Source organism: Oncorhynchus mykiss, chromosome 7, assembly GCF_013265735.2.
Source record: "Oncorhynchus mykiss isolate Arlee chromosome 7, USDA_OmykA_1.1, whole genome shotgun sequence".
Taxonomy (NCBI): Eukaryota; Metazoa; Chordata; class Actinopteri; order Salmoniformes; family Salmonidae; genus Oncorhynchus; species Oncorhynchus mykiss.
Genome location: NC_048571.1, coordinates 17,291,253 through 17,352,200, shown reverse-complemented (window position 1 = coordinate 17,352,200; position 60,948 = coordinate 17,291,253). Strand labels below are relative to the sequence as shown.

The window sequence follows — 60,948 nt, the reverse complement described above, 5'->3', positions numbered from 1 at the left end:
ACACCACACCAGCATGGGCTTCCTGCCTGCTCCTGGAAAAGCCCCTGAGAGAAAAGTATCTGTCTGTCTGTCTGCCTGGGGCTATCCTGTCTGTCTGAAATAAATCCTCTATTTTATCAGGACCTCTATCTGCTGCTGGTGGTGCAGTCTGGGGACTGACCAGGGAAATGTACCAGGATCCACTGCTCACATAGAGCCTACTGTCAGTCTACCGCATCAGCGGGACTCCGACAGCAGGTTCAGCACTAGATGATCTGTTAAATGAACAATGAAATGTTCACTGTGTGTGTGTGTGTGTGTGTGTGTGTGTGCTGACTGGCACGATGCACACCACAGTGTCTTTCTGTCTCTTTTAACAAGGAGATGCTGTGTTCTCTCCCTGCCCCCACAGCTGTTTGGTCTGACTGCCCTCAACTAAAACAGCTGACATGTTTCCCAGCTGACATGCCAGTGATGGATAATCGTAAACATTTTTATAAAGGACCTACTACTGACATCTTCTGGCAGAACAAGGCACACATCTCTGTGGGGAAGTTCATAATCTACACCACAAGGAGGAGTCCTTCAGCCACTAAAATCCGCTTAAAAACGAACACCACTTTGAGCGCTGTCCTTTGCGCCGTTGCTTTTCTTGCCTATAAAAACAACGACTGTGGCTAAAAAGTAACGGCCAACAGCCAACAAAATATTAAAAGCACTGTGGCTCTAAATGTGTATATGGTATATGCAATTGCGTATTCAGGGGGTAATAGACTAACACACACATTTGTCAATCCCCCTTTCCTAAATCTCTGCAGTTTGAGTTCCTTTATTCCCCTCCACCCTCTTTGGAGACACGGGATGAGCAGAGCTTTTGGAATGTGTGCAGCAGCTTCTACGTCACCGCAGTCTCTCCAGTCTCACTCCATCCGAAAAGCCCTAGTCCCGTGGAAAAACAGTTTTTATGGACTTTAAAAACGTTGCAGACGGTAAGTTTGAGTTCTAACTAAAAACTTAGAGTTCGATCAGAATGTTATTTATTTTATGAGATACACTCAAAAGGCACATACAATGAAGTCCATGTTCAATAAATTAGATTTCTGCTAAATTAAATGTCCGTTAGCCAATTTAGCTAGCTAGCGAGCCGACGGTAGTAACTAACAGACTAAACTCCACTCTTCCTTCACCATGGAGTGGAGTTTATTTAGTCCGCTACCTAGCTAGGGGTGTTTTTGAAAATACAGACGTGTGAGCTAGCTAACTTACTGGTTGCTATTTTGTTCATGTCTACAAAATAAACGTTACTTAGCTAGCTAAATAGCGAGTTACTACGCTATTAACTAATATAGCCTAGTTACATTTATAGCTAGGTAACGTTCGCTAACTAAGGTAAAAAAAAAAATCTAAACTTTTTCTCCACATGCGTTCTGTTCTTTTGTTGGGCTCAACTTGTCCCAATTTGAACTCTTTTGAGGCACAGTGCCCGTAATTTGAGATGGGCAACCAGAATTGGGTGATGCTGCAGAAATAAAACGTGTTTTTTGGCTACAAATTATCTAGTTCGATGAGAATAGCTGCGTGATTTTGTTTATATGATTTGGTAATAGCGATCAAGCAATGTCATGCAATGTTGAGAGATTGACACTTCACTCAATTGGTTATGTGGCTTTTAATGCACAAATAGAAAAAAGACGGAAGTTTAAGCATTTTTGTTGCAGATGTTAGCCAGCCAGATATCACGTGGGTAGAATAATATAACATTAATTAGAAATGGTCATATGTTATTACTGCAGTGTCAGTGGCTTCACAAAAACATTGAATACATCCAGCTTGCGAGGATGCTGTTGATGCTGCAGTCTCGTGCATTGTGGAATCATTTAGGATTGATTAGGTGCAATATTTTGATTACGAGGTCCCTGGGGAGACACGCTAAGTGGGACGCACTGTTCTGTCTCCATGGTGATCGAGAGGACGCCCTGCCTCGGTGTCGCGGCAGACAGCTGAAGGGGGCGTGCACCAATAGGAAACGACTACTCGTTTTCTATGTTCAATCTCATAAAGTCTGATGAAATCCACGATGGTAAGGACAACACGGCATCAACTCGACATCAGCAGAACTGGGTAGATTACCATCGAATACGAATGTAATGCTTTGCATTTTTTGTGTTATCTCATATGGTTCATTCATGTGCTGAATAGTGGAATCCTTGCTTTTTTACTTCCATATTCTCTACTCTGTGTTCATGCTGCTGTTGTACTGCTGTGATCCCTGCAGAAGGTTTGTTTCTTCCTGACCTTGATTGAGATGCTGCATTTCTAATCTGTAACACACAATCTCTCCGTTGTTGTCTGTCACAAATCAAATCCAAAATAATAACCTAGTATAAATGTCTTGTTTTTTTCAGCCATTTTACAATAAAGTCTATTACCCATACCTGCCAGAGACCCAAGGGACCCACTCATCAGCTGGGATCCCCTCCGCCCTAAACTCCCCCCTGAGTCAGCCCTCCTCCAGCAGCCGGTGTCCTCCAGCACCACCCCACCAGCCATGTCTGCCTCCACATCCACCACCATCCCGCCCTTCAAATTCCGTCCGCGACGCGAGAGTGTTGACTGGCGCCGGATCAGCGCGGTGGACGTGGACCTGGTGGCCAGCGAGCTGGACTTCCAGACCCTGCAGGAGCACATCACAGGGGTGACCTTCTGCAACGTGGAGGGGGAGCGTTGTGTCCGCTGCCAGAGCCCCGTGGACCCAGCGCTGCTCAAGCTCTTCCGCCTGGCCCAGCTGACAGTGGAGTACCTGCTGCACTCCCAGGAGTACTTGACCCTGAGCCTGGGGGCGGCCGAGGAGAGGCTGCAGACCCAGGCCCGCGAGCACCAGCAGCTCCTGGCCCAGCAGCAGAAGCAGGCGGACCAGGCCAAGGTACTGAAGACGGAGCTGAAGCAGAGGAAGAAAATCATTGCCCTCAACCAGCAGGCTATGATCAACATGACCAATTGCCATAAGGTACTGAACACCTCCTCACGCTGCCACTTCTTCTCGGTGTCTGTTTCCATGTGTATTGTACAACAGTTATTCCCACCTTCCTCCTGGGTCCTCCTCTTAGCCATTGTTCCCCAGGTGGTATTCAGAGCTACTTTAGTTTTGTTCAATTATCATTGTCAGAGTGAGAATGCTAACAGGAGGTTCATCTTTGTACATATCTACCTCAATTACCTCGTACCCCTGTGTATGTAGCCAAGTTATCATTACTCAATGTGTATTTATTCATTGTGTTATTATTTTCCTATAATTGTTATTGTTTTTCTCTCTGCATTGTTGGGAAGGGCCCGTAAGTAAGCATTTCACTGTTAGCCTACTGTTGTTTACGACGCATGCGACAAATCAAATTTGATTTGGTTTAAATAAATTATACCATTTAAATCAGAGACATAGTATTGGAAATAGGTTCAACTCGTCCCTGTAGCTGTAATGTGGCCACTTTATAAGGATTGGTAGACGTAATCATTATCAGCCTTGTTTTGGGACCTAAACAATAGGATTGTGTTCTGAGCAGATGGTGTCAGCTGGTGATAATTAGACCTACTTCTTTTAACCCACTTACAAAGGGTGGCAAGAGACGGAACCAAAATGACTGAACCACCTCCCCCACCCCCATTCATGTTTCCATAATGACGTTGGTCTCGGGTCAACGTGACGTTTTGATGTTCTATTTTCTACACTAGAAATGTATGCATTTATTGAAAAGATGTAGAATAGAAGGATATATCCTTATACTTTTAAAGGGCATTGCTGTTGAATAAGGCCCAGCTGTTGCCAAGACAACACCTAGTGTTTCATATGACTGAGCATTGTTGCTAGGTGAGAGTGTAACAGGCACGTTGATAACCGAGGTGTCTGTACAGCTCAATTATTGATGGGCCACCATGCATCCAAAAATAGACCTAGATGGGTTGATTGTTTCACACAGGTACTCAAATATATTGCGTCAAGCTACATTTTACAGATACAGAAACTTCAACAGATATACAGAATGCACAGTGTATTTGATACACAGCATCTAGCCTAATTGTCTGCAAAGCACAGAAATGTCGCCTAAAGTGTAGTGCTTTTATCATTCAAGAAACGTCCTGCCTATTTCAGCCTGTGTGTTGTCAATGCAATCTAGAAAATGAACGTTTAAGTCGGCTTTTTTATTGCCATCTTGCGCTTCAAGACACGGCAAACGGATGCCAACAGATACACGACCGCCTTGATTCTATCAATGACCAAACCTAATTCAATTTCACTGGCGATTTCCACAGTTATTCCAGAGCAGCAATGTAATTACAGCACACAACAACAAGGGTCTCTGTTGTAGAAACCACCACTTCCCATGCAGCATGGTAGAGCACCAGCACGCAGCGCAACAAGGTATCGGTGGCAGTGCGGTTCAATTTGAATGAAGGTACAAACAGGCTGTGTTGGGTGTCGGGCGTTAAATGTGTCGTGTGATGTGGTTGCTCCAGCGTTTAATCTGCCCCGTCTGTCACTCCTCCTGTGAGCTGGAGCGAGGTGACGCCAGGCATCCGGGGTGAATCACGTCACTCATGCTATGTCGATCTGTCTGCCAGGAAACAGTCCCTAAAGCTTAATGGTAGATAGCGACTATACTATGTTGATCTGTCTTCCAGGAAACAGTAATTAAAGCTTAATGGTAGATGGCATAGTCGCTATGTTGATCTGTCTCCCCGGAAACAGTCATTAAAGCTTAATGGTAGATAGTATAGTCGCTATGTTGATCTGTCTCCCAGGAAACAGTCATTAAAGCTTAATGGTAGATGGCAAAGTTGCGGCTTGAGCTTTGGGTTCAGATGTGTTCATTATTTACACACAGCCCAAGTTGCCTATTACGAAATTGGCTTTACATTTGATCTATAAGTGAAGGTAGCAAACAACATGTATTCAGACCATTGATTCATTCCAATCTTTGCATGGGAATATACTGTTGATGTATAATTCCGTTTCCTTTTCTTTTCCTTTAGTGTCAACATTGTGATAAAGCCTTCATGAATTCCTCCTTTCTCCAGAATCATATGCAACGTCGCCATGCAGACGAGTACGACAGCCGTAAGTCAAGAGAGCTTTAAAAGGTTTGATCATCAGTTTAGAGAGAACGGTAGGGAAAGTAACCGTCAGTCAGGTAAGAAGGTTCACTGCAGCCAACTACCCTGTCTCCTATAGGGAGTCCCACTGGTATGGGTGTCCCCAAGTGCACCACAGTGTTCCTACAATGCTGGAAAACCAGTTCCTATGACATCCCGCTCTAGTTTGCAGCAGCAGTAGACATGTCACACACTCCCACACAGTCTAGCAGAAAGAGAGAGGTGTATCTTTGAGCCCGAGCCCTAAAACACTAGTTAGGCTAACTTTTTCTTCATTAGTATGTCTCTGTTATTGTTTCTCTCAGAGTTAAGGACAGGCAACCAGAGGGAAGTGAAGAGCATTGCAGATGAGGAGGAGATCAGTCGGCTGAAAGGGCAGCTGAGTTACATCACATCTGAGCTGGAGTCACAGAGGCAAGCCCTCTTGGCCAAAGCCTCTCAGGTGGGACAATAAGAACCGTGCTTGTTTCCATGGCATTGATCAGTTTGCACTTGCGTATTTGTTTTGAGCTTTTGACCATTTTCATTCTCTTTTCATCTGTAGGAAAGAGACCAGCAGTCCATGCACCAGGATTTGATGAGAAAGCTAGAGAGATGGAAGGAAGAAGAACACAGGAAGATAGAGGAGATGAGAGACGGTTTCCGGAGGGAGATGGAGATGCTTCACAACAGGAACGCTCTTCTTCAACAAGTTAGTCCATTTGGCAAAGCACTGACTTTCATGGTTCTGTGTCCAGTTCAAACTGATGTGTTGGGAATTTGGTTCTGTAAGTCAGGGAGGTTTTTGTTTGAATGATTTGATGTGATCTGTACAGAAAGTGGATCTCAAGATGACCACTCCTGAGAGGAGGCCCAGTCCTGCTCCCCAGCAGACTGACCAAGACATGGATGAAAAAACCAATGTTGTGGTCCAGAAGATGGATCAGAAACACAAGAAACTGGTAAGCAGCTAAGCAGTACTTCTTCTCTTTAAATATTTCAAGTTGTGATAACAACAAAAAAAGATCAACTATTTATTTTGTTACAGGAAGAAAGGTTTACATCAAAAATAGAAAAAATGAAGGCTAACCATGAGAGCGAGAAGAATCAGGTAAGATGTGGATGACACATCTGTGAAGCTTTCATGAAGAATACTGCTTAACAGAACTACTTGTGAGTTCTGTTGAATAGTTCATTCAAGGTCAGCGGAGAGCCTTGAAAGAGGCAGCCATCGCAGTGGGATCTCTAACGTCTACGTCTGTCCTATGTCTTCTCTCAGTGGCAGGATCAGTTTAGCAGGTTGGAGTCGTCTGTGGTGGAGTGGCAGCAGCAGAGCCAGAGGCAGAAGGAGGAGAGTGACCAGCGGCTTCAGGAGCGGGACCTAATCATCTTCTCTCAGCGAGAGAAGGTCAGTTCCCTCACCACCACCCCCTGGCGACCCGGCCACCGGGGCAGCTGGGAATATCAGGAAACAGGGCGCCTACTTGGCCCTCATACAGGAAATCCTGGATTGATGGGGCCGGATGGACGTGTCATGTTTTCACACGCTCTTATAGTGTAGTCGTCAGGGCCACTCTGACTTCATAAGCATGTTAAGAAGTTAAATTAAATTAGATTACGCCCTTGGGGTTCAACAGCTTTGAATACAAAACATAAAAATATATATAATTAAGAAATGTAGCTAATTGTACTTCTTCCTTTCACAGATAAAGCATATGTCCTCAAATCCACCTACTAAAGTAGTTGAAGTTCCAGGTATGCATACTCTTTCTTTTACTTTATTTTTTTTATTACTATGTTTATATTTGTCAAATTTGGATATTAGCTTGAATCTGGATGTTAGCTTGAACTTATATTAGCGGTTTGTAGTTCTGTAAAGAACCTGTTATTGCTGACAATTGTTCCTACTTTGTATGTTTCAGTGATCATAACAGCCCCAGCACCAGAGCCTAAACCAAAGAGAGTAGTGAAGGGTAGGTAATTAGCAGGAGATTCCCATCAATATGTAGCTCAGTCAATCTAGACATCTGCGCCCTTTTGCTCAGAGAAAAGGTATGCAAGCACGTAACATGACTGTTCTGTCAGCGATCTCTCCCCGTTGATCAGACCTCCCAACGAGACACCATTAAAGATCAATGTTATTGTACCCTCTACCTGAGTTCCTTCCTCCTAATTCCCGCTCTTGTCTGACCTCTGACCCCCTGTGTTGTCCAATCAGAGCAGCCTCCCTCTGCTCCTAAACTGGATCCTATAGAGGAGCTGTCTGAGGAGGACAAAGGTAACACAGTCTAGATGGCAGCAGCGCATGTCTGTCTGCTCCATGCATGCTCTCTGCATGGACGTGTGAGTCGGTCTGTGATGCCTGCCATGTAGTCGGTGAGCATTTGTGAAGTCGAGTCATTCAAAGCCACGTTGGCCCAAAAAAGCAGCAAGATGTTCTCCTCTTCTGCCCATCCCTCTCCAGAATCCTGTGGCTGTTAGCTGTAGTTATCTATGGCACAGGTCCTTTGTAGATGGAAGAAAAGGAATATGCACCTCTCTCTCTCTCAAATCATTTTCATGCTTGCCCAGCCTGTCCTCTGAAACTACAAAGGCGTCCGTGTAATTTTGAGTGTGTTATCAAGTGTATGTGTGTAACTGTACTGTACTTGTCTGGTGCTTGTCATAGACTCGTCCAGCGTGTCTGAGAAGAAGCCAGTTGTTGTAATGAAGCAGCCGTCTTCTGTGACCAGTGTCCTGAGGAAGAACCCCAACATCAAGAGGGAGCTGCGTCCCGCCCTGGAGCAGGCACTCCTAGAGAAACTTGAGTCCCTGGGAGTCAAACCGGTATGTACTGTACCTTCATGAGTACAAATACACAATGGAATCTTTAAAATCACACTCTGTGGAAGATCTATGCCATTAAAGAGTCAGCCTGACCGATACACCATCAAAAACATACAACAAATTGACTTCACTAATAGACTTGAGGGATCATTTGTCTCCCCAGTAAAGATAATCCTTATGATAGTTAAGCGTCTTCCGTTTTCTAATCTACACAACTCTGTAGGGGCTGAGGGGACTCGGAGGCAGCGAGTACAGTGATCTCATGGCTAAGGTGCGCTCGGAGAGGGAGAGTACGGCGAGGGACATTCCAGACTACTGGCGTCACCGTGAGGATGTGGCTCACACACTGCGTCTGAGACTGAAGGACAAGAGGACGGGGAGTGACTCTGCCCCCGAGCAGCGGGTCAAACCAAAACAACTCACTCAAGGTACATGTATTTGTATTTATTATGGATCCCCCATTAGCTGCTGCCAAGGCAGCTATTCTTCCTGAGGTCTGGCAAAGTAAAGGCAGTTATACAGTTTTAAAAACATTACAATACAATCATTATGTAAGTCACAACACACTAAGTGTGTGCCCTCAGGCCCATACACCACTACCACACATCTACAATGCAAAATCCATATGTACGTGTGTGTATAGTGCGTATGTTATCATGTGTGTGTATGCAAGTGTCTGCCTATGTTTGTGTTACTTCACAGTCTCTCTTCCACTTTGAGCCATGAGAGATTGACATGCATGTCATTCATGTTAGCTCTCCTTGTACTTTTAAGGGCCAGCCGTGCTGCCCTGTTCTGAGCCAACTGCAATTTTCCCAAGTCCCTCTTTGTAGCACCTGACCACACGACTAAACAGTAGTCCAGGTGTGACAAAACCAGGGCCTGTAGTAGAGGTCGACCGATTAATCGGCCGATTAATTAGGGCCGTTTTCATAACAATCGGAAATCTGTCTATTTGGACACCGTCATGTTAAAAGGAACCACCAGCTTTCATATGTTCTCATGTTCTGAGCAAAGAACTTAAACGTTAGCTTTTTTACATAGCACATATTGCACTTTTACTTCTCCAACACTTTGCATTATTTAAACCAAATTGAACATGTTTCATTATTTATTTGAGGCTAAATTGATTTTTATTTATGTATTATATTAAGTTAAAATAAGTGTTAATTCAGTATTGTTGTAATTGTCATTATTACAAATAAATGTACAAAATCGGCCGATTAATCTGTATCAGCTGTTTTGGTCCCCCAATAATTGGTATTGGCGTTGAAAAATCATATTCGGTCAACCTCTAGCCTGTAGGACCTGCCTTGTTGATAGTGTTGTTAACCTCTCTGAGATCGTTCGGGACGCTAGCGTCCCACCTTGCCAACAGCCAGTAAAATTGCAGAGCGCCAAATTCAAAACAACAGAAATCTCATAATTAAAATTCCTCAACCATACAAGTATTTTACACCATTTTAAAGATACACTTCTCGTTAATCCAACCACATTGTCCGATTTCAAAAAGGCTTTTCAGCGAAAGCAGAACATATCATTATGTTAGGTCAGCAACTAGTCACAGAAAGCATTCAGCCATTTTCCAACCAAAGAGAGGTGTCACAAAAAGCAGAAATATAGATCAAATTAATCACTAACCTTTGACGATCTTCATCAGATGACCCTCCCAGGACTCAATGTTACACAATACATGTATGTTTTGTTCGATCAAGTTCGTATTTATATCCAAAAACTTCAGTTTTGCATTGGCGCCATGTTCAGAAATGCCTCCAAAACATCCGAAGAAATTGCAGAGAGCCACATCAAATAACAGAAATACTCATCATAAACTTTGATGAAAGATACATGTTTTACATAGTATTAAAGATAAACTTGTTCTTAATGCAACCGCTGTGTCAGATTTCAAAAAAGCTTTACGGCAAAAGCACAATATTCAATAATCTGAGAACAGCGTTCAGCCACAAAAGCAAGCCATACAGTTACCCGCCAACTTGTGGAGTCAACAAAAATCATAAATAGCATTATAAATCTTCACTTACCTTTGCTGATCTTCGTTGGAATGCACTCCCAGGACTCCCACAAGAAATGTTTGTTTTGTTTGATTACGTCCATATTTATGTCCAAATACCTCCAAATACCATTTTGTTTGCGCGTTTAGTTCACTATTCCAAAGGCATAATGCGCGACCACAAAATCCAGACGAAAAGTCAAGAGTTCCATTACAGTTTATAGAAACATGTCAAACGATGTTTACAATCAATCCTTAGGGTCTTTTTATAATGAATCTTCAATAATATTCCAACTGGACAAAAGCGTATTCATTACAGAGGAAAAAGAAGGAACGGCGCGCCCTTGTGACCACGCAGTAAACAACTGATTGGCCACAGCCTAGTCCACTAGTTGAAACAGCTCTTATTCTTATTAAGTCTTATAAAGACTGTTGACATCTGCTGGAAGCCTTGGGAAGTGCAATCTGGGTGCTATAGACACAGCATATTGGATAGGCAATCACTTAAATTAAACTTTATACCTCAGATTTCCCACTTCCTGGTTGGATATGTCTCAGGTGTTCGCCTGCCATATGAGTTATGTTATACTCAGACATCATTCAAACAGTTTTAGAAACTTCAGAGTGTTTTCTATCCAATACTACTAATAATATGCATATATTAGCATATGGGACAGAGTAGAAGGCAGTTTACTCTGGGCACCTTATTCATCCAAGCTACTCAATACTGCCCCCCTGTCACCAAGAAGTTAAGAAGGCAGAGCAGCGCTTTATTATTAGCTACTGGTGTTTCAATATGTTTTTAACCATGACAGTTTACTGTTCAGTATTACTCCAAGCAGTTTAGTCACCTCAACATGCTCAATTTCCACATTATTCATTACGAGATGTAGTTGAGGTTTAGGGTTTAGTGAATGGTTTGTCCCAAATACAATGCTTTTAGTCCTAAATATTTCCAAAACTAACTTATTCCTTTCTACCCATTCTGAAACTAACTGCAGCTCTTTGTTAAGTGTTACAGTCATTTCAGTCTCTGTAGTCCTAAACAGCTACCCTGGGGAATTCCTGCTTCTACCTGGATTATGTTGGAGAGGCTTCAATTAAAGAAAACCCTCTGTGTTCTGTTAGACAAGTAACTCTTTATCCACAGTATAGCAGGGGGCGCAAAGCCATAACACACATGTTTTTCGAGCAGCAGACTATGATCGATAATGTCAAAAGCTGCACTGAAGTCTAACAAGACCACCCACAATCTCCCACAATCATTTTATCATTCATTTCTCTCAGCCAATCATCAGCCATTTGTGTAAGTGTTGTGCTTGTTGAGTGTCCTTCTCAATATGCGTGCTAAATGTCTGTAGTCAATTTATTTACTGTGAAATAGCATTATATCTGGTCAAACACAATTTTTTTCAGAAGTTTAGTAGGGGTTGGTAACAGGCTGATTGGTTGGCTATTTGAGCCAGTAAAGGGGGCTTTACTATTCCTGGGTAGCGGAATAGCTTTAGCTTCCCTCCAGGCCTGAGGGCACACACTTTCTAGTAGTCTTAAATTGAAGGTGTGGCGAAATCGTCCGCTATTATCCTCAGTAATTTTCAATCCAGATTATCAGACCCTGGTGGCTTGTCATTGATAGAAAACAATCATTTTTTCACCTCTTCCACACTGACTCTACGGAATTCAAAAGTACAGTTCTTATCTTTCATAATTTGGTCTGATATACTTGGATGTGGCATGTCAACCTGAAGTTTGCTTGTCTTGCCAATGAAAAGGTAATTAAAGTAGTTGGCAATATCAGTGGGTTTTGTGATAAATGAGCCATCTGATTCAATGAATGATGGTGCCAAGTTGGCTTTTTTTTACCCAAAATGTAATTTAAGGTGCTCCAAAGCTTTTTACTATCATTCTTTATATCACTTCTTTGTTTCATTGTATAGTTTATTTTTATTTAGCTTAGTCACATTTAGTTTAGTTCTTAATTTGCAGTAAGTTTGCCAGTCAGTTGGGCCGCCAGACTTATTTGCCATACCTTTTGCCTCATCCCTCTCAACCATACAATTCCTCATCAATCCAAGGGGATTTAACAGTTTTTAAAGTCATTTTCATAATGTGGCGTGCTTATTAGTAACTGGAATAAGCAATTTACATAAATGTGTCAAGTGCAGCGTCTGGTTGCTCCACATTACACACTACAGACCAGCAAATATTCTTTACATCATCAACATAGGAATCACTACAAAACGTATTGTATGACCTCTTATACACTATATTAGGCCCAGCCTTTGGAACTTTGTTTTTCCTAGATATGGATATTATATTGTGATCACTACATCCTATGGATTTGGATACTACTTTAAAGCACAATTCTCCAGCATTAATAAAGATGTGATCAATACATGTTGATTATTTAATTCCTGTGTTGTATGTAACTACCCTGGTAGGTTGACTGACAACCTGAACCAGGTTGCAGGCACTGGTTACAGTTTGTTCCTGGAAATATACTTCTCTGTTGATATCACATACATTGTCAAGCATTTCACAGATATTATCCAGATACTGACTGTTAGCACTTGGTGGTCTATAGCATGTGGGGAGTATGAGGACTTAGAACTTTTAACTCATTCAAGAATGTTCATGGGGTTTTTGCTGAGAGGTTCATGTTTCATCTCATTGGTCGATTCCATTCTCTTGTGATAGTTCGCTAGCATGCTGCTGGTGACATTAATCCCATCCCCCTTAATCAATGTAACATTTAAGCCTTAACTTCTTGACGCTACCCATCCCTGTCGCTGGATAATTTTCGTCAGCAACCTCTGAATAGCATAGCGCAACAGTCAAATAATATTACTAAAAAATATTCATATTCATGAACTCACAAGTGCAATATTGCAAAACACAGCTTAGCCTTTTGTTAATCCACCTGTCGTCTCATATTTTGAAATTATGCTTTACAGCGAAAGCAATCCAAGTATTTGTGTAAGTTTATCGATAGCCTAGCATAGCATTAGGTACACTTAGCATCAGGAAGCTTGGTCATGAAAATCAGAAAAGCAATCAAATTAACCATTTTACCTTTGATGATCTTCGGATGTTTTCACTCACGAGACTCCCAGTTACACAACAAATGTTCCTTTTGTTCCATAAAGATTATTCTATATCCAAAAGAGCTCCGTTTGTTTGTCGCGTTCTGTTCAGAAATCCACAGGAAAGAGCGGTCACGACAACGCAGACGGAAATTCAAAATAGTCTTCATAATGTCCACAGAAATATGTCAAACGTTTTTTATAATCATTCCTCGGGTAGTTTTTAAAATATATATTCGATAATATAGCAACCGAGTGTGTAGGTTTTTTAATAACAGCGGGAGGAACAATGGCTGCTTTACTCTGTAGCGCAAAAACTCACTCTCAGAGCCCCCACCTATCTACTTACGCAATGTGATCTTTCACGCTCCTTTTTCAAAATAAAAGCCTGAAACTATGTCTAAAGACTGTTGACATCTTAGGGAAGCCAGAGAAAAGGGAATCTGGTTGATATCCCTTTAAATGGAGGATAGGCATGCAAAGGAACAGACGGGTTTCAAAATAAGAGGCACTTCCTGATTGGATTTTCCTCAGGGTTTCGCCTGCAATATCAGTTCTGTTATACTCACAGACAATATTTTGACAGTTTTGGAAACTTTAGAGTGTTTTCTATCCTAATCTGTCAATTATATGCATCTGGTCCTGAGAAATAGGCTGTTTACTTTGGGAACGTTATTTTTCCAAACATAAAAATAGTGCCCCCTAGCTTCAAGAGGTTAAGCTGCTCCCAACAGGAGTCATGTCCATCACCGTTGTAACCTACTTAGGACTCGAGACATCTTCAAACAAACTAATCAGCTGATTGTTGTTATTCTGTCCCTCCTGAAAGTGACCCAGGCCAGACAACGGTCCAGCAGCCTTTCCTCCAAGGTGACACAAGTGATGTCAGGACCACCAGCAGCGCCTGCCAAACAGCCTGCCCCTCGGACCCTTACCAGTACCCTGCCCAAGACCTCCACTCCCAAGTACGTACCGAGTCAGAATCTCCTGCTGTTTGACTCACGCCAAAGACTACCTCGCCACTGGCTTCATTTATGTGATATCAGAAATCTGAGTACAATGTCTGTTGCATTGAGAAGGATACCATAGAAAGTGAGTTGTCTTACAAGCTGTGTCTTATTACCTTATAAGGGAGTGATTGATTGTATGTTCATTTCAAATGATGACATTGCCTTTGGCCTCGTAGGACCCCTCCCTTCAGCTCAGATGACGAGTCAACAGAGGAGGAGGAGTCTGAAGAGGAGAAGCCACCTCAGAAATCCAGGCAGGAGCAGAGAGTCCCTCATCACAGAGCGTCCCAGCCCAAACCAACACAACCCAAGACCACCCCCCATCACAAACTCACCCAGTCCAAACCGGTCCAGGCCAGATCTGGCCAGCCCAGGACCACCCAGGCTCAGCCATATAAACCCCAGCAGCCCAGAAGCGCTGCGGTCAACACAACCAAGATGGGGGTCACCGTAGTAGAGAGTGAGGGAGAGTGGACAGAGGGGAGTGAGTTGGAGGAGATCGACCAACAACAGCTCCAGAACTACAAAGACCAGAATGGGAACGTACAGAAGACTACAAACAGTAAGAGGGACTTTTGTTGTTTTTACTGCTATGATTTACTCCTTTGTGTGGTATTAAGTGCTAATTTCAGATAACAACACACACATCCCAAGTCTACAGCCTTTTCTTTTTTAGTTGTGTGTTTATTGAAAACTGTTACCCATAGGTTTTTATACGTTGTGCTGACCATAGTTGTCTTTCCAGATAACCTGGTCAGGGACTTGACTAAGAGCCTGGAGAAGCAGCTTGCAGACCAAGGACCAAAGAAGCCGCTAGGGGGAGTGAGCATCTTACCAGAGAGGAAAGACAAAGACGTTGTACGGGAACTCAAGGTGAGAAATCCTCTCTCGCCTCCTCTCTGTTGTGTCATCATCAACTCAGAGTAACATAAGACACAGAGAACAAACAGAACATTTGCTGATGTCAGAATGTTCCCATATCCTAATCGTGTTCATCTGGACTGTTATGTGGCGTTTCAGTATACAAACGATGATGATGAGGATGACTGGGATATCTCCTCGTTGGATGACCTATCGGTCCCCGCCCCCGTGGGCAAGCCCACCGCCCCCGTGAGGAAGAGCCTGGACTCAGACAGCACTACCAGTGTCTGGGGAACATCCACCGGGAAGGGACAGAAAACAGGTCAGTCTCACTGACTCTCACAGACCCGGCTCCATTCAGGTCCCTTTATCCTTCACCTTCAGCCTCTGATGATGTTTATCCATTCCCCAGGTTTGAATGAAGCAGGAACCGGCGGCACTCTGAAGAGCAGCCTGGTCTCTGTCAGTGACTGGAGTGACGATGATATATAGTCATATGGAGGGTTTACAGTTCTACAATGATAAAACTCAATATGACGCCCATAGGAATTCTTTGGAAGACAAATATACTTCTACATGATTTACCGATACTGTTAGAATGACAGTTGCATGTAGAAGAGACTTAACGAAGAAATCCTCTCTGTTCAGGACACAGTGTATCTCTAGAGATATACACCTATGACAGTGGTAGCCATCTGCCTTGTGGCAGTTTTCAGTGTTTTTATTTTATATACAGATTATATATTAGCTATAGTGAATTGTCAACTTAGAGGTTTTATGAAATGTGATATTGCACTTCATGTGAGGTACCTGTATGATTTGTGTCAAAACAATTTACATGACATTTGTAAGACATTTGTGTGTCCTATGAAAGAAAATCTAATTTGTTTTTGTATCTAAAATATTTCTACATGCTAGCAATAAACATTTATTTTTGTATCAAATGGAAACATTCATCCCTTTCCTTGATGTCAATTCAGTTCACTAAAGGAACACAGTTATATGTTAGTAAAACAGTCATACATAAGGTGTAGGTGGCGACACAGTTACCAAATCAAATTGATTCAGTTCTCACAATGTTTTCATGGTAACTAACGACCAATAATATGAAGCAGTGTATTTCCTGCGGTACAGGAGCTACTGCAGCTCAAACAAAATCGTCCCTGCTATACGTCCCAGGGGTCCTTGTTGTCCTGATCTTTCTGCCACCTCTGCTCCCTTGGACCAATTGTGGCATTGGAGTCACTCTGGAAGAGTTTGGCATCATGTATGTGCGTCTGGTCCGAGCTGTGGCAGAGGAGTTAGGTCTGCGGGGCCTTTTCTTTGATCTGGAAGACGGAGCAAGAGAACTGAGATGATGTTACACAATCGACACAAAATATATTCCTCTGATGCCAACTATTGTCTTTCGAGTGAAGCAGGAATTTTGTGGATTGTATTACGTTGAGCGTAGACCCTCCTTTCCAGAGAAGAAACTGAGTACGAAACCTCCGGTGATGAGCAAGATCGAGCCTCCCCAGCCAATAAAAACCGCTGCTCCGATTTCAAATCTGAAGAGAAAAAATTAGAAAGCATATACTGTATACTTAACTGCTTGAAACCAATGTTGTTCCCGCAGTCTCATTGAAAAAAAATCCACTCACTTCTGTGCCTTGAAATTGGGATCCACAAACTCTGATCTTACTTTGTTACCCCACCAGGAGTACACGATCAGGCCAGCAAATCCTAGGAGGAAAACAGCTATTATTATCATATTCAACTAGGCAAGTCAGTTAAGAACAAATTCTTATTTACGGTGACGGCCTAACCCAGACGACACTGGGGCAATTGTGCACCGCCCTATAGGACTCCCAATCACAGCCACTTGATACAGCCTGGAATCAAACCAGGCTCTAGTGACGCCTCTAGCACTGAAATGCAGTGCCTGAGACCGCTGCCCCACTCTGGACCGCTGCCCCACTCGGGACCGCTGCGCCACTTCGGTTACTAATCAGGTACTCCATAAACATATCTTACCAGACGCCAGATAGGTGATTCCCCCGGCGAAGGTGACCCGTGCGTTGGCGAGCTCTGACCCTCCAATCTTGGTGCACTTCATCCCTATCAGTGTGAGGACTCCAGCGAAGAACCCAAGGATGACAGAACAGATGGACAGAGCCCTTACTGAGTGGAGGAACACTGATGCAGAGAGTAGAACACTCAGTTAAACAGGAAGCCAAAGTACAGGACTACAGTTAAGTATTATACACTGAGTATACAAAACATTAGGAACAACTTCCTAATATTGAGTTGTACCAACCAACTTTTGCCCTCAGAACAGGTTCAATTCATCAGAGTATGGACTCTGCACGGTACTACAAGTCCCGTGTGGCTCAATTGGTAGTGCATGGCACTTGCAAAGCCAGGGTCGTGGGTTCAATTCATATGGAGGATCAGTATGACAATGCTTGCACTCACTACTGTAAGTTGCTCTGGATAAGAGTGTCTAGATATGATATGTGTCAAAAGCCTTCCACAGGGATGCTGGTCCATGGTGACTCCAATGCTTCCCAAAATTGTGTTAAGTTGGCTAGATTTCCTTTTTCATTCTTGATGCACACAGGAAGTGTTGAGTGTGAGAAATCCAGCAGCATTGAAGTTCTTGACACAAGCTGGTGCACCTACTACCATACTCTGTCAAAAGGCATTTAAGGCTTTTGTCTTGCCCATTCACCCACTGAATGACACACATACACAAAACATTCTTTAAGCTTTCTCCTCTTCCTCTACACTGATTGAAGTGGATTTAGCAAGTGACATCAATAAGGGATGACAGCTTTCACCTCGATTCACCTGATCAATCTATGTCATGGAAAGAGCAGGTGTTTTTAATGTTTTGTACACTCCGTGTATATTGGAGTTTGTGGATTCCACTCTATGGTATCGCTAGTTCCGTCTGCAAAATGTTGATCATGATATTCATATTCATACTTCTGCTCTGCCCCATTATCTGCCTGTAATATAGTACTGTATAAGAGCATCTGCTGAATGACAATCAACTGCCCCGAACTGCACTGAAGATCGAGATAACCCTCCAAGTTGTAAGCGTCACTATCCCATCATGTATCATCAGATGTACGGTGTCCATATTAGGACAGAATCACACATCCATGGAAGTTGTGACAAGCTGACCAGAACATACCTGGTAGTCCCAGCATGGAGGGGTACTCTTTGCAGTCGGACACCCCCGTTGAGTCTGAGACACAGTCCTTCCAGAGGTTAGAGAAGTAGTTGCCAGTGGTGAGCACCACACTGCCCACTTCAGACCAGGTCCAGTACTCTATAGCCAGGGTGGAGCTCACCAGAATCCAGCCAGCCAGACACGACACAAAGCAGCCTATCTCCATGTACATCATCACCGTCCTGTGCTTCATGATGATGGTGATAAGGAAGATGCTCTCCTTGAGCTTGGCAGTGGTTCCTAAAAAAAAAAGCTATGTTTACGAAGAGGATTAACCAGAGAGATGGGTAGATTGATCAAAGCTGGAGTGAAGTTCCAGAGTTGCTCAGAGATCTTCGGTCTGTGGAAGTCAAGGTGCAGCCAGGCACTTGCATTGTTATGTCACTGATGCCTCCCAGTCAAACCAGCATTGTGGACGTTTGGCTTATCTCACATGGTTTTGCTCAGTAAGCAAACGTCTCTTTTCCCACGATCCAGGGGGAGATAGTGTCAGCGATTGGGAGTGGTGAAACTGTTTCCCGCTCTCCCTCCCCTCGTATGGGGGTTTGACTAGGTCTCTCTCTCATAGCCCTTTATCTCAAATCACAGTGGATGAACTGCTCCCTCCGAGCTAAGGTCACAAGATACTGGTGCATGTAACTGATTAATGTCAATATTCTCTGGACAAATTGATAATGATCTATGTAATATAGCCTATAGAGTAGAGCTGAGGACAGTATGCTAAAGTAGATCTTTATTGGACAATTTGTTTTGCCACAAGAATTAAAATAGCATTTTAAAATGAAAAACATGCTAATACACACGGAACAGCTACACACAAAAACACTTCATTCCCACTGCAACATGCACATGCTACACAATCACAGCCAGTCACTGTAGACGTGCGTCTTGTTGGATCCCTTTGGCTCCTGTGACTGTTTGGATTGGCTGTTTTCTCCAGTTGAGAATTCTCTGGTGAGGGGCACCATGGGAAATCTGGAGGAAGGGGCCAATTCCACCCTGCTAGAGAAATTATATTAAGCGAATTAAGATATATTCAGAAAACATGAACTCAACATTTACGCAAATCGGATTGTAGACTAATAACTGAAAATACACCATTCATTTATTTATTTTAATTTTATTTCCGCTTTAATTAACCAGGTAGGCCAGTTGAGAACAAGTTCTCATTTAAAACTACAACCTGGCCAAGATAAAGCAAAACACAGAGATGGGATAAGACATGGGATAAACAAACGTACAGTCAATAACACAATAGAAAAATCTATATACAGTGTGTGCAAATGTAATAAGATTAGAGAGGTAAGGCAATACTTAGAGAAGCATGCTTATGTGGTGTTGTATGTAAATTAGGCATGTATGCTTATTGTCGCTTATACTGTACTGTGAATGGGCTACTGTGAATATAGTGGCAGAGAACAGAATGGGTCCTAATATGATGAGGAAGCCTCTCACTAGGCCAAGCCAAAGAGCAGATCCAATATTATACCTGAGTAGGGAAAATGTAGGCAAAAAACAGCTTGGCATTCCCATACAGTTTTAGAGAAAATATCATATTAGCAGACACTGCACCCATAAGACTCCTGATTATTCCACACAGAGATACCAGATACGAGACGAGAGATTCTAGTACTCAAACCACGTTTCACCGTCCACAGAAGTCCACACAGTTGGCTACAGCGGCGGAGTCCTCAGAGCAGTCCTTCCACAGGTTGGACCAGCGCCCGACCTGGGCCACCCTCAAGTAGTTGGTAGCCAGGGTGCAGGCCACAATCGCCCAGTCCAGCATGAACACCTCGAGGCCAAGGATCTGAACCAACCTCCTCCACATTCCTCTGTCTGGACAGGTGGAGAGGATCGCTCACAGGGACTACCGAGGGTAAGTTACTGGATCTATTGCAAGGTTACTGATTTCATCCAATCTAGTCACGGAATTCACAAAAATGCATCCAATAAAAATGATTCCATATTCACTTAGCACAAGATTGGAGCGTCGGTCTGTCAGCTGTGCGGCACATCACTCTTGGTTTACATAGGAAACAGTTTCCGGGCAGAATAGAGTGGCAACACCAAAAACAGAGCCTGTTTACAGGCAGCCTCCCTGACTGCTTTGGCAGGTATGACTGTGCTGACAATATTAGGAAAGTAACATCTAAAAGAGTTGGTGATTATTTCTATATCTTAAAATATACTGATTTTGATTAGACTACAGTTGAATCATTTGAAAACAATAACATGAAGTCAGAGAGAACTTGACGAAAGGCAGAAAAGTCCTGCTTTAATGACATTATCAATAGCAATACAATGAATGTGATGAAGCAGTTAACTTGATGAAAGTGAAACATTCCCAGGAAACAGGCCATTGGATACAGAGACTTTCCCCCACATACAGAATCACAATTGGATCATTATTGGGCTGTCAAACGATTCAAACATTTAATTGAGTTAATCAAAGGATTTGTTGTGATCCAAATTCAGAATTTGCTCAAATTGAGTTGTCCAAAGTAACAGTTAGCAAATCAGGTACATTGACAAAGCACACTTAATTGAACCTCATTGTCAACTTGTTTTGACATCGAATTGTTGTTTTTAGCTGTATAAATGATGTATTTTGGATGTTTTCACTGTATTTTGAAAGATTAGAGACAATGTGATTAATCGCAATTCAAAAACATTAGTTCACTAAAATTCAAAAAAGTGAACTTGAGTTAACGGATTAACTCTGACAGCACTAATCATCATATACAGTATATACAATTGTTACTTCAGTTCGGTCCAGTCACAATCACACATAGTATGAACAGAACCAGGTCATATGTAGGAGTTTTTGATAAACTGTTCTCTCTCGCTCCTTCTTGACCCACTGGATAAAGAGGACACTGTACTACTACTGCCTCTGCTCACCTCAGAGTGCACTGACCCATGAGACCTCGATGGATGACCAGACGTCAAAGACCCACTGCCAAATTTCGAGGACTGCCTGGAGTTCGAGGACCGTCCAGACCGCTCTGATTTGGACGCGCGACCGGACTGACCAGACCTTGAGGAGATGGCAGACACATCTGAGTCTGCAGATTTTGAAGAAATCTTAGATGCAGATGGAACCTTGATCTTTGAGGTGATCTGGGATACTGGGGACTGTACTGTGGTGGACTTGGCCTGGTCCCTCTCAACCTCGGGAAGTTCAGGGATGACTATAGTTTCGCTGGGAGAGATGACACACAAAATGAGAAAGAACAAATCAATGACAAGTGTGTTATGAATAAATTAATAACTATTCCATGATGAAAATTTGATGAAAATGGTGCCGGAGGAGATGGCCACCATTTTACGGTCTCCTAACCAATTGTGCTTGGACATACTACCTAAATGGCCCGACCAACCAGTGCTCCCGCACATTGGCTAACCGGGCTATCTGCATTGTGTTCCACCACCCTCCACCCCCTCTTTTTACGCTTCTGCTACTCTCTGTTCATCATATATGCATAGTCACTTTAACGATACCTACATGTACATACTACCTCAATAAGCCTGAATAACCAGTGTCTGTATGTAGCCTTGCTACTCTTTTATTTCTTTACTCACCTACACACACACACATACCTTTTTTTTCTCGCACCATTGGTTAGAGCCTGTAAGTAAGCATTTCACTGTAAGGTCTACTACACCTGTTGTATTTGGCGCACGTGATTTGATTTGATGATGAGGCTGGTTATGCTTGTACTCACCTCTCGTCCTCACAGAGCAGTTTGCACACAGAGACCAAGTAGAACCAACCCCCTGTCATATGGAAAGCTGATCCCACCCAGCCAAGAAACAGAGGAGTTCCCAGGTCAAACCTGTGTGTGTGTGTGTGAGAGAGAGAGAGAATCAATAAATATTATCTTGTAACTGAATGGAAAAACCTGCATCCAGGTCAACTCACTTTAATCCGTCAAAATAGGGGTTGAAGTATTCCCCGGAGACGTATTTTGCGTAGACAGCATATCCCGACGCAGCCAGAAAGCCTGCATAAGACCAAGTGAGTCAGTCAGCTACTCTCAATCTGCTACAGTGTGCATCTACCAGGTGATTTTACCACTGATGATGTGACAGACTCCTCCAGTGAAGAGCTTCCTGTTCTTCGCCTTGTCCTCGCCCCCGAGGAAGGTGCACTCCATCCCAATGAGACTGAGTACGAACCCCAGCATCCCCACAGAGAGAGCACCCATCAGCAGGCCCCTCACAATCTGGATGTGGTCTGGTTGATTAGAACACAACCAAACGCAAGGTCACACTTTACACTACAGTAGGCTTTATAACTTCAGTGGAATACCCAATGTCACTGTACTGAAACAGTCTAAACTCAAAGAAGTTTGCTTAAAAGATTGAGTACAGTAATAGTCACATATGAACAGAATTCGTTTTAAACCCTATTTTTGGGGGGGTAAATGAGCTTAACAGACTGTCTTCAGATGTGTCCCTCTTGTTGATATACGACTTCATACCCACCACAGAAATAGAATTAGAACACAATATATGATGCATGTCTCTACGGTACTTACTGTCCACGGACCAGAGCACAGGGAAGTCTTGGCAGTTGGTGACAGAAGTGGAGTCGGTGAAGCAGGCCTTCCACAGGTTAGACCAGTACCAGGCCACCTTGATGACAGCCGAGCCGCCCATGCCCCCGATGGACGTGACCTTCCAGCCCTCCATGGCCATGGTGCATGCCACAAAGATCCAGCCCAGCACTGTCATCAGGAAGCCCCAGATCTGCATCACGCGGATTTTCATCCTGATACTCCGGTGTGTGGAGTCAGTCTATTTGCTCTATATCTAGATAACCCTCACGTTGTCTTATTACGACCGTCGCTGGTTCCGTTTCTTTTCTCAAGATCTGACTTATTGGCAATTCCTTTTTCTCTCGTCTATACGATGGTGTGTCTCCTTGGTGGAGCCACCGTCCAGTGGAGCCCGAGTCTCCTGCTGTACTGTGCTGTGATAGGGAAGAAACCTGCTCATCCCAGTCATACAGCTTGGTAGCAGGGCTCAGTATGACTAAAGAGACAGTCATTTTTGTTGCTGTACCTGGTCGTCACTTTTCCCATACTGCATGAGGGTGGCTATGGGTCTGTTGCTGCTCAGGTTTCCAGAACCTTGTTTGGGTGCTGAAAATGTTGACCTAAGCATTTATCTCACGTTTCAGAAACCTCCCATCTCTATGTCCCAAGCTGAATCCTTGGGTTTTTGAATTATTTGACTAATTCTGATCAAACATAAACATAAACATAAACATGACCTAGTATGGCCCAAAGGCTATGGCAAAACTTGACCTCATCTCAAGATGATTATTCTTTTAAATACAGTGCTGGTCTGACCTTAACTAGTTCAATAAGAACTCATTACCTGAGGAATTACAACTTCAGAGTCCGTTGAAGCGCTTCCATTGTCCGTTGACATTGCCTCGGGCTGCGGTAGGTTATTAGCTAGGTGTGCTGCCTGCTTCACTTATATAATTAAAACATAACGTCTTTGGCCTCATATAATTATGCTTAAATCCACGGCTCTCTCTGATGGTATTAGTTGCATGGGGAGTGATGGATTTTCTTGTGGTGAGTGAAGATGAGAAGGGTCTTCTTTGTACCGAGTCCCTCGGCTTATTGGCAAAGTAGATGGGACATTGGATTGGACCCACTGTTGTGATGCATGGACCTATATGGTGGCAATTCATGCTTTTCATTAATGATGGGCTAATAACGGAGAAAGAACAAAAGAGTGGTTGTGTTCGCTGGCATGGCCTCGCGTTAATTATGGGTTATTAAGCACAAATACCTGCTGCAGAATAACCTACCGTGATAAATGAAGAAATATTAAGTAAGATTCCATCCAAAGATGCATACACAGAACATTGTTTGAATTTCTATCTGTCAATAGTTTGACTCGATCGTCCTCTAATGAAAGTATAGGTATACTGCTCTCTGGTGGTGTCTTGTTGAAATGCAGCCAAACTGCACCTCAACCACAGTCCAAATCACACTAAACTTGTGTATTTTGTACGGAAAAGTACTTGATTCTTATGTATGTTTAGAAGTATTGTCCATAATGGATTTTCTGGCACAAACAAATAGCTGTAAATTTGGCATAAATAAACTGCTTTTTGGGGCAAGGATTCTGCTGGTGGCCTTCATGTTTGAATTTAGAATCTGATGTAACAAAATAGACATGAATTAGGGATGCTTGGGATTCATGTGGCTCTTCTGATGCTTCAATCCATACAAATGAGGAATCTTAAACGTATTGCATGCAATAAAACTGTATATTTTTAAAATGGTGAATTCATCTCTGGATTCATTGTGAAAAATATGGACATCAAAATGTGAAATCACTCACCATTATTGATTTTGTCTAGATGTCTGGCTATCATCCTAACTTAGTAGTGTAGTCAGAGTAGGTCCTCGGACCAACCAGAGCTGCGGGACACCCGACACTTGTTTACGGATACACAGGACTGGAGCAGGGAGCATGGGGCGGCTACCAGCTGTAGCTCTATGCCAGCTGCTCGGAGGACCAAGAGGATTCACGTAACGGGGTTAAGGTTTCCATTGATCAGAAGGTGGGAGGAAACTTCCGATTCCCATATCCGAGTCTGAACAGAGATCAACTGGGGCAGGACTGCTGTTGATTGGTAACTCTGTGATCAGTCGAGACAACGGAACGTAGGGGGCCATCTTTCAGTGTGAGGTATATTGCAAAAATACAAGAACTTGACAGTTCTTGAGAGCACACAATGTTCTCTATTGACTCTTCCTTCGTCTAGGCTTCACTTGTGGTCTGCTAAAGAGTGACAGCATACGGCAGACGGGCATTGACTCCACAGTTGAGTTCCGGAGGTAGTTGTCATGAGACACTCATACAGAGGTCCATGTCAAAGTGTTAAATCCCCCAATTAAAAAGTCTACTTATTCAATCCCCCTTTCCTTTATACTGACGTAATGTTCTTTCACCAGATCATTCAGAGAAAATGATCACTGAATTCCTTGGATGCAAAAAAAAAAAAACATTTATTGACATAGCCACTGATTACAACATATTGGGAGACGTACAGGAATGAACCAATTGAGTAATGTTTCTAGATGACCTCAAACGGACACATATTCCTGATATTTGTTCTTGAGGCATATCTAATGAGCAACAATGGATTTGGAAGAGCACCAGTTCGTTTGTCCCTTCAAGGTGACCCGGGAGTTCATACTGTGATCCTAGCCAAAACGAATTTGCTGCCCTGTGAAGAAAACAAGCTTCTCTGACTTCTTTTGTTGATCGCCCGTTGACAGAAGAGGCCTATTACCTAATGTGGTTTTAGAGAGGAGCCAACAGCTTGTCTATTTCCTCTTGCTGATTTCAAGGGTTATTTCCCCCAGCATTGTTTGTGCCACAGGGGGTGACATTGTTCAAGTCAGTTATACAGCAGAGGCACAGAGACAGCAAGGAGTCTCCTTTGGCAGAGAAGATATCAAAAACCATGTTCTATGAACAGTGCATTGGAAATAAGTTCCATATTAAGGAAAATAAAAGCAGGTAGCATGCATCACACCCTTAGGTAATGTAATCACACAGGAATCCGTCTCAATAAGGAGTTGGGGTTCTGGTTGAAGAGGTATGAAAAGGTGACCTCAACAAGCTTAGCCCAAGGGTCAAACAGTCCATGGTCACCTCATATGACCATATGGCAATGCCAGTGTTCCGTCCGTTGTCACACATAGGCGTTCTTTCCAAACTGCCTTGAGTGTTCTGCTGGGTCTCGGGGGTCTGTGGAAACTGGCGATTTGTAGAAACTGTTGGCAGACTTGCCGGGTTTGTGACGCTTGGTTACCATAGACGTACCACCACTGTAGGAGCACTCTGCTCGACTAGAGGAAAACACTAAGAGTTACTCCTTTGAGATATACGTTGTCCTCATTCCATATCCATGGTTAAAACAGTTCTAGTTCAGAAGACAGAAGTCTCCGGATCTAGGCCAATTCATCCCACCCCATACACTAGTTCCCTAGGCCCGCTGGCCAAGGTGACTTTCACATAAATACGTTGACACTATACACAAAGAAAACATTCAGTCACCAACATACAGTGCATGTCCTTATACTGTTATCACTATGAGACAAGATGTTGACAGTGATCCCTGGATATCCCAGTACCTAAACAACTTAATTACAGTTCATATTAAACTGCTTCATTGACTTACTGAATGACAAGCTTTACGATCCGTCTACTCTATTATAGATAACTTTCCATTTCTGTGTCTCAGTCAACATGATGTTGAGATACGTACAGTACTTACAGATTACATAACACACTGAGTAAATGGAGGGGGGGGGGGGGAAACACGTCTGTCAAAGTAATAATTTTCTGTAATTGACCATCGTTTAATTAATTGTACAAACTTGCCTGAAGCCCTCTGACAAGGAGAGGCAGAATATGAGTCCACCTGAAATGCAGAGCACCGAGCCAGCCCAGCCGATGAAGAGCGCTGCGCCCAGCTCAAACCTGGCAACGAGAGGACGGGCATAGCCGGAAAAGCCAGTGACCAGTTAGTACATACAAACCTGGCAACGAGAGGACGGGCATAGCCGGCAAAGCCAGTGACCAGTTAGTACATACATGTGCTCACTGCATTTCATTTGTCGACATGCAGTGCAGTAGGACATTAAGTAGCACAGTTAAGCTGAACACTTACTTTTGAGCAAAAAAGAGTGGGTCAAAGAACTCTGATGTGATCCTGTGTGCGTACAGGGAGCATGCAGTCAAGGAGCAAAGCCCTGCAGAGAAAACAGAGAGGTCTCAGCTCTGGTCTAATTAGCAAGGAGTAGTTCAACAAGCACACAATATAATGAATATTCACCATTGAGTATGAAGTGAAGGCCTGAGAGGCCTGTTAGTCTGGCCTTGGTGCTCTCTGAGCCTCCGATCCTGGTACACTTCATTCCCATCAGGGCCAGGGTGGCTCCAAAGAACCCCAGGCACACAGACGCAATCATCAGGCCCCGACACACCTGGATATACACTGGGTGGGTGTGTGTGGATGTGTGTGGATGTGTGTGGGTGGGTGTGAGGGAGAGCGAGATAAAGAGACAAACACAGAGTTACAGTGTCTTGCGAAAGTATTCGGCCCCCTTTGCGACCTTTTGCCACATTTCAGGCTTCAAACATAAAGATATAAAACTGTATTTTTTTGTGAAGAATCAACAACAAGTGGGACACAATCATGAAGTGGAACGACATTTATTGGATATTTAAAACTTTTTTAACAAATCAAAAACTGAAAAATTGGGCGTGCAAAATTATTCCGCCCCTTTACTTTCAGTGCAGCAAACTCTCTCCAGAAGTTCAGTGAGGATCTCTGAATGATCCAATGTTGACCTAAATGACTAATGATGATAAATACAATCCACCTGTGTGTAATCAAGTCTCCGTATAAATGCACCTGCACTGTGATAGTCTCAGAGGTCCGTTAAAAGCGCAGAGAGCATCATGAAGAACAAGGAACACACCAGGCAGGTCCGAGATACTGTTGTGAAGAAGTTTAAAGCCGGATTTGGATACAAAAAGATTTCCCAAGCTTTAAACATCCCAAGGAGCACTGTGCAAGCGATAATATTGAAATGGAAGGAGTATCAGACCACTGCAAATCTACCAAGACCTGGCCATCCCTCTAAACTTTCAGCTCATACAAGGAGAAGACTGATCAGAGATGCAGCCAAGAGGCCCATGATCACTCTGGATGAACTGCAGAGATCTACAGCTGAGGTGGGAGACTCTGTCCATAGGACAACAATCAGTTGTATATTGCACAAATCTGGCCTTTATGGAAGAGTGGCAAGAAGAAAGCCATTTCTTAAAGATATCCATAAAAAGTGTTGTTTAAAGTTTGCCACAAGCCACCTGGGAGACACACCAAACATGTGGAAGAAGGTGCTCTGGTCAGATGAAACCAAAATTGAACTTTTTGGCAACAATGTAAAACGTTATGTTTGGCGTAAAAGCAACACAGCTCATCACCCTGAACACACCATCTCCACTGTCAAACATGGTGGTGGCAGCATCATGGTTTGGGCCTGCTTTTCTTCAGCAGGGACAGGGAAGATGGTTAAAATTGATGGGAAGATGGATGGAGCCAAATACAGGACCATTCTGGAAGAAAACCTGATGGAGTCTGCAAAAGACCTGAGACTGGGACGGAGATTTGTCTTCCAACAAGACAATGATCCAAAACATAAAGCAAAATCTACAATGGAATGGTTCAAAAATAAACATATCCAGGTGTTAGAATGGCCAAGTCAAAGTCCAGACCTGAATCCAATCGAGAATCTGTGGAAAGAACTGAAAACTGCTGTTCACAAATGCTCTCCATCCAACCTCACTGAGCTCGAGCTGTTTTGCAAGGAGGAATGGGAAAACATTTCAGTCTCTCGATGTGCAAAACTGATAGAGACATACCCCAAGCGACTTACAGCTGTAATCGCAGCAAAAGGTGGCGCTACAAAGTATTAACTTAAGGGGGCTGAATAATTTTGCACGCCCAATTTTTCAGTTTTTGATTTGTTAAAAAAGTTTGAAACATCCAATAAATGTCATTCCACTTCATGATTGTGTCCCACTTGTTGTTGATTCTTCACAAAAAAATACAGTTTTATATCTTTATGTTTGAAGCCTGAAATGTGGCAAAAGGTCGCAAAGTTCAAGGGGGCTGAATACTTTCGCAAGGCACTGTATCTCACACTTGTAAAAGTGCTCTGACTTTCTCAGTTTTCCTCTTATTGCCACTTTAAAAGCATTGTATCCTCAAATGGCAGCTTGAACACCCGGTTCAAATGCTGCTCTGGCCTCTGGTGGTGTATCTTTTAGAGGCTCTTGGGCTTAAGCCAACAAAACGATAGGGTTATCAAATTCCAAATAGCACTTTTTTCAAAGCCAGCCATTCATCCCAGGAGACGGATGCTCAGGATGTAACACATCTGTGATTAGGTCAAAGAAATCACACACACACACACACACACACACACACAGACACACAGACACATATATATATATCTCCATTATAATCACAAACTGACACACGCATGCACACACACAAACACATATGCAAACACAAAAATACACATAATCGCATACAATTACAATGACAATACAACATCACAGCAAAAATAGCAACCAGCTAAAGTTTGGACTGACCATCCAGAGCCAGCATGGAGGGGAAATCTTTACAGTTGGACACTCCTGTAGAATCCGTGACGCAGGTCTTCCACAGGTTGGACCAGAAGGTCGCCGTGGTGATGACCGTCCCATCCACGGAGGACACCTTCCAGTAATCAGTAGGCAACGTGGAGCAGACCAGGATCCATCCAGATATGTTCAGGATGAAGGCAACGATCTCCGTGGCCATGTTGCTCATCCTCCTCAGTCCCGTCCTGTCTGTTGTAGAGCTGGGTCAGGTAAGCTGGTGAACAGCAATTGTGGCAGATGAGACTGTATACTGTGGAGGACAGTGGATGGAGAGCAGAGCAGAGAGGCAGTCCAGGATGAATGGTTAGGAGGTGAAGTGTGTCCGTGGTTAAGATGTTGTAGCCTGGTTTATGTTCAACAGGGAGGGCTCTGTGTTCAAGACTCTGCACCTCTACCTGTGGACCAATCCCAAGGATACACATCACTCACTGACACACACACACACACACACACACATACACACACACACACACACACATACACTGAGACACATGCACACACATACACACACTGAGACACATACACACACACAAACACATACACACACACCGAAACACACACACTGACACACACACACAGTGAGTCAAACACACACACACACAGACACATGCTCTCTCTCTTTCATACACACATACCCATCCACCCAGTCACACACACACACACACACACACACACACACACACACACACACACACACACACACACAAACACACACACACACACACACACACACACACACACACACACACATACACACATCACTCCACAGTAGTCATTTGAGTGAGAGGAGGGGGGTCAGTGAGTGGATCAGTAGGAGATGGGGCTATTTGAAATGTTTGCTGGTGGACAGGAAACAGAGCTAAGACACTGACGTGTATGACAGAAAATTGACAATAAGCAACTGTTCAACATGTAGATAGACAGAGGAAGACTGTTGTTCACTCGTTGCAAAGGTTAGTTTCACATAGTTTCTTTACAATTATGCTAGTTGAAATTATACGGTTAATTGATTTGATTATAAAATGTCCTGCTATAAATGTTTCATACCAATCTTCTAAATGTTGCAGTTATCTGGTGTTCGGTAGGCCTATCTGTTGACTCATAGCCCCACCCAGTGGAGAGAATATATAAATATTCATGCAACCACATGAGGGTGTCCTGAGCCATGATGCGAAAACTTCAATAGGGGTGTTTCCTCTCTCTGTTTTATCTGAAAATATCCAGATCAAACAAACACAGGATTGGTGAAAGGGCAAGTATTCACTGCTTTATTTCCTTCACATCAGTGCAGATGGAAGGAAAGTGGTTGTTTCTGTATGTTGAAAATGAGGTGGAAGTTGATATTTCAGCAAATGCCAACATGTTTTGTCATGTTTGTTTATTTTTGCTGTAGAAATGGTCATTCCTGTGGATAGGGGGTGTTTGGATGTCAGAAATGAAACAAGGGCTTCGCATTGAAGGAGGGAGGTTGAGAGAGAGAGAGAGAGAGAGAGAGAGAGAGAGAGAGAGAGAGAGAGAGAGAGAGAGAGAGAGAGAGAGAGAGAGAGAGAGAGAGAGAGAGAGAGAGAGAGAGAGAGAGAGAGAGAGAGAGAGAGAGAGAGAGAGAGAGAGAGAGAGAGAGAGAGAGAGAGAGAGAGAGAGAGAGAGAGAGAGAGAGAGAGAGAGAGAGAGAGAGAGAGAGAGAGAGAGAGAGAGATCACACATATTGTCCTTAGTTTCCTGTTATAGTGGATGTGTTTTCCTGTGACTGGTTACATATTGACCAGAAACTGTAAGTCCAGTTTTACATTAAAGACCAAATCATTTATTATTATAGGGAACTGAATGAATAGCTACTGGGCAATTCCACTGTAACAGAATGGCTGAGACTCAGTATAATGCACAAGGACTACTTTGAACAATTTCCACATCAAATTTGACCAAAACACATTTGCTCGAAGAACAGTGCAGATGTAAAGTTTGGTAACAGAATGACGGTAAAATCTCCCTCCGTTTTTTATGTGACCACATTTTCCAGAAACTCTGTTAGATGTCAGCAGAAAGAATGTCCGTTTTTGATTTCCTTTTGGTTGTTGAATTACAGTAAGTGTGGTCACCACTGTTAAAGCTACAATAATCGATCATTTAAATAAGCATTTTTCTACGGCTGGCCATGCTTTCCACCTGGCTAACCCTACCCAGGGCAACAGCTCTGCACTCCCTGCAGCAACTTGTCCTAGTCCCCCCTGCTTCTTCTTCACCCAAATCCAGACAGCTGATGTCCTGAAAGAGCTGCAAAATCTGGATCCCTACAAATCAGCTGGGCTAGACAATCTGGACCCTCTCTTTCTAAAATGATCCACTGCATTTGTTGCAACCCCTGTTACTAGCCTGTTCAACCTCTCTTTTGTATCAACTGAGATCCCTAATGATTGGAAAGCTGCCAAAGTCATCCCTCTCTTTTAATTTAACTAGGCAAGTCAGTTAAGAACAAATTCTTATTTTTAATAACGGCCTAGGAGCAGTGGGGTAACTGCCTTGTTCAGGGGCAGAACGACAGATTTGCACCTTGTCAGCTCAGGGATTTGATCTTGCAACCTTCCTGTTACTAGTCCAATGTTCTAACCACTAGGCTACACTGCCGCCCCATCTTCATAGGGGGAGACACTCTATACCCAAACTGTTATAGACATATATCCATCCTGCCCTGCCTTTCTAAAATCTTCAAACGCCAAGTTAACAAACAGATCACCGACCATTTTGAATCCCACCGTACCTTCTCCACTATGCAATCTGGTTTCTGAGCTGGTCATGGGTGCACCTCAGCCACGCTCAAGGTCCTAAACGATATCATAACAAGCCATCGATAAAAGACAGTACTGTGCAGCCGTCTTCATCGACCTGGCCAAGGCTTTTGACTCTGTCAATCACCGCATTCTTATCGGCAGACTCGATAGCCTTGGTTTCTCAAATGACTGTCTCGCCTGGTTCACCAACTACTTCTCAGATAGAGTTTAGTGTGTCAAATCGGAGGGCCTGTTGTCCGGACCTCTGGCAGTCTCTATGGGGGTACCACAGGGTTAAATTCAGGCCGACTCTTTTCTCTGTATATATCAACGATGTCGCTCTTGCTGCTGGTGATTCTCTGATCCACCTCTACGCAGACGACACCATTCTGTATACATCTGGCCCTTCCTTGGACACTGTTAACAAACCTCCAAACGAGCTTCAATGCCATACAACACTCCTTCAGTGGCCTCCAACTGCTCTTAAATACAAGTAAAACTAAATGCATGCTATTCAAACAATCGCTGCCTGCACCTGCCCACCCGTCCAGCGTCACTACTCTGGACGGTTCTGACTTAGAATATGTGGACAACTACAAATACCTAGGTGTCTGGTTAGACTGTAAACTCTCCTTCCAGACTCACATAAGCATCTCCAATACAAAATGAAATCTAGATTCAGCTTCCTATTTCGCAAAAAAAGCCTTCTTCACTCCTGCTGCCAAACATACCCTCGTAAAACTGACCATCCTACCGATCCTTGACTTTGGCGATGTCATTTGTAAAATAGCCTAAAAAAAAAAGAAAACACTTACTTTGGCCGCCTTTCCTTCCAGTTCTCTGCTGCCAATGACTGGAACAAATTGCAAAAATCACTGAAGCTGGAGTCTTATATCTACCTCTCTAACTTTAAGCATCAGCTGTTGGAGCAGCTTACCTGTACACAGCCAATTTGTAAGTAGCCCACTCAACCACCTCATCCCCATATTGTTATTTATCCTCTTGCTCTTTTGCACCCCAGTATCTCTACTTGCACATCATCATCTGCACATATATCCCTATCATCATCTCAGCGCACTCGTTAAAGAATAACACCTCACCTAAGGGAAGCATCAGGGAGTGTTTTTTAAATTACATTTTTATGTCAGGATAATGACATTGGGTCCGGGAACTGCTACAGGCTCTCATGCCTCAACCTGATCGCCAGAATCCCCTGCCTCAGCCAGCTCGTCAGGCTCTCATGCCTCAGCCGGATCACCAGGCTCCCCTGCCTCAGCCGGCTTGTCGGGATTTCATGCCTTAGTCGGAATGCCAGGCTCCCCGCCTCACCCGGCTCGTCAGGCTTTCATGCCTCCACCGGATCGCCAGGCTCCCCTGCCTCAACCGATCTGTCAGGTTCCCGCACCACAGCTGACTCGACAGGTTCCCGTGCTTCAGCTGGTGTGACATGTTCATCAGCAGGGGTGACCGGTCCTCTCCTGATCCCCGGGTTCGTCCCCTTTGACAGCGTCCTGCGGCTGGAGCCGCACTTCGGAGAGGGGCTACTGTCACGTATACTCCCCCTCCAGCCTCTAGGTCATCAGGCTGCTGATTATCCCGCACACCTGTCACCATCGTCCCACGCACCAGCGCCTCATGACACTCACCTGGACTCCATCACCTCCTTGATTATCTTCCCTCTATCTGTCACTCCCCTTGGTTCTTTCCTCAGGTGTTTTTGACTCCCCGACTCTCAGCGCACTTATTACAACTTTCAGCAACCTGTTTGAATGACTCATCCCACTGCTATTGCACTCTTGAACGGCAATTGTTAAGTTGACTCAGAAATGTTGTTGGGGCAATTCAATTAAAGGCACTGCATTTTCCTCTGAACAGTCACTGTTGTGGGCTAATTTCCCTCTTTGTGTCAGTAATTAGAGCCTGTCAAACAGAATAAAACATTTAAGCTGAAATGTAAATGTGAGTAAAACCTGTGAAGAGTGAGTCCGTCTCTCAAGAAAACCATTTACAATAATCTATTACAGAGGGTGATACATTGACCTTGTGCACCTCTATAAACAAGGGGAGGTGAGGATGTGGTGTGTGAGATAATAAGATAACAAGATAATCTGATTTTTAATAGTGTGATCCTACGGTTGACAGAATGTCACTTCACTTTCCTACCATTAGTGTACTGTGTTGTGGGCATTACAAAGGTCAGTGAAATTCCATTGAGGTCACACTCTAAATTAGGTCAGGAGACAGACAGGGACTCTAAGAAGGAACGGATTTGAATTATTTCGGCTATATTATTTATATTATTTTAAGGCTATAGCCTACAAAGAAATACATTGTGAAGCATTTGCGAGTGCGACACACTATTAGACTCAGTCTAAAGTGCCTTTGAATTTATATTTAGATACACCAGTTTGGCCAGTCTGTGGCTTCAGGCTCATGCGATGGTGCCTGGAGAGCAGGCCAACAGCGGAGAATATCTTCTCACCATGCTTGCAGAGCCACTGGAGATGCCAAACACCCTTTTGGCCACTCTTGCCAGTCTGAGCAGGAATGCAGAGTTGTTTTTATTATTCTATAGGTAGGCCTAAAGGTTTTTAGACAAAATAACCCAAGCAAAATGGAAAACTCCTTGAAAGTTGGAATATGCCAGACCTATTGATCCAAAATCAACTATGGCCTATTGTATAGAAAAATGAAGGAAAGTTTTAAGAGATCAGGTTTTTTGTTTAGAAATACTTGCTACAATGCTACAATGACACACTTAATTAGCTGTGGTGTTGTTGAACCGGGATGTCAATGGGATCTGGGAACAATTGAACCACCCAACTTTCTACCACACCACTGTTCAAAGAGGAGATTCACTGCAAGCTGAAGTCTCTTGTGGAAATTCGAGACATTATGCAAAAATAATGTGAATTCATGAAAGTAGATCTAATCAGGAGCGTTATTCATGCCTTACCAAAAATCCAAAAACGATTTGATAAGCCCCCAGGGAGACCTATTGTGCCCTCATTTGGTTCCTTGACTGAAAATATTTCTGCTTTTGTAGATTTCGTTCTATAACCCAGTGTGCTGTCACTCTGCATATGTGCACGATTCTATGGACATGATTGACACCCTTAAGACAATGCACAATATCAATGGGGTGGCAGGGTAGCCTAGTGGTTAGAGCATTGGTCTAGTAACCGGAAGGTTGCAAGTTCAAACCCCTGAGCTGACAAGGTACAAATGTTCTGCTCCTGAACAGGCAGTTAACCCACTGCCGTCACTGAAAATAAGACTGACTTGCCTAGTTAAATAAAGGTTCAATAAAAATGGGGAGATCCCTTGCTTTGATGTTGAATCCCTGTATACTAAAATCCCCCTCCAGAGACACACTGTCTTAGTCAATGACCCAATGGCACACCCCCTAGAACTTGCTGAGATTGTCAAACATGAAAAGGTTCTTAGTCAGAACAATGACATGTTCATTCAACAGAAGGGAACTGCTATGGGTAGTAAAATGGCACCAAATCATTCCAATCTGCATGCGGGTTTGTTTGAGAAGAATGTGAAGAATTTCAGTCCTAACAATTCGTTCTTGCGTCATATCAGACTCTGGAAATGCTTCATTGATGATGTATTTCTTCAACTCCAGGGAACAGCAGATACAAGCAGTCAACATTTTAAATTCACGCTAGCCTTTGATGCGCAAGGTTTCTTTACATTATGATTAAGGGGGGGGGGGGGGGGGGGGGGGGGGGTAGCACGGATCTATACAGGAAGCCGTAGGACAGGAATTCCCTGTTACTCGGAGACAGCTTCCACCCCACACCCCTAAAAAAATTTGCCAATACAGTTGCACATGCAGGATTTGTTGTACACAGAGTGACTGGTTTTTCAAATGTCTGTTGTCCTGTGGCTTCCATTTCTCAATTATCCAACCTTACCAACCTCAATCCAACCTTACCACGTCACAGCAAGCTTCTGCCCAAACATGGACCCAGCAGAGATCACCCAGATCAAGGATGTTGTAACCCACCAAGGAGTACTGATGGGGCGGCAGCAAGAACAACTCTCCCAAATATCAGAGACCCTCCGGGCACTTACCAACTCACTCCAACCACAGTCCAACCCCAACCCAGGAGGAGCCAATGTCCAGGTTTCATCGGCCAGGGCTACAGGAATCGCCGTAGCTCCTCCAGGGAACCTGCACTAGGAACCCAAGATCCCAGCCCCCGAGCGGTGTGACGGCCACCCGGGAGGATGCAAGGGGTTCCTCACTCAGTGTTCTCTGGTGTTCAAGCTACAGTCCTCCTAGTTCAACACCGGGGTGATAATCTATTATTGAGAAGAGAATTGTATTGGATTCACCGTTGGTGAACCATGTCTCCTAGAGGTCTGAACCAAGAGTTTAATATCAGACCATTTCTTACATGAATATGTCACTTTGATTTGTCATGCCTTCTGTCATGGTTCCACCTGTCACCAGAGGGTGGCAGAGACCATCCTAGAGACATTAACGCCACTCAGGTGTGTCAAATTTACTCATTATGATTTCCCTGTTAAAAGAGGTGTGTGCCTTGTGTGCTTGTTTTCTGAGAGAGGGATTATTATGATAATCATTTTAAAAAATCAAAAAATGCAATGGCGTTGATACAAGTAACCTTCCCAGCTCACTTCCCACAATATTTTTACTGTCAGACCCAGGATTCAAATTTGCAACTTTCCAGTTGCTGGCTCACCTCTGTCCCCGCTAGGAAACACGCCTCCCTAAAATAACTAAATAACCTCGAGTACAGTTGAGTCATTTTGAGGGGGCTATGCCAGCCTGAAGTTTCTGTTTTGAGTTACTAGCTCCTCTGAACAGTCACTATTGTGGGCTAATTTCTCTCTTTGTGTCAGTAACTAGAGCCAGTCAAGTAGAATAATAAATGACATCTGAAATTGTAAATGGGAGTTGAACCTGTGAGGAGTGAATCAGTCTCAAGAAAACCATTTACACTAAACTATTACAGACGGCTATGCATTGACCATGTGCACCTCTATAAACAAAGTGATGTGGTGTGTGGCCCATTTTAAAACCCCTGACAACAGTATTTAAGTCACCTGGATGTGTTGCCGGAGTCTTAGACAGGACAACAATATGTCACCCTTCTCATATGAACACAGTATGGCTTGTCAAAGGCATGGTTCTTCACCTGGTGACTGACTTTCATGTAGGGTGATTTTCCACTTTATTTTAAAAGCATTTTTAGTAAGCTTAATCTGTGCCTAGGAAACCAGCACATAAAGTTCAGCTTCATTCAGAAAAGTGTCAAATAAAAACTAATGTCAAAATAATCTCTTTTAATAGTGGGATTCTACAGTTGAGAGAATGCAACTTCAAATCAAATTGTATTAGTCATATGTGCCGAATACAACCGGTGTAGACCTTACAGTAAAATGCTTACTTGCGAGCCCCTAACCAACAGTGCAGTTTAAAAAATATATAAGAATAAGAGAAGAGTAGCAGTAAAAAAAATAACAATATATACAAGTTAGATGAGGTAGTATGTACATGTAGGTAGAGTTATTAAAGTGACTATGCATAGATGACAACAGAGTGGCAGTGGTGTGGAGAGGGGAGGGGTGTGGGGGCAATGCAAAAAGTCTGGGTAGCCATTTGACTAGATGTTCAGGAGTCTTATGGCTTGGGGGTAGAAGCTGCTTAGAAGCCTCTTGAACCTAGACTTGGCGCTCCGGTACTGCGTGGTATCAGAGAGAACAATCTATGACTATGGTGGCTGGAGTCTTCGACAATTTGTAGGGCCTCCCTCTGACACCGCCTAGTATAGAGGTCCTGATGGCAGGAAGCTTGGCCCCAGTGATGTACTGGGCCGTTCGCACTACCCTCTGTAGTGCCTTGCGGTCGGAGGCCGAGCAGTTGCCATACCAGGCAGTGATGCAACCAGTCAGGATGATGCAGCTGTTGAACCTTTTGAGGTTCTGAGGACCCATGCCAAATCTTTTCAGTCTCCTGAGGGGGAATAGGTTTTGTCGTGCCCGCTTCATGACTGTCATGGTGTGCTTGGACCATGTTAGTTTGTTGGTGATGTGGACACCAAGTAACTTGAAGCTCTCAACCTGCTCCACTGCAGCCCCGTCGTTGAGAATGGGGGTGTGCTCAGTCCTCTTTTTCCTGTTGTCCACAATCATCTCCTCTGTCTTGAACACGTTGAGGGAGAGGTTGTTGTCCTGGCACCAGTGGATGGCCAGGGGTCCAGAACATAATTACAAATCATTTGCAGACTGCAAATTGACCACAAGAAGCGCAAACCGATGTAATATTTGATGGCAGGTAGCCTAGTGGTTAAGAGTGTTGGGTCACTGGTTCAAATCCCTGAGCTGACTAGGTGAAAAATCTGTTGGTGTGCCCTTGAGCAAGGAACTTTACCCTAGTCGCTCTGGATAAGAGCATCTGCTAAAACATAATCACACCTATACTTTCCATGACATAGACTGACCTGATGAAAGCTATGATCTCTTATTGATATCACTTCCTATATCTACTTCAATCAGTGTAGATGAAGGGGAGGAGACAGCTTAAAGAAGGATTTTTAAGCTTCGAGACAATTGGGGCATGTGTGTGCCATTCAGAGGGTGAATGGGCAAGACAAAAGATTTAAGTGCCTTTGAACGAGGGATGGTAGTAGGTGCCAGGAACGGTAACGCTGATCAGTTTTTCATGCTAAACAGTCTCCTGTATGTACTAAGAACGGTCCACCACCCAGAGGACATCCAGCCAACTTGACAACTGTGGGAAGCATTGGAGTAAACATGGGCCAGCTTGTAGAGTCCACGCCCTGACAAATTGAGGCTGTTCTAAGGGTGCATGTCTCTCTATTATGCGTGGGAATACTTTGGAACATAAAGAAAGAACCATAAAAAGGGTTCTATATAGCCCCAAAAAGGGTTGTAACCATAGAAGAACCCTCTATAGAACCTTTTTTAATGGTTCCTTATAGAACTGTAGGAAAGGGTTCTTTATTGCACCATGCAGGTTCCATTTAGAACCATATGAGCATGGTTCTTTATAGCATTGGACGAAGTCTCTCCATCGTGAACCGCCGAAAGACTTCAGACACTCGGGCAAGGACACCAATCACAAGCCACTGGCAAAAGAAAATGGCATGTATTCCCTCAAGTTTTTGTGTAATATGTATAGCTAGCATTGACATGAAAAACGAACACACAGAATAACACACTACAGGTCAATATTTAGATACATTTTGTTGGATTTCCAGTCAATGACAAGTTCTTCTGGTTACAGCAAAAATTCCTGGAGTTGTTTACAAGTGGTCCGAGAAGCAGAAGAGGCCAAATGAAATTGAAGGTAAGTCGCAGGCTATGCCAGCCTCGCATGGTAGGCTAGTTTTACAATTGCCAATGATTTCCCAGTATTTCAAACTGTTGTACATGTATTTTTCCTTTTAGAAAAATCTCAGACCTAGACTGACTGACTGTTGGGTTCTGATTGGAATCATCTAGATGAAAGGGTATTATGTTATTTTAGGAGCTGAGTAGTGAATGCAAATGTATCATGTTATTTTAAACAGGCCAGTGAGTCTGGGTCAATATGACCTAAGCAAACTTGGGAGTCAAAGTGAGAGGGGTGACAGAGAATAGGGTTGACAGAAAATAGGGGTGACAGAGAATAGGGGTGACAGAGAATAGGGGTGACAGAAAATAGGTGTGAAAGAGAATAGGGGTGACAGAGAACTGGGGTGAACAGACCGGTGTATTTCCCAACTCTCACAGGATGTGACTTAAAACATTACCATGTGTAATTGATAAGCGTCATTCCATTTGATTTCAATCACGTTTTGACCAGTCAAACGTGGAAAGATTTGTTCAAATCGAGAGAGGTGCAGTCAAATGGAACGACCCATAAAGTCAAGGGAAAGCTTGGGGAAGATGTACAGTGCCTTGCGAAAGTATTCGGCCCCCTTGAACTTTGCGACCTTTTGCCACATTTCAGGCTTCAAACATAAAGATATAAAACTGTATTTTTTTGTGAAGAATCAACAACAAGTGGGAGACAATCATGAAGTGGAATGACATTTATTGGATATTTCAAACTGTTTTAACAAATCAAAAACAGAAAAATTGGGCGTACAAAATTATTCAGCCCCCTTAAGTTAATACTTTGTGGTGCCACCTTTTGCTGTGATTACAGCTGTAAGTCGCTTGGGGTATGTCTCTATCAGTTTTGCACATCGAGAGACTGACATTTTTTCCCATTCCTCCTTGCAAAACAACTCGAGCTCAGTGAGGTTGGATGGAGAGCATTTGTGAACAGCAGTTTTCAGTTCTTTCCACAGATTCTCGATTGGATTCAGGTCTGGACTTTGACTTGGCCATTCTAACACCTGGATATGTTTATTTTTGAACCATTCCATTGTAGATTTTGCTTTATGTTTTGGATCATTGTCTTGTTGGAAGACAAATCTCCGTCCCAGTCTCAGGTCTTTTGCAGACTCCATCAGGTTTTCTTCCAGAATGGTCCTGTATTTAGCTCCATCCATCTTCCCATCAATTTTAACCATCTTCCCTGTCCCTGCTGAAGAAAAGCAGGCCCAAACCATGATGCTGCCACCACCATGTTTGACAGTGGGGATGGTGTGTTCAGCTGTGTTGCTTTTACGCCAAACATAACATTTTGCATTGTTGCCAAAAAGTTCAATTTTGGTTTCATCTGACCAGAGCACCTTCTTCCACATGTTTGGTGTGTCTCCCAGGTGGCTTGTGGCAAAGTTTAACCAACACTTTTTATGGATATCTTTAAGAAATGGCTTTCTTCTTGCCACTCTTCCATAAAGGTCAGATTTGTGCAATATACGACTGATTGTTGTCCTATGGACAGAGTCTCCCACCACAGCTGTAGATCTCTGCAGTTCATCCAGAGTGATCATGGGCCTCTTGGCTGCATCTCTGATCAGTCTTCTCCTTGTATGAGCTGAAAGTTTAGAGGGACGGCCAGGTCTTGGTAGATTTGCAGTGGTCTGAAACTCCTTCCATTTCAATATTATCGCTTGCACAGTGCTCCTTGGGATGTTTAAAGCTTGGGAAATCTTTTTGTATCCAAATCCGGCTTTAAACTTCTTCACAACAGTATCTCGGACCTGCCTGGTGTGTTCCTTGTTCTTCATGATGCTCTCTGCGCTTTTAACGGACCTCTGAGACTATCACAGTGCAGGTGCATTTATACGGAGAATGATTACACACAGGTGGATTGTATTTATCATCATTAGTCATTTAGGTCAACATTGGATCATTCAGAGATCCTCACTGAACTTCTGGAGAGAGTTTGCTGCACTGAAAGTAAAGGGGCTGAATAATTTTGCACGCCCAATTTTTCAGTTTTTGATTTGTTAAAAAAGTTTGAAATATCCAATAAATGTCGTTCCACTTCATGATTGTGTCCCACTTGTTGTTGATTCTTCACAAAAAAATACAGTTTTATATCTTTATGTTTGAAGCCTGAAATGTGGCAAAAGGTCGCAAAGTTCAAGGGGGCCGAATACTTTCGCAAGGCACTGTACTTGTTCAAAGTGCGCAAAAACTTTACTAGAAAATCTGCCTTATCGATGAGACCGTCAATACCAACTTGTTAGGTAACTGAAACCTATGTAAGTGTGACTTGTGTTGACTGGGTTGGAACATGTTCTGTTCATGCTCTTGAGTATATTCTGAGGCAGTGTTCTCAGGATCCTGTGTACGTTCAATAGATTTTTGAACTGAAAAGTTGCCTTACTGATCCTTCATCTCCACTTGGAAAGCCAGTAGCTGGGTGACGACTATTTCCTGCAGTGCTAATGTGAATATTTCTCACCTTCTCACTTATGCTTGCCTCCATCCAGGTTCCTCTCTGAATGCAAGTCACGGTCACCATCCAGGTTCCTCTCAGAATGCAAGTCCTCGTCACGGTCACCATCCAGGTTCCTCTCAGAATGCAAGCCCCTTCACGGTCACCATCCAGGTTCCTCTCTGAATGCAAGTCACGGTCACCATCCAGGTTCCTCTCAGAATGCAAGTCCTCGTCACGGTCACCATCCAGGTTCCTCTCAGAATGCAAGCCCCCTTCACGGTCACCATCCAGGTTCCTCTCTGAATGCAAGCCCCCTTCACGGTCACCATCCAGGTTCCTCTCAGAATGCAAGTCACGGTCACCATCCAGGTTCCTCTCTGAATTCAAGCCCCCTTCACGGTCACCATCCAGGTTCCTCTCAGAAATCAAGTCACGGTCACCATCCAGGTTCCTCTCAGAATGCAAGTCCTCGTCACGGTCACCATCCAGGTTCCTCTCAGAATGCAAGTCCCCGTCACGGTCACTGTCCACGTTCCTCTCAGAATGTAAGCCCCCTCGTGGTCACCATTCATCCTCCAGCCAGGGGAGAAGAGATGAGCCAACAGCCAGGCACCATAGCTCTCCCATGGATGAATGGAACAAGCGGTGGTCAGGAGAGACGTGATTCGTAAGCATATCAGTTGGCCATGACAGGATACACCAGACAGAACAGTAGTTGATGTCAACCTGCAAAGACAATACTTTTCCCTCAAACCTGACATCGTGCCTATGCTGTTCTTTAACTTTTATCTTGAAACCCTACATATTTAGGCTACATTATGCCGTTTACTTTACTACATCTTTTCATCTGATTTTAAATGAATAAACGTTTGATTTCTCTCCCTAATTAATAGGTTTGGTTAGCTGTGGTGGAAGCAGTCAGAAGTGTGTATTATATAGTATGTACATGTGTTATTGTTACTCTTGACACCTAAGGGTGATTGGTGTTTGGTTACCTGTATTCCTATAGTATTGTTTGCCTACATTGTTAGGACACCATCATAGTGATGGTATTGGACATTGTTTGTTTACAGTGGGGGTTTTTAAAAACTATTTCTATTGCAACCAGAACCAAAACTTAAGGGAAGAAACCCGACAACTTTTATTTTTAATTTTTAATACGTTCTTTTTTAACACTGGTGGTAAAGTGGGTAAATGTATCATGGATATTTGCATTAAATGATGTTTGAAAGCCATTATGTCGCTTTGTTTGATGTGATTTCTTGCACTGGTTTATAGTTTTGTGGCCATAGATGATGTTTCAGGTATTGAGGAATGTATGTACTTTACAGGTCACTGGTTTATAGTTTTGTGGCCATAGATGATGTTTCAGGTATTGAGGAATGTATGTACTTTACAGGTCACTGGTTTTATACTACGTCTTAAAGTTGTTTTGATGCTGTATTGTTTAATTGTTTATGTACACCTCTGTTTACTGTATTGTTATGGCACTGAAATAATATAAATATAGAAAATATGTTTTTGTTGATGCCTGTCTTCTCAGAGTACACAACATCCAATGAAGGTAATTGTTATCATTTACCCCCACCACCAGGCGAAGACCACAATTAAGACACAGTTACACCACCAGAGGGAAGCAAAGTACAATATTAATGTTCCTTTCATTTCAGTCACTTGCTTGTGCAAGGCTTCTCCAATGTGTTGAGACTTAAGATGTAAAAATAAATGCACACCTGTTTAGGCGAGGTGCTGGCTAGCGGAGTAGAAAACTTGAAAATAAAGGAGAGCTGCACTCTTAAGAGCTCAGATGCAAAAATGTAATGTCCAACATTTCGACAGACAAGCTGTCTTCATCAGGGTATAATCACAAACACTGCAGGGTGACTCGTTTATGGTGTCAAAAGACACACACAGGTGTCTGTAATCATGGCCAAGTATGGCCTAATATCATTGTTTAATTCTCAAATATTAAAATGACATACAAAAAAACAAATGGATAGCATACAATCATAGATTGAATTTAGACTACAAACAATTACAATGGCAAAGTCACAATCACAAGAATGTATTTAGATCAAAATCTACATTCTCATCAGTACAAGATCACTGCTTACAAATTAGATTTTTAGATCTCATAGTGAGTTGAAAAGTCCTAATCTTACATACTTAAGGTCAGCATGCCTTGGACTCTTGTTTTCCTCAATGCAGGAGGAAATTTACTTAACTTGGCAAGTCAGATAAGAACACATTCTTATTTACAAAGACAACTTAACGAGGAACAGTAGGTTAACTGCCTTGTTCAGAACAGATTTTTAACTTCTCAGCTTGGGGATTTGATCCAGCAACCTCTCGGTTACTGACTCAACTCTCTAACCACTAGGCTACCTGCCGCCCCCTTACCTTCTTGGTAGGCTACAGGGTTATGTACATGGCTGACCTGGCCAGAGATTGGAGGGTTAAAATCCAACTAGTATTTGTTGGGGAAATTTCCAGCTCTTTGGTAATTTTCCTGTACCCATGTTGGAGAGTCTCCAGTCACCTGGTGATTTTCCAGTACCTATACTATTTCCCTTTGAGGTAGGAAGAAGAAGCAATATAAGGTTAAATATTAGATGTGTAAGCAGAATGAAGGTGGAAACCATGTGAATGTGCAGGAGTGGTCCAACATAGAGTTAACCATTAGACATGAAGAAACAGAACTAAGAGGTATCTTTGTGAACATGCTAAGCTGAGCTAACATAGACCAGACTGTTAGGACTGACACATAGAATCTAGTCAAGGCTACTAGACAGGTACATGGGTTATTCATTTCCAAGTGACACAGACCTGAACTGGTGTGGGACGTGACTGTACATCTTTACCAACCAATACAGGGGCCACAACAGGGGCCACAACAGGGGCCACAAACTATGTATATGTAGTGGGAAGACATGGTTGTATTAATAAAAAGCTATTGGAAATGTACTTATAATGGGAACATATATATACAGTATGTAATAAATGTATAATTCTTTATAGTAAATCGGTGGTGACGCCACCAATATAACCTAAACTGAGTCAGATGTGGGCGTAAACAAGCCAGAATTAAAACCAAAAGATCATGGTGGCCCAAGGGGAGTTCATCATTTACATAGAAAGGAGGGAACATGTATGTAATCTACAAAATTAAGAGTGTCATTATCTGGTGGAAATGCATAAATACTGATGTTTTGAACAAGAGAAGTCAGTTGTTCCATGGAATTCTGTTACTTTTGTAATAAAGCATTTTTGAATGTACAAGTTCCGGTATCTGAGAAATATTTAATTCAGTATTTCCACGACATATTCACGCAATCCATGAGAGAATTATGGAGTCATGTAATAGTAGCCTTTCTCCTCCACCCTCCTCCCTGTCCTCCCCTCTTACTCCGTGGACAGGAAGACAGGTTCTCAGCCAGGGTTTATAATATCCCACTGTCCTCTGAATGGCTGTAAATGAGCTGTGTGTGTTTTGATCTCAGCAGGTGTCAGAGGAGAGGCGCTGTGCTGTGGAGGAAAGGGCCCTTCCCATTGTGTCTGTTGCATGGATTAGGAATATCGGGGAATAACAGGCTAAATACTGTATGTTATGCCCACCTCATGAGATAATATCCATAAAACATTTTAATTAACTAAATCAATTCAGAGAAAATTAAACATAGCCTGCAGCATGCAACATATTTATTAATATGTATACTACATACAGTGTACATTTTACACCCAATTTACCTAATTAATGCTGTCTGCGCTGCCACGCGATAGTGTGACTGACTATATGTAGATGCGTTCTCGTCTGATGCTTTAACAGTTCTTTCGAGACGTCAGAATTACCTCCCGGTATGTCGAAAAGGGACCAATACTATGATCTTATCACGCTCCCTTTGGCTATATTCAAAGTAATCTTGTTTAGGTCTATGACCAGTGTCAGGAAAATAATGATCATTCTGCATCGTTTTAGAGCTTTTTTTTTGTCAGTAGGGTGCTGTTTACTGGGTAACAGAACAATCTAGAGGAAAAAGAAACGCACACCTATGTAGGCGAGGTGCTGGCTAGCGGAGTAGAAAACTTGAAAATAACAGAGAGACGCACACTCTAAGAGCTCAGATGCAAAAATGTAATGTCCAACATTTCGACAGACACGCTGTCTTCATCAGGGTATAATCACAAACACTGCAGGGTGACTCATTTGTATAGTGTCAAAAGACACACACGGGTGTCTGTAATCATGGCCAAGTATTGCCTAATGTCATTGGTTAATTCTCAAATATTAAAATGACATACAAAGAACAACATACAAAAAACAAATGGATAGCATACGATCATATATTCAATTTAGTCTACATAAGCCTACAAACAATTACAATGGCAAAGTCACAATAATCCCAAGAATGTCTTCAGATCAAAGTCTATGTTGAGACCGAAGGGGACAAGGTATTGGAGTGGCCATCACAAAGCCCTGACCTCAACCCTATAGAAAATTTGTGGGCAGAACTGGAAAAGCATGTGGAGCAAGGAGACCTACAAACCTGACTGAGTTACACCAGCTCTGTCAGGAGGAATGGACCAAAATTCACCCAACTTATTGTGGGAAGCTTGTGGAAGGCTGCCCAAAACCTTTGACCCAAGTTAAACAATTTAAAGGCAATGCTACCAAATACTAATTGGGTGTATGTAAACTTCTGACCCACTGGGAATGTGATGAAAGAAATACAATTTTAAATAAATCCTTCTCTCTACTATTATACTGACATTTCTCATTCGTAAAACAGTGGTGATCCTAACTGACCTAAAACAGGGAATTTTTACCAGGATTAAATGTCAGGAATTGTAAATTGTTTAAATGTGTTCAGCTTAGGTGTATGTAAACTTCTGACTTCAACTGTACATGTTTATATGTAATTATTCTTTAATTCCTTTCTAAGAGAAAAGGGCCTGGGGAATGATCTATGGTAAACCAACACCTCCATCAGTCTCTAAATCACCACCATCAAGATGTGACTGGTTCAGACATTGTCTCTTCCATGACGTATCTCCAGAGCCATCCAGGTTTCCTATGTTTTCTTTTCCATAATAGATCAACCTTCTTGCCTTTAGGGTCTTCGTCTAGGAGCCATGTTTTATTTATTTCTTCTTTAGAGTCTTCGGTGGTTAATCTCTCTTGAGGTTTCTTGTCACCCGTAGTGTTCACAGCTGTTGGGGATGAATCAGAATTAGTTAGGTAACATTCATAAATAACATGTTTCATGTGAGATATGTCATTAGGATGTCTTCCTTTGGATAATACTGTTGGCAGTTTGCAGTTATCCCTTCTCTGTTGGGGCTTAGTCACTAGGGGCCCAGAGAGGGGAGAGGTCGGGCTTGTCTTCATATGTCAATGTATCTGTTAAACCATGTGATGCTATGAAGAATATCAGAAGGGGAGGAGGACAGAATGGAGGCTTGTCTTCTTACGGGAATGTGTCTGTAACGATTGTATGTCCCCTCTGAAGTTGTCCTTATCTTGATCTAGTATATGACCTAAGAGGCTCACTGTCTCCGTGAGCTTGTCCAGGAGGGGGTGTATTTGAGATGGGAGTATCTAGAATTGACAAATGATATTTACAATTGAATGAGGTAATGTTTTGGTACTATGTTGTACCAAGAATGAGATAAGAACTTAGTTTAGGAAACCAAACTGAATGATAATTTATAGCTAATTCTATCTGGCTACGGGATACTCCTCTTTCAAGTTAAAGGTTCTTTGTGAACTGTTCCTGAGATCTGTGTTTCGTCATGTGAGTTGAGATGGATGTGTCTTGGCTATAAATGATACTAAGAACTGTTTTGTAAGGACTCTCAGAGAATTCATTTATAGACACTGAATTGATCTGAGAGTCAAAAAGGGCTAAGGTGAAGCTCATATAATTAAAGATGGACTTTATAATATAACTCTGACTTGTGTGTGGTTTGCTCTCTCATTATTTGTAATGCAGGAAACTTCCACGACACAGCTCTTACTTAAAATGAGGCATACCTACCCCAAAAATGACTGTTTCAAGTACACTCCCCCCAAACAGCAGATCCATAAGTTCACTGCAACATTTCCCAACTTTTTCAAATGTTCAAACACATTCCAGAGTTCAACAACGTCACTACACATCAATCACCAGGACAGCTTTATTGCAAACACATGATTTACCCAAAACAGCTGCACTATCAGGTTACATAAGCACTCACTCTATAGCGTGAGAACATCCGAACAGAATGTACATAAATGGGCATAACCACGTGATACATAAAATAGGTCATCAATCACTTTCGGACACATGCAGTCTACTGTATTCTCTCTCTGATACTCTGTGTGCCCCAGGTTCACTACGATGAATTCATACCTATGTTTGAAAACATGGAAAGAGGTTGAGATAAACACACACTTGTAATATTTCACTTGTGTCTGTATGTGTGAGTTAAGATGGGTGGACACTTTACGACTTTCAACATTAAACGACCGTCTTTCCTGTATTTTTGTTGGGGTGTTACCAACGTAGTGGTTCTCACACTAAACGATGTGGCACAGAAGGGGGTCACACACTACAAGATTCTTCACTTGGTCGTTAGGATTGTTGATACTACGCTGTCTCGCGAAAACAATGATGTGATTTAATGTAGCCACAACGAGCTGTGGCTCAAAGCAGCCTCATACACGTTTTCAGTCAGACATTCAGTTGAAATATCTAGTCAGCATTTTGAATTGAGTAACATTTGCTTTTGAACTTCAGAACTGTAATGATTTGACGCTTTGGTTAAAGGCAAGTACAAACACATACTAGTAGTAGTCATGGCTCCTGCCCCAGAGTCGACACATTCTGGGTGATGTGAAACAACAACATCATCTCACTGGCTTCTTCTCTGGTGAGCTCTCATTGGCTATTGCTGATCATCGTTCTCAAAAATTGCCGTTGCACATCTCGCACTGCAAGAGCATTGCAGATTTTGTGCAGATAAAATCAAACATGTTTGAAAGTATTGGGACTTCTGGGACTGCTCAAAGAATAGATTGGTAATCCTTAGATTGCATCTTTGACCCGCTCACATTAAATGAGCTTCGGTGACGGCCGCGCAACCCGAGTAGGCAACATGGGCATATGGTCTCTGATCTCAAACTTGTCTAGGACAGGTTTATCGTGGCCAACATTGTGTAGTGTACACCCGGCTTTTCTCTGTAACTCTTTTACATAATCAGAGATTAGTTACTTGGAAAGGTAATATATAGTAATACATTTAACAAAGTAACCAGCTACTTTGCAATATTACTTTGTGTGGATAGTAAATGTGTTATATTATTTTCATGAGAAAAATCTAAATCTCACTAATTTGTTTGACTGTCAGAGATACGCTACCAAAGATAGGATACTTACTCAAATCAAATGTTATTTGTCACATGCTTTGTAGACCACGTGTAGACTAACAGTGAAATTCTTTCCAACGGGTCCTTTTCCCACAATGCAGAGTTAAAGATAAGATCAAATAAATATCTATAAATAGTGACAAGAAATAAATAAACAGTGAATAACCAATAGAAATGAGTAAAAATAACATTGCTATATACAGGGAGCACCAGTTTCGAGTCGATGTACTGTACATACAGTGCATTCGGAAAGTATTCAGACCCTTTGACTTTTTCCACATTTTGTTACGTTACAGCCTTGTTATAAAATTGATTTCATTGTTTTTTCCCCTCATCAATCTACACACAATTCCCACACAATTCCTTTGTCATAATGACAAAGCAGAAACATGTTTATAGAAATCATTGCCAATGTATTATCAATAAAAAACGGAAATATAAATAACTATTCAGACCCTTTGCTCAGTACTTTGTTGAAGCACCTTCGTTAGTGATTACAGCATTGAGTCTTCTATGACGCTACACTCATCCCACTGCTATTGCACTCTTGAACGGCAATTGTTAAGTTGACTCAGTGAATAGGAGAAATGTTGTTGGGGCAATTCAATTAAAGGCACTGCATTTTCCTCTGAACAGTCACTGTTGTGGGCTAATTTCCCTCTTTGTGTCAGTAATTAGAGCCTGTTAAACAGAATAAAACATTTAAGCTGAAATTTAAATGTGAGTAAAACCTGTGAAGAGTGAGTCCGTCTCTCAAGAAAACCATTTACAATAATCTATTACAGAGGGTGATACATTGACCTTGTGCACCTCTATAAACAAGGGGAGGTGAGGATGTGGTGTGTGAGATAATAAGATAACAAGATAATCTGATTTTTAATAGTGTGATCCTACGGTTGACAGAATGTCACTTCACTTTCCTACCATTAGTATACTGTGTTGTAGACATTACAAAGGTCAGTGAAATTCCATTGAGGTCACACTCTAAATTAGGTCAGGAGACAGACAGGGACTCTAAGAAGGAACGGATTTGAATTATTTTGGCATGGCTTGAAAGTTGGAATATGCCAGACCTATTGATCCAAAATCAACTATGGCCTATTGTATAGAAAAATGAAGGAAAGTTTTAAGAGATCAGGTTTTTTGTTTAGAAATACTTGCTACAATGCTACAATGACACACTTAATTAGCTGTGGTGTTGTTGAACCGGGATGTCAATGTGATCTGGGAACAATTGAACCACCCAACTTTCTATCAGAAATTGTCACGTGACCCCACACCACTGTTCAAAGAGGAGATTCACTGCAAGCTGAAGTCTCTTGTGGAAATTCGAGACATTATGCAAAATTAATGTGAATTTATGAAAGTAGATCTAATCAGGAGCGTTATTCATGCCTTACCAAAAATCCACAAACGATTGGATAAGCCACCCGGGAGACCTATTGTGCCCTCATTTGGTTCCTTGACTGAAAATATTTCTGCTTTTGTAGATTTCATTCTATAACCCAGTGTGCTGTCACTCTGCATATGTGCACAATTCTATGGACATGATTAACACCCTTAAGACAATGCACAATATCAATGGGGTGGCAGGGTAGCCTAGTGGTTAGAGCGTTGGTCTAGTAACCGGAAGGTTGCAAGTTCAAACCACTGAGCTGACAAGGTACATGTTCTGCTCCTGAACAGGCAGTTAACCCACTGTTCCTAGGATGTCATTGAAAATAAGACTGACTTGCCTAGTTAAATAAATGTTCAATAAAAATGGGGAGATGCTTAGGCTTGCTTTGATGTTGAATCCCTGTATACTAATATCCCCCTCCAGAGAGGCATAGAAGCCATGGCACACCCCCTAGAACTTGCTGAGATTGTCAAACATGAAAAGGTTCTTAGTCAGAACAATGACATGTTCATTCAACAGAAGGGAACATGGCACCAAATCATTCCAATCTGCATGCGGGGTTGTTTGAGAAGAATGTGAAGAATTTCAGTCCTAACAATTCATTCTTGCGCCATATCAGACTCTGGAAACGCTTCATTGATGACGTATTTCTTCAACTCCAGGGAACAGCAGATACAAGCAGTCAACATTTTAAATTCACGCTAGCCTTTGATGCGCATGAAACAAGTTTTCTTTACATTTTGATTAAGGGGGGGGGGGGGGGGGGGTAGCACGGATCTATACAGGAAGCCGTAGGACAGGAATTCCCTGTTACTCGGAGACAGCTTCCACCCCACACCCCTAAAAAAGAGCCTCCCCATTAGCCAATACATTCGCATATGCAGGATTTGTAAAAATGATCCACAATGGTTACAAGCCAAAGAACCCTTTTCTGGCACTATATATAACCATTTGTTTTTAGTGTGTATTGCATCATGTTTTCTAGTCTTTTCCATTCCATAATCCCAAGATTACCACACTTCGCTCAAATTCAATTTATGGTGACATACATTTCCTTTTTCCAGTCCTTTGATTATGGCCACTTGCCTTACAAGTAGTGAAAGAGAAATGAATTACTGAAAGAGAAAACGAGGAGGGGAAGAAACTATTAGGAAAAACACTGATGTAGAAGATAAATCGTATCACAAGGTTTCAATAAGGGAAATCCTTGATCCTTTCTTGATGAATTTTACTGAGTTGGTTGAGCAGGGCAACAGTGCAATCCCATGTTGGCTGTTCTCCCTGAGCTCTGGCCCCAGAGAGGAGCTAAAAAGCTACAGCAAGATAGCATGACTCTGCTTTTTTAAGTTTCAGCAAATGCACCACACCCAGAGAGTGTTATCTCTGTTCTTTGCTGTATTGAAGAGAATGAGAGAGTTAGAGAGAACGAGAGAGCGAAAGGCTGTAAGCCGAGCAACAGGCCCAACCCCCACTAATACACCCGCCCAAGCCACATCCTGCAGCCTAAGAGGCATGCACCAGATGCTCAGCTCACACCTAGTGGTCCGAGACCTAAACCACGCAAATAACAACACTGGACACTGTGTAACACAAAGCCTTGACTATTTCATCCTGGAATATACAAGATCTGCCATTGGACTAAAGAGCAGGAACCCAGACCACCAAAGAAATCAGGAAATACAGACATTGTCATCCTACAAGAAACATGGTACAAAGATGGTAGTCCCATCCACCAAATGACCTGGTGTGAAACAGGGAAGAGACTCAGGGGGTATGTGTCACGCCCTGACCTTAGTATTCTTTGTTTTCTTTAGTATTTTGGTTAGGTCAGGGTGTGACATGGGTGAAATGTGTGTTTTTGTCTCATTCTAGGGTGTTTCTACTGTCTAGGGTTTTTTGTAGATTTATGGGGTTATTTTCATCTAAGTGTTTATGTTGGTCTATGCTTGCCTAGATGGTTCTCAATTAGAGGCAGGTGTTTATCGTTGTCTCTGATTGGGAACCATATTTAGGCAGCCATCTTCTTTGGGTATTTTGTGGGTTATTGTCTATGTTATGTTGCACATTAGCACATTGTTTATATAGCGGTCACGGTCGTCTTATTTGTTTTGTTGTTTTTGTTTAAGTGTTCTTGGTGTTCTTCATTAAACAAAGAGGAATGTATTCTAACCACGCTGCGCTTTGGTCTACTCCATACGACGATCATGACAGAATAACCCACCAACCAAGGACCAAGCGGCGTGGTAACTGGCAGCAGCAGCAACAGCAGGATAGGCAGCAATATTTGGAGAAATGGACTTGGGAGGAGATTTTGGACGGCAAAAGACCCTGGGAGCAGCCAGGGGAAGATTGCCGCCCCAGAGCAGAGCTGGAGACAGCGAAAGCAGAGAGGCGGCATTATGAGGAGCTAGCACGGCAGAGCGGCTGGAAACCCGAGAGACAGCCCCAAAATTTTTGGGGGGGAGGCACACAGGGAGTGTGGCGAAGCCAGGTAGGAGACCTGCGCCAACTTCCTGTGCTTACCGGAGAGAGAGGGGGACCGGGCAGGCACCGTGTTATGCGGTGGATGCGGTGGAGCGTACAGTTTCCCCAGTGCCTGTACATAGTCCGGTGCGGTACATTCCAGCCGGGCTAGAGTGGGCATCGAGCCAGGTGCCATGAAGCCGGCTACATGGCACCAGCCGTACGCATGGTGTCCCCGGTTCGCCTGCACAGCCCGGGGAGCATCCAACCAGGTAGCAGGTAAACCAGCTACGGGGAGCATCCAACCAGGTAAGGTTGTGCAGGCTCATGAGCTCCAGTGCGCCTGCACGGTCCGGTCTATCCAGTGCCACCTCCACGCACCATCCCTCCGGTGGCAGCTCCCCGCACCAGGCTTCCTGTGCATCTCCAGAGCCCAGTACGCCCTGTTCCTCCTCCCCGCACTCGCCCTGAGGTGCGTGTTCTCGGCCCAGTACCACCAGTGCCGGCCCAGGCCTACAGTGCACCTCGTCTGTCCTGAGCGGCCAGAGTCTCCCGTCTGTCCTGAGCGGCCAGAGTCTCCCGTCTGTCCTGAGCGGCCAGAGTCTCCCGTCTGTCCTGAGCGGCCAGAGTCTCCCGTCTGTCCTGAGCGGCCAGAGTCTCCCGTCTGTCCTGAGCGGCCAGAGTCTCCCGTCTGTCCTGAGCGGCCAGAGTCTCCCGTCTGTCCTGAGCCGCCAGAGCCGCCAGTCTGTCCTGAGCCGTCTGTCCTGAGCTGCCAGAGCCGTCAGCCAGCCAGGAGCTGCCAGAGCCGTCAGCCAGCCAGGAGCTTCCAGAGCCGTCAGTCAGTCCGGAGCTGCCCTTCAGTCCGGAGCTGCCTCTCAGTCCGGAGCTGCCTCTCAGTCCGGAGCTGCCCCTCAGTCCGGAGCTGCACCTCAGTCCAGTAGGGCCCTTTAGTAGGGTTGCCAGTCCTAGGTTGGTGGCGAGGGTCGCCGTTCCTAGGAGGCCACAAAAGCGGACTAAGACTATGGTGGAGTGGGGTCCACGTCCAGCACCCGAGCCGCCGCCGTGAAAGAGGCCCACCCGGACCCTCCCCTTTAGATTAGGTTTTTGCGGCCAGAGTCTGCACCTTTGTGGGAGGGTACTGTTACGCCCTGACCTTAGTATTCTTTGTTTTCTTTATTATTTTGGTTAGGTCAGGGTGTGACATGGGTGATATGTGTGTTTTTGTCTCATTCTATGGTGTTTGTACTGTCTAGGGTTTTTTGTAGATTTATGGGGTTATTTTCATCTAGGTGTTTATGTTGGTCTATGGTTGCGTAGATTGGTTCTCAATTAGAGGCAGGTGTTTATCGTTGTCTCTGATTGGGAACCATATTTAGGCAGCCATCTTCTTTGGGTATTTCGTGGGTTATTGTCTATGTTATGTTGCACATTGGCACATTGTTTATATAGCGGTCACGTTCGTCTTATTTGTTTTGTTGTTTTTGTTTAAGTGTTCTTCGTGTTCTTCATTAAATAAAGAGGAATGTATTCTAACCACGCTGCGCTTTGGTCTACTCCATACGACGATCGTGACAGTATGCTAATTTGGTATAGAGCAGACCTAACCCTCTCAATTAAATAATAAAAACAGGAACATATTACATCTGGTTAGAAATAAATATGGAAATAATCTCAACAGAGAAATTCCTCCTGTGTGCTGCCTACAGTGCCTTGAGAAAGTATTCACACCCCTTGACTTTTTCCACATTTTGTTGTATTACAGCCTATATTGTATTACAGCCTATATTTAAAATTGATTAAATTCATTTTACAAATGAATGACAAATGAAATGCTCAACGGTTTTGATTCAATAAGTATTCAACCTCTGTTATGGCAAGCCTAAATAAGTTCAGGAGTAAACATATGCTTAACGAGTCACATAATCAGTTGCATGGACTTTCAAACACAGATTCAACCACAAAGACCAGGGATGTTTTCCAATGCCTCTCAAAGAAGAGCACCTATTGGTAGATGGGTAAAAAAAAAAGCATACATTGAATATCCCTTTGAGCATGGTGAAGTTATTAATTACATTTTGGATGGTGTATCAATACACCCAGTCACTACAGATATTCAGGCGTCCTTCCTAACTCAGTTGCCGGAGAGAAAGGAAACCACTCCGTGATTTCACCGTGAGGCCAATTGTGACTTTAAAATAGTTTCAGAGTTGAATGGCTGTGTAAGGAGAAAACTGAGGCTGGAACAACAACAATGTAGTTACTCCATAATACTAACCTAAATGACAGAGGGAAAGGAAGGACGCCTGTACAAGATACAAATATTCCAAAACATGCATCCTGTTTGCAATGAGGCACTAAAGTAATACGGTAAAACAATTGGCAGGGCAATAAACTTTTGGTCCTCAAGACAGTGTTGTGTTTGGGACAAATCCAACCAATGGATACTGCTGAGGGATGGCTCATAATAATGGCTGGAATGGAGGAAATTAAATGGTATCAAACACATGGAAACCATGTGTTAAATGCATTTGATACCATTTTTATTATTCCGCTCCAGCCATTACCAGGAGCCCGTCCTCCCCAATTAAGGTGCCACCAACGTCCTTTGAATCCAATACAACACATTACCACTCTTCATATTTTCAAGCATAGTAGTGAGTGCATCATGTACTGAGCATGCTTGTAATTGTTAAGGACTGGGGGGGTTTTCAGGATAACAAATAAATGGAATGGAGCTAAGCACAGGCAAAATCCTATAGGAAAACCTGGTTCAGTCTGCTTTCTACCAGACACTGGGTGATGAATTCTCTTTTCAGCAGGACAATAACCTAAAACACAAGGCCAAATCCACACTGGAGTTGCTTACCAAGAAGACAGTGAATGTTCTCAAAGTATGAGAAAATTCACTGCCCTTTTAACCAAATTCAAGCAGAAACTCACCCCCAACCTGAATTAGCATTTCTTTGCACTTTACTCGTAAAAACAAAGACAGGAACAACACACCCAGATTCTTATCTAATCAATTTAAATGATAGGAGCGCACCTCTGTGTCACTCCTCTTTGAACTATCCCCGTCCAACAAACAAAATAATACAGCTTCCCTGTAACAATAAATCCATAGCACTTGCAGTACAATTAAATATACAATAAGTCATAGCTCTTTATAAACTCTTGAAACAATGCAAACATGACAATTTAATTCACACAGTAACATTAATTTAGTCTATTTCATTCCTCTTCTGGCATCAGTGACCCCAGGAATTGCATGGGAACGTCCCGCACTGGAGAAAACCACAGATAAGGTGTGTTTGAACCCTGTGTTAGCCCACAAATGGTCAGCCATCCAAACAATGTCATAAAAAATGTGATTGAGTCTTCACGCTGGGCTTCAGGGCCTGCAAGTCGCCAGTCACGATTATCACCTTCACTCATTATTCCAGTAAAACAGCATTCCTTCCACAATATCCCCCCTAGACACAACTACGACAAAACAACCAACAAAAACGGGTCACAACTCCTGCAGTTCTGTCACACACTGGGTCTGTACATAGTCAACGGTAGGCTTCGAGGGGACTCTCACAATAGGTAGACCTACAGCTCATGCCTTGGCAGCTGTACTGTAGACTAGTTTATCACTGACCTCAACCCAGAGTATCTCAGAGAGTTCACAGTCAGACCACTGACACCTCTATCAGATCACAGCAAAATCAGTCTTCTTGAACAGAGCAATACTCAATCATGAGGCATCAAAGTCGAAGAATCTGCATACTATTAAGAAATGCTATAGGTGGAAGGAAAATAGTGTGGACATCTACCAGAATGTCACGACTTCTGCCAAAGTTGATGCCTCTCCTTGTTCGGGCGATGCTCGGCGGGCGAAGTCGCTGGTCTTCTAGCCATCGCCGATCCATTTTTCATTTTCCATTTGTCTTGTCTTGTTTTCCCACACACCTGGTTCTCATTTCCCTCATTATGTGTTGTGTATTTAACCCTCTGTTTCCCCCATGTCTTTGTGTGGTATTGTTTATTCTGTTTCATGTTATGCGCACGTTAGTCTGTTGCGCTGGGTTATGTTAACCTGTATTATTATTTCGTGTTCACTTTGCCGTGTGGTTTTGGTTCGCCTAAATAAAAGGCTCTGTTGGCTACCCAATACCTGCTCTCCTGAACCTGACTCCTTTACAGTCATGTATGCATACCTGACACAGAAAACAATTAGCCAACAAAAATGTTAATTCATTTCAGACAACGTCATGACAGTGGTGGTAAAGTACTTAAGTAGTACTTCAAAGTATTTTTATTTAAGTAGTTTTTGGGGTTATTTGTACTTTACTAGTTATATTTGACAATTTTTACTTCACTAGATTCCTAAATAGAATTTTGAATGCTTAGCAGGACAGGAAAAGGGTCCAATTCACACACTTATTAAGAGAAAATCCCTGGTCATCCCTATTGCCTCTGATCTGACAGACTCACTAAACACTAATGCTTTTTTATTTTTATAATTATTCATATTTTTTATTTGTAAATTGCAAAAACATCTGGCTCCCGAGTGGTGCACAGCGGTACCGGACAGCCAAGTCTAGGTCCAAGAGGCTTCTAAACAGCTTCTACCCCCAAGCCATATCCAAGAGGCTTCTAAACAGCTTCTTCCCCCAAGCCATATCCAAGAGGCTTCTAAACAGCTTCTTCCCCCAAGCCATATCCAAGAGGCTTCTAAACAGCTTCTTCCCCCAAGCCATATCCAAGAGGCTTCTAAACAGCTTCTTCCCCCAAGCCATATCCAAGAGGCTTCTAAACAGCTTCTACCCCCAAGCCATATCCAAGAGGCTTCTGAACAGCTTCTACCCCCAAGCCATATCCAAGAGGCTTCTAAAACAGCTTCTACCCCCAAGCCATATCCAAGAGGCTTCTAAACAGCTTCTACCCCCAAGCCATATCCAAGAGGCTTCTAAACAGCTTCTTCCCTCAAGCCATATCCAAGAGACTTCTAAACAGCTTCTTCCCGCAAGCCATATCCAAGAGGCTTCTAAACAGCTTCTACCCCCAAGCCATATCCAAGAGGCTTCTAAACAGCTTCTTCCCCCAAGCCATATCCAAGAGGCTTCTAAACAGCTTCTTCCCACAAGCCATATCCAAGAGGCTTCTAAGCAGCTTCTACCCCCAAGCCATATCCAAGAGGCTTCTGAACAGCTTCTACCCCCAAGCCATATCCAAGAGGCTTCTAAAACAGCTTCTACCCCCAAGCCATATCCAAGAGGCTTCTAAACAGCTTCTACCCCCAAGCCATATCCAAGAGGCTTCTAAACAGCTTCTTCCCTCAAGCCATATCCAAGAGACTTCTAAACAGCTTCTTCCCGCAAGCCATATCCAAGAGGCTTCTAAACAGCTTCTACCCCCAAGCCATATCCAAGAGGCTTCTGAACAGATTCTACCCCCAAGCCATATCCAAGAGGCTTCTAAACAGCTTCTACCCCCAAGCAATAAGACTCTTGAACACCTAATAAAATGGCTACCCAGACTATTTGCATTGCCCCCTCTTTTACTCTCTGTTGTTATCATCTATGCATAGTCACTTTAATAACTCTACCTTCATGTACATATTACCTCAACTAACCGGTTCCCATGCATATTGACTCTGTACCGGTAGCCCCCTGTACAGTGGGGCAAAAAAGTATTTAGTCAGCCACCAATTGTGCAAGTTCTCCCACTTAAAAAGATGAGAGAGGCCTGTAATTTTCATCATAGGTACACTTCAACTATGACAGACAAAATGAGAAAAAAAATCCAGAAAATCACATTGTAGGATTTTTAAGGAATTTATTTGCAAATTATGGTGGAAAATAAGTATTTGGTCAATAACAAAAGTGTATCTCAATACTTTGTTATACACCCTTTGTTGGCAATGACAGAGGTCAAATGTTTTCTGTACGTCTTCACAAGGTTTTCACACACTGTTGCTGGTATTTTGGCCCCTTCCTCCATGCAGATCTCCTCTAGAGCAGTGATGTTTTGGGGCTGTTGCTGGGCAACACAGACTTTCAACTTCCTCCAAAGATTTTCTATGGGGTTGAGATCTGGAGACTAGCTAGGCTACTCCAGGACCTTGAAATGCTTCTTACAAAGCCACTCCTTCGTTGCCCGGGCGGTGTATTTGGGATCATTGTCATGCTGAAAGACCCAGCCACGTTTCATCTTCAATGCCCTTGCTGATGGAAGGAGGTTTTCACTCAAAATCTCACGATACATGGCCCCATTCATTCTTTGCTTTACACAGATCAGTCGTCCTGGTCCCTTTGCAGAAAAACAACCCCAAAGCATGATGTTTCCACCCCCATGCTTCACATTAGGTATGGTGTTCTTTGGATGCAACTCAGCATTCTTTGTCCTCCAAACAAGACGAGTTGAGTTTTTACCAAAAAGTTATATTTTGGTTTCATCTGACCATATGACATTCTCCCAATCTTCTTCTGGATCATTCAAATGCTCTCTAGCAAACTTCAGACGGGCCTGGACATGTACTGGCTTAAGCAGGGGGACAAGTCTGGCACTGCAGGATTTGAGTCCCTGGCGGCGTAGTGTGTTACTGATGGTAGGCTTTGTTACTTTGGTCCCAGCTCTCTGCAGGTCATTCACTAGGTCCCCCCGTGTGGTTCTGGGATTTTTGCTCACCGTTCTTGTGATCATTTTGACCCCACGGGGTGAGATCTTGCGTGGAGCCCCAGATCGAGGGAGATTATCAGTGGTCTTGTATGTCTTCCATTTCCTAATAATTGCTCCCACAGTTGATTTCTTCAAACCAAGCTGCTTACCTATTGCAGATTCAGTCTTCCCAGCCTGGTGCAGGTCTACAATTTTGTTTCTGGTGTCCTTTGACAGCTCTTTGGTCTTGGCCATAGTGGAGTTTGGAGTGTGACTGTTTGAGGTTGTGGACAGGTGTCTTTTATACTGATAACAAGTTCAAACAGGTTCCATTAATACAGGTAACGAGTGGAGGACAGAGGAGGCTCATAAAGAAGAAGTTACAGGTCTGTGAGAGCCAGAAATCTTGCTTGTTTGTAGGTGACCAAATACTTATTTTCCACCATAATTTGCATATAAATTCATAAAAAATCCTACAATGTGATTTTCTGGATTGTTTTTTCTCATTTTGTCTGTCATAGTTGAAGTGTACCTATGATGAAAATTACAGGCCTCTCTCATCTTTTTAAGTGGGAGAACTTGCACAATTGGTGGCTGACTAAAAACTTTTTTTGCCCCACTGTATATAGTCTTGCTATTGTTATTTGACTGCTGCTCTTTAAAAAAAACTGCATTGTTGGTTAGGGGCTCGTAGGTAAGCATTTCACTGTAAAATTTTATTTGAGACACAATAATCCTCTATATTTCCCTCAGATTACACAGAAACACAAAGAATTGTGTGATTATGTGAAATTCCACAGTATACCACCACAGCAGCAAGATATGTGATCTGTTGCCACAAGAAAAGGGCAACCAGTGGAGAACAAATACCACTGTAAATACAACCAATATTTATCAGTTAATTTATTTCCGCCTTTCATACTTCAACTATTTTCACATTGTTACAACATCGCTAACAATATAACATTTGAAATGTCTATATTATTGTAAAACCTTTGTGAGTGTAATATTTACTGATCATTTATGATTGTTTATTTCCCTTCTTTATTTCTCTTTTTGTTTGTTGTCTATT

At 43.0% G+C, this 60,948-nt stretch overlaps 3 protein-coding genes, 2 long non-coding RNA genes and 1 pseudogene across 5 annotated transcripts; 3 read left to right on the top strand and 3 right to left on the bottom strand.

Annotated features, from left to right (window-relative positions):
* Window positions 1-632: 632 nt before the first annotated feature.
* Window positions 633-15,830, top strand: LOC110527407 (zinc finger protein Dzip1-like). The gene is given in 20 exon segments (XM_021608657.2): window positions 633-968; window positions 1,892-2,059; window positions 2,385-2,517; window positions 2,520-2,986; window positions 5,005-5,089; window positions 5,430-5,566; window positions 5,669-5,815; window positions 5,940-6,065; window positions 6,152-6,214; window positions 6,383-6,511; window positions 6,810-6,858; window positions 7,026-7,076; window positions 7,322-7,381; window positions 7,772-7,929; window positions 8,153-8,357; window positions 13,853-13,988; window positions 14,210-14,595; window positions 14,779-14,906; window positions 15,054-15,216; window positions 15,307-15,830. Coding segments are annotated over 19 exon segments (2,718 nt in total). The 5' UTR covers window positions 633-968; window positions 1,892-2,044; the 3' UTR covers window positions 15,387-15,830.
* si:ch211-181l5.2 (claudin-10) lies at window positions 15,782-18,502 on the bottom strand. The gene is made up of 5 exons (XM_021608659.2): window positions 18,076-18,502; window positions 16,911-17,072; window positions 16,538-16,619; window positions 16,337-16,444; window positions 15,782-16,222 (listed from the first exon to the last, which is right to left on the bottom strand). The coding sequence occupies exons 1-5, from the start codon at window positions 18,305-18,307 to the stop codon at window positions 16,042-16,044; spliced, it is 765 nt and encodes a 254-aa protein (XP_021464334.2). The 5' UTR covers window positions 18,308-18,502; the 3' UTR covers window positions 15,782-16,041.
* Window positions 18,503-20,363: 1,861 nt separating this feature from the next.
* Window positions 20,364-23,321, bottom strand: LOC110527408 (annotated as a pseudogene).
* Window positions 23,322-25,849: 2,528 nt separating this feature from the next.
* On the bottom strand, window positions 25,850-29,536 carry LOC118965348 (claudin-10-like). Its single transcript, XM_036984413.1, has 5 exons — window positions 29,326-29,536; window positions 26,996-27,229; window positions 26,831-26,912; window positions 26,542-26,640; window positions 25,850-26,006 (listed from the first exon to the last, which is right to left on the bottom strand). The coding sequence occupies exons 1-5, from the start codon at window positions 29,534-29,536 to the stop codon at window positions 25,850-25,852; spliced, it is 783 nt and encodes a 260-aa protein (XP_036840308.1).
* Window positions 29,537-39,469: 9,933 nt separating this feature from the next.
* LOC110527097 lies at window positions 39,470-42,749 on the top strand. The gene is made up of 3 exons (XR_005052701.1): window positions 39,470-39,492; window positions 39,594-39,655; window positions 42,259-42,749. It is a non-coding gene; the product is annotated as an uncharacterized LOC110527097 (long non-coding RNA).
* An 11,410-nt stretch (window positions 42,750-54,159) lies between these two features.
* LOC118965375 lies at window positions 54,160-54,767 on the top strand. Its single transcript, XR_005052700.1, has 2 exons — window positions 54,160-54,523; window positions 54,574-54,767. It is a non-coding gene; the product is annotated as an uncharacterized LOC118965375 (long non-coding RNA).
* The last annotated feature ends 6,181 nt before the right edge of the window (window positions 54,768-60,948 follow it).

What these genes read in the sequence shown, in the direction of transcription:
- si:ch211-181l5.2 (XM_021608659.2), bottom strand. Translation starts at nt 18,307, where the DNA reads ATGAAGCACAGGACGGTGATGATGTACATGGAGATAGGCTGCTTTGTG. An exon ending in CTCCATGCTGGGACTACCAG is followed by an intron (nt 17,073 to 18,075) that starts GTATGTTCTGGT and finishes TCTCTGCATCAG; the next exon opens with TGTTCCTCCACTCAGTAAGG. An exon ending in AAGGAGGGTCTACGCTCAAC is followed by an intron (nt 16,223 to 16,336) that starts GTAATACAATCC and finishes TCCGTCTTCCAG; the next exon opens with ATCAAAGAAAAGGCCCCGCA.
- LOC118965348 (XM_036984413.1), bottom strand. Translation starts at nt 29,536, where the DNA reads ATGGCCACGGAGATCGTTGCCTTCATCCTGAACATATCTGGATGGATC. An exon ending in CCACTCTTTTTTGCTCAAAA is followed by an intron (nt 26,641 to 26,830) that starts GTAAGTGTTCAG and finishes TCTCGTTGCCAG; the next exon opens with GTTTGAGCTGGGCGCAGCGC. An exon ending in TCCTTGTCAGAGGGCTTCAG is followed by an intron (nt 26,007 to 26,541) that starts GCAAGTTTGTAC and finishes GTTTTCCTCTAG; the next exon opens with TCGAGCAGAGTGCTCCTACA.